General features: G+C 40.2%; 1 protein-coding gene across 6 annotated transcripts; it reads left to right on the top strand.

Annotated features, from left to right (window-relative positions):
• The first annotated feature begins 398 nt into the window (after positions 1–398).
• Positions 399–35550, top strand: GPBP1 (GC-rich promoter binding protein 1). Of its 6 annotated transcripts, none has more exons than XM_018920653.3 (13): positions 399–750; positions 1141–2190; positions 2969–3036; positions 17015–17133; positions 21090–21213; positions 21685–21908; positions 22528–22594; positions 24665–24849; positions 25798–25938; positions 26165–26329; positions 29979–30163; positions 33502–33604; positions 34640–35550. In XM_018920653.3, the coding sequence occupies exons 4-13, from the start codon at positions 17071–17073 to the stop codon at positions 34796–34798; spliced, it is 1416 nt and encodes a 471-aa protein (XP_018776198.2). In that variant the 5' UTR covers positions 399–750; positions 1141–2190; positions 2969–3036; positions 17015–17070; the 3' UTR covers positions 34799–35550. The 6 variants fall into 6 exon arrangements, with proteins under 6 accessions (XP_018776198.2, XP_018776197.2, XP_018776196.2 ...); XM_018920652.3 differs by having other exon boundaries at positions 399–769; XM_018920651.3 differs by lacking the exon at positions 399–750 and adding an exon at positions 871–1020.
• Positions 35551–60948: the final 25398 nt, after the last annotated feature.

Here is a 60948-nt window from a genome sequence, read left to right as displayed (position 1 = left end):
GCGTACGGGCCTTCCAGCCGCGCTCCCGCGGCTCCCGCCCGGGCCGGTCCGACCGACCCGCAGCCCGAGCCGGGCTCCGGTCCGAACATCCAGCGCCGGAGCCGCCTCGGCGCTTGTTGCGCATGCGCCGGCGGGGACGCGCCGCGGCACGGTTAATGACGCCAGCGCCGGGGACTCCCGCCGCGAGGCGGGGCGCGCGCTCTGGGGATTCCCCGTTCCGGAGGAACGTTCGGGATAGTTCCCATGACGTCACTGCAGGGGCGGTACCGGGGAGCCCCGCCCTCTCCTCCCTGGGCTCCCGCGCGGAGGCTCTCGTGGAGCTTGCGCGTGCGCGCGCGCGCGGGGAGCACTGCGGCGCGGAGCGCCGCCATTTTGAGGGAGGCGAGCGCACGCGCGTGGTGTCGGGGGAGGGGAGGAGGGGGGGCCACGCGGAACAGCCCGGGACAGCCCCGGGAACGGGCGCGGAGCGGACACAAAACAGCCGGGCCGCCGCTCTCCTTGTCCCGCCGTGCTGCCCGGACCGGCAGGGGGGATCCGCCCCCGGCGGCGGAGGCGGGGCGGCCGCCAGGAGGGCCGCGGACGGGCAGTCGGCGGGCCGCAACGGGAGGTCGTGGACCCCGAGATCTGGGGTTCTGTGTGTCCGCACACCTCGGCAGCGGCGTCTGTCTGTCCCTACACTCCGGGAAAGGAAGCATGCCCCGGGCCGCGCTGGGGCTACCCCCGCCCCTCCGGAAAATGCTGCTGGCCCAGGTCAGCCCTTCCCGCCCGGGTGCGTTCTGTACATCTGTTCAGCTTTGCCAATAAAACGAGACATGACCCTTCCCCTGTTTCCCCCCACACTCTTTGCTTCCCCCAGCGTGTTTTTCTCCCGGGGCTGAGCGGCAGGAGGAGGGTTCCGCTGATAGGCTGCGCCCTCCGTCAAACACTCCCGCCGCCCTCTCGGCGCTGAGAGTGGAGCTGTAACCGAGGCTTCCGCTCTCGGCTCCCTGACTGCATCCGTGTTTGCTCTTTAGGATCCAGGTTTCTGTTTGTTTCTGTTTTTAAGATTCAGGCGTTTGGGTTTTGTTTGTTTCGTGTTTGTCTAACGCCAGTCCGGATTTCATAAGGGAAAAACTGATTTTCTGGTTCTTTTTACCTTAGGTTGCTTGAACGATAGAGTCAGTCCTGGATGTTTGTAGGCTTTTGCTTCAGCTGGCACAGAAGAAGAAGGTGGACACTGACCTGCAGCAGTTGCTTCCTGTGAAAGGAAGGAAATACGGGACACTGTTCTGGGATAATTTGTGCGTGCTTTGTTCAGAAAAGGCCTCTCAAACAAGCAGTAGAGGTCTGTGAAGAGAACTGAGGAAATCGTGAGGTTTTTTCTTCCAGCAGTGTCGAGCACATCACCCTTGGATTCTTTTGTCCGCATGGCATGGATACATAGCTAAATTTATGAAGTTCTGAATACTTCAGCTGCAAAAATAAAGTGCTTTCCTCTTTTTGTATACTCTTTTTCTTCTCTGCAACATTCTTTCTGAGTCAGAGGCTTCACCAGTTTTGTTAACTGGCTGCAGGTTAAATGTGGCCTGAGTCACTGTGGGGACATTGCTGAAAAGTTTCATGGCAGATTTTTTTCCTCCCCTTATTTCATTTTTTAGATTTTCTGACATAGTCTTCTCTCATTTTGCACTGAGACCGATTTTATAAATGAAGAATTTAATAGATATTTGTTTATACTTTTTTCTTTTGTATTTTATTTAATATTTTTGTTGACAAATCATGTTGTTGCTCATAAGCAGAATGGAGGTATCCAGATAACTGTTTGCAATGCCTCTGCTACCAGAAGGTAGGAAATGTTCTTCAGTTCATTTGTGAAATTTGGGTTTTTGGCATCACAGTTTGTAGAGTAAAACCTGTATTTATTTCACTTGGAGCTGATGCTACATATAGTGGTATCTACATGCAATAGACAAGAGAAGAAACTGTCATAGAAGGAAAAGGTTTTGGAGACAGACATTGGCAGACTTTGTAAATAGCCTTGCAGAATCTGCAAGCGAGAAGGATGGGTAGCTGATTTCTGTGAGGTCAAATCTATGTCAGACTGCCCCGAATGTAGTATCAACAGGAGATCGGGATATTATCTCAAGGAAAACAAACTGGAAAAATATAAATCACGCAGTACTAGCACCTTGTGTGGTCCTCTTGGATTAGGTAAGTGTTGTAGCATTCATAAATCAATTCTCACTTGAAAAAACATTTTATCAATAGAACAGTTAAACCTGTAATTTTTACTAGTTAGAGATTCTTTGGTGTTTTTGTCTTTTGAGAATGTTAAATGTTGAAGCTTGTTAATTTTTACTTGCTGGCTTTTTAAATTAATGGAATAATTCCTTAAGAATTTGAAGAATACAGGTACAAGGAGAAACATGTAGATAAGAGTGTGATTTTTATGTGAGATTGAAAAGTAGCTATATTTAGACTAAATCTGTAAAGAATTTAGCCTTCATGTTAATGTTGAAGTCTCAACAGTTAATGTTATATCCCTTTGACCAAGTCTTCTGGGTAGCTTGAATGTGTCATTCCTTTCATTTGTGTTAGATATGTTTGCAGTATCAGGCTAGTAATAATATAGAGGGGTTTTTACTCTTTTTTTTCTTTCCATTATTCTTTGTCACATATGAAAGCCAGAGGGTTTTTTTACCAAAAATTATTTTACTGTCTATGCAGACTAGCTTTTATCTGTGTTGTTATTATAGGACTGACTTCAGTTTATTTTCCTGTTCTGTAATGGGAATGGATTAGACTGACTGTGCTGCAAGTGTAGCCCTTCAAAAATAGCTCCTTCTCCTTGGAATGATTAAAAATTAAATTTAGTAGTGAATTGGCTTATCTTCCTTGTTATTTTTAGATGTATTGTAGTTTTCTTCATCCCACAGTGATTAAATGTTTTTTAACTTTGGCATTAATGAGTTTGTAATAATTTTTGTAGGTTTGCATTCAACAGAACTGCTACTGCCTGAAAGAAAATTAAGATGGACAGAGCAACTTAATTCAAAAGTCAGTGGTAATTTTACTGAAGTTCTCTATCCCCTACCCCACCCGATGATTCATAAGGCTCTAAATAATTAAAGCATTGTTAGGTAGACTTTGAGCTGAGCGTCTGGTAGAGGTTACATATTTACCTCAGCTGTCACCTTCTAAAATATTTTTGAGAGCTTCAATAAGACTGAAGTATTAGCAGCAGTGAATTAATGAAAAAAAGGTTTACTCTAACAGCAGTGCAAAGATACTTGGAAAGATTGCGTGTGTTAAAACCTTGTAGAAAAAGTGTAATTAAGCATGTGAAACTGTATTTAAAAATGACTGCAGTGTATTTTGACTCCTGTAGCTTGTTATTTTGACCACAAATGAAGGTATTGCATCTACATAAATTTTGTAAATTCTCAGTCTCACTAAAGTTCTTATCTGTACGTTGTCAATATCTAAAAGTTAAACTAGTTTCAGTTTTCTGCTTTGGATGGTCTTGCTGCTTTGTTATTTTAACTTCTGTTTCAGTTTAGCTGTTTTGAAAATATGGAAACTATGGAACATGAGTAGGAGTCTGTTGCTGTACTCTCTGGCTATGGCTTGTGGCTCTTTGTGTTGAGGTGTGGCTGGGGTTGACTGGAGAGCTGAGCCACTTGTTAAAGAAACAAACCAATAGAAAAGAATGATCTTCTATATTTCTTTATTTGTATGACTGATTTTTTTTTAAAGTATTTGGTAGATGGAGAGTTCTGGTGTGAGTGGCAACAATCATTTGATTGTTGGCTATTGTATGCACATGAGAGTAATAGAAATAGTCACTTCTTAACTCATAGAAAAAGTGATGTGTTGCTTGTTTTTTCATGCTATTAATTTTCAGTGCTGAGATACTGCTATTTCTTTTCAAGATGCTCTTACTGAAATCTACATCCCCCACTTACTATTTTGGGTGACATCTTTTTCTAGACTCCTCTTCTTCTGGAAGTTTTGAGGAGCTTGCTTTTTAGCTTCATTAAATTAATTCTGTTTTTACACCTCTCTGTTTGATGGTAGGATAATTCTTTTATCCTTTAACAGTAGACTTGGGAAGTTGTACTGTTCTACACTTAAGGGGAAGGGAGCACCCAAGATTCATAAAGGCTTGTGGTTGAAAGGGACAGCAAAAGTCAGAGTCCGCAAAAAATCACCAGGTTTTATACATAAATTGCACACTTGGCATTGAAATAGGTATGTCAGCCCCTGGCCTACTGTATAAGCACACAGCTTAAATTGTAGAGATGGGGTAGAAGAGAAGAGAGAAGGCAGGAGTTGAATTAAGGAGAGGGAGAGAGAGAGAAAAAAAAAGGAAAAAAGAGAGATCGCCAGCAGATGTCCTGGGATGTGCAGGCAGGGCTTGGTGAGGTACCTTTTTATAGAGAGTTTCCTTGGTACCTTTTTATAGATAGTTTCCTTGTCCTGAAGCTAAGGTTTTCATTTTTTATGTAGATCAGTTGTCTCTCATGGTCCATTCTTTGAGGCCTTTCTGGAAATGGCTTGGAGGGTTTTGGGGGATCCTGATGATCTCATTGTCCCCCTATGGCATTGGGCTTTGGTCAACAGTTCCTGCTCGCTTCTGTGCTGGTGCTGTCTTTTGTTTTTTGAGTTTCTGTGTGCTGGAATGAGAATGTTTGTCCCAGAAGAGTGCTGTCCTGCCTCTGCACGGTCCCTTCTCCAGCCACATCCCATTTACCACAAACCATTGGTTGGCTCTACAGTTATCCAGCTTTTTGTGTTTGAGATATATACTTTAGCCCCTTATCTTCAGGGGTAGCCCCTTAACTATAGGAGTGTATTTTTTTCCTGTTCATGAGCACCTGTGTTTGACAAGGATTCAGGAGTGTTTTACAGCTGTGCCCTTGTACCCTAAACATAATTGATACCTACTGAGGAGAGGATGCCGAGCGTGCTCGTCCACTTTAATTTCTTACCTAGATTTTTGTTTTTCAAGTGCTTACAGTCTGTTAAATGCTTGGCAGAGGACTATGAAGAAAGATAATGTCCTTGCTCCTAAGAGCTTGTAGTTTAAACCTTGATGTAAACATACCTTATATAGAGGGATAACTGTCCCTCTAAGTAAAAGACACAGGTTGTGTCTTTTACTGATGTGTTTATTCTGGTAGTTATATAAAATAGGTACATTTGTGCTGGCTAATTCTTCAGAATGGTGCAGGTTGCTCTACTGTGTGAAAAAACTGTTGGTGGAAACTTTTGGGAATACGTACCCTTTAATCCTGCAGCAAAGGTGAAGCAGAATTACATCGGTGAAATGATAGAGGCAAACTGTGCAGATATTTTGCATTGTACAAGTTAATGTACTTTGTGCTCCTTTTAGTTTATTCTTGTGAGGTTATTCTGTTTAACTTGTGTGGATAGAACTGTTATAGTGACAGTTCATCAGTAATGTCTGAGGAAGTTGCTTTTGTTTCTTTTTTTTTTGAGTAGTAGGAATAAATTCTATCCTGCAAAGACAACTATTTGCAGACCTTACTATAAGCAGATGTGAACAAAACTTTCACACTTTTTGTTTTGTTTTTCCTATTCTATGTGTTTCAGTATCTGAATGTGGTACCTGATGTACCCTGTGTGGTGCTATCAACTCTTCCACAGTCTCCTCCTTTCATGTCTTGGATAGATGTAGTCAGGGAAATAGCTGAAATAAGAAGTTACGTGCTTTATATGCTCAGCGTAGGGCAAAACTTCTACCTTTATCAACTGCTACTTCTTTCTTGTGACAATTCCCAAGTGCTTAAGAATTCCTGGTGATTTCCTACATAACATGTGCTGACTAGGGTAGTGATGAAATTCAACTCACACTTTAGCTTTTGAATTTGAACCTTGTTAAAAGGCAAGAAATGAGCATCTATCAGGCTTTTGCTAAATGGTCAGTACCATTTAGTGGAATCATTACAACCTAAATGTATTAGACTCTCAAGGAGAAGAAACCTGGCTGTAGTGAATTGAAGTTACTCAGTTGAACCTGGCTGTAAATGTATTTCATATTATGAAAGAGCTGGCATTTTTTTAAAAATCTATGTTTTGGTACAGAAACAGAAACTTTTTTTTTTTTTTGTTAAAAAGTCACATTATGTTATCCAAAAGACTTAGCAGCTTCATCTCTATCTAAAACACTTTTTAAAAGATGTTTTGATTGTTGTGACATTTATATTTGATTCACAGAGGTAATGTTAAAACCTGTTGCTTGTGAACCATAACTGTATATAGAAAAAGGGACCGTATGATAAAAAGCAGCGCTCATATTCTAGATCCTTATGCAAAACACTTTGTGCTTTAGTTGGTTCATTCTCCCACAAGGTACTTGAACACAAAGAAATGAAGGTAGACTTTTTTTTTTTTTTTTTTGTGTTTTCTGTATTTTTGCTAAGTCTCTGTAAAGGAAAGTATTAAGTCTGTGGCTGTACTAAAGAATGTCTTTGCTTTAATTAGTTAGAAAACTGACATTATATTTTGACTCTGCATGCTCCTCATACACAAGCGTAAGTGCTCCAATCTAGAAGAGGATCTTGCTCCTTCCTTAGTGCTCTGCAGGAACCTTAGTTTTTATACTTCTTTTTAAAACACGAGGTAAGAAGGTAAATTATAAATTGTATGGGTATCTTCTTTTGTTCTTCTGAATTGTCCAGTGGTAGAATATATATGAGGACAGTTCTGTATTGCATGGAGGTGATATCAAAACTAAACCTAGAGGTTTTTCTTGCTCTGCAGTAGCATGATTGAGAAATAAGAGTTGAACTGTTTCAGAGTTTTTTGTTTAATTGGTGTGAGAGACTTCAAAGGTTCAGCTCCCTTTCCTTTGTGTTGAAGGTATGAGTCTTAGGCAATGAATTTTAGAGAACCAAAAAACTTGAGGGAATTACCATACCCAGGCCTAATTTTTTTTAAAAATAGTTTTTCATTGAAATGCCTCAAGGGGTGACATGATACTCTTTCTCTTCACAGTGTTAAAAGTTTGACTATAAAGATGTAAACTTATTCTATTGTTATGGCTGTTCATTTATGCAGAGAAGAAAGAAAGAAAGAAAGAAAGATAGAAAGAAAGAAAGAAAGAATCTTTGGTTGAAGTGTTTGTCATGCTTTTGCAGCAATTTGTGATCAGTAGAAATGCTTCCAGTTTCAAAAACTCATAAAGCTTGTGTAAGGGTTTGAATATTATTTTCTGTTTTAGTGACATACAAATTTTGAATAACAAAATAACTTGAAATTAGCTTATTTTGATTTATGGGAACAACAGTAAGGAAGATATTGAATAAACTGTGTCTTCAAAAGGGGAATGAAAATTGAGATTTATAGATTTTAAGTAAAAGTATTGTTTAGACCTTGCATTTATCAATTTCAAATTAGTGCTACTCTTAACTAGAGATAGCAGGGAAGGATAACTGAGAAGGATCTGCTATCACTGGAAATTTTTCTTTTGACAGAAGATGTGTTTTATGGCAGAAGAAAAAACTTTTGGTGGCATGGGTATTTTGAAGATCTGCTTAGTATGGAAAAAGCCCTGAATGATCCTCTATGCGAAGAAGGAATGTGTAGGCTGATGGCTGAGTCTTGTGCACATAGTTTCTTTGCCTAATTCAGACCAGTATTGGTAGCTTTCCTTTGGCTTATGATAAAGAGTTGAAGCCAAAATTTGAAGCTAGCCCATGATGGGAGGACTGAATGGCCAGTATTCTAACTACCTTCTTGGACCCTTTGAAGTTCATACATATGCTCTTTTTTGTCTTCTGATGAAATAAGAATTTGATATGTATGCTGGAGCTCATTATCAAGGAGACAAAGCAGCAGCAGCAAATTGAGAGCCTGTATAACCTTTTCTTTCCAGGCTCTCATAACAACATTATAGTGTTGCTTTAATTCTCATGGCTTACAACCTTCTTGTATCCTATTTATAAATATTATGCTTAAAATTACATTGACAAAATGAGGGTGGTTTGTCAGATGTGTGTAGTTGAGAAGTGAGGTTAAGGATCCCCTGTGTAATTTGTGGTGTGCTGTACTTACTGTGATAATAATCTATGAGGCATTAGAGTAAAACTCATAGGAATGTGCCACTTAGGTGTGCATACATACTAATTTTGGATTCCCTTGGAAAATGTAAATGTGTATATCATGTCAGTGCTTTTAACATTTATTCTGTTTGAGGTTTTCTCTGTGCAAATCAATTGACTGAACTTCTAAACTGGTCTTCAGGGGGCATCAAGAAATTTGTATCTCTTTTCTAATTTTTGTGAATTCATGGCTTGAACCTTTCCCCTCCCCCTGTTGTTGCTAGATTTGAAATTCCGTTCACAAACTTCAAGTATTCCTAGCTGTTTGAGTTTATATTGCCTTTTATTTTAATGGTCTTCTGACAATTTCTCAAGTTTCCAAGTGTCACAGAAACTGTTTCCTGAGAAATTATACAGACTACATGGAGAGAAAGCTTATAGAACCTGAAGATAGAAAACTGTTTTCCTGTGGTTTTTCTTGTCTTCTGGTGATGTGTTCAGCTGACAGGGTTGTTTTGGGTTTTTTTTTCCAATTTTGGGTTTATTTTAAAATTTGTTTTTCCTACAGAATTCAGGTCAGCTCCATTTAAATAGAGTGTAGTTACAGTATGGTAGGTCCATTCCAAAAGCACACAACTTTTCATAGATTAAATTTTTAAAATGTAGAGGTTTTGGCTATTTTACTATATTATTGGCTGGGTTTTTTTTCTTATTATAGTAATGTCACTCTTTTATCTGTTTCTTCATGTTAGAGCATTATGAAAAAGCAAAGCTGTTTTTATTTATTCTCACAGTTCAGACCGATCATGTTACTAAATGTACCTTATCTAGTTATGAAACCGATTTTAAGTACTGAAGATGACTTTCTGAGCTAGAGAAATACTTTCATTTTGTTTGCTAGAAGAGACTTCCCTGAGGTTGGAGATCTGTTTGCTGGAAGAGACCTGTGGGACTGTCTCTTCCAGCTGAATACTGGTTAGACAAGTTAAACAACACCCTTAAAATTGGGTGGGGACCGTCTCTGGTCTCATGTCATCTTCAGGTTCTTCTGTGCCTTTTTTTCTCCACCCTCAGTGAAGAAAGAATCAGGTTAGAGAACGTTTAAATAATGTTGTAAGTACATGGGGCTGGATAGGATGGTTCCATGATGGGTGTTCCATTCTGCCATGTGTGCTGATTTTATTGCAAAGCCATCTTTGGGAGGTCTAATGGTCATTGGGAGGGGTTCTTGAGTAAGAGAAGAGAGCAAATATTAATTTTATCATCAGGAAGGATGAGAAGGAGAATCTAGGGAACTATAGTTCAGTCAGCCTCACTTCAGTCCATGGGAAGGTTGTATACCAGCTGATCCTGGAAACGTGTTTCCAAACATGTGATGGACAGGAAGGTGAGTGAGAACAGTCAGAATGGCTTTTGAAGGGGATGTCACACTTCAGCAAGCTAATAACCCTTTACATGACTAGCTTGTTAGATGAACAGAGAGCAGTGAATGGGAATTATCTTGACCTCAGTAAGGCTTTTGTCTTCTATGACATTGTCATGGAAAAGGTGACAAGTATGTGTGGAGGAGTGAGCAATGAGATGTATCCAGAACTATCTGAATGGTCAGGCATCAGGGATGCAGTCAGCAGCACAAAGGCCATTCGGAAGAAGCTGTTCCAGTGTACCCCAGGGTTTGCTGCTGGAGCCCCTGCTATTGAACATCTTCACTGAAGTCCTGGACAGTGGGGTAGAGTTTACCCTACAAGTTTGCAGATAAGATAGGGAGAACTGGCTGATGCAAACAAACACTTGATGTTGGGTCTGCTGTGTGGAAGAATGTGGATAGAGGATCCTCATGAAGCAAAGGGAAAGCATGAATTTTCTGGAAAACCAGCTGCATATGCCAGCTACAGAGAAGGACCTGGGGTCCTGTCGAGGAGCAAGCCAACCATGAGCCAGCAATGTGTCCTTGTAGGGAGTAAAGTGAAAATCTTTCTGGGCAACATTAGGAAGAGTGTTGTAGGCGGGTCAAGGGGAGTTCAGCTTTGTCCTGTGTGCAGCCTTGGTGAGGCTGCATGTGGAGGACTGTGCCACCCTTCCACCATGTGTAACGCTGTTACAGCTCACTGATACAAGAAAAGGTGAGGCTTCGTGGAGAGAGTTCAGTAAAGAACCACAAAGATAACAGAGACCACAGTATCTTTCCAATGGGCAGACGCTGATACGTGGTTTGAAGTTCTAGGGAGGGAAAAGTTGGCCATTAGTCTTGGATTGAAGTTTAAGGAGGTACAAGTTGGCCATTAGTCTTTCAGAGTTATCTTTGGATGTTAAATTTTAATTTTTCAGAAGGTCCTTTCCAAATTTAAAATTAGTAAGCCATTAAACTCACTTCTTAAATAGAACTGTGAGAAGATGCAAATGATGAGTGTTAATACTATTGATGGGACTAGAGACTCTAGGTACAAGAGAAATGAAATCCCAAATGCTTTGATTGCATCTGCTTTCTCTGCCCTGCCATCTTGCAGGATTTCAGAAGGGGATTTCTTTTGCCCTGCCATCTCTAGGCTCTTGTGTCCATTTATACACAGTGCAGAGTTTACCTCCAGCTCAATTCTCACAACAGTCACTTTTCTAATTCCTGTATTCAGAGATGGTCTGTGGCTATTTTTAGTGATGTGTAAATCTTAGAGGGTGATTTGTTTTGTAATGCTGTAAAGGTTTGATGAATACGGTTAAACCTAGAAGAAATTCTGGGTAAATGATTGTCTTTAGAAGGGACCACAAGTGATCAGGTGAATTATGTTTTTGCATAAGTAGCCTTTGTTTTCATTATACATTTAAGGTCAGAACTAATACTTTTGTCAAGAAATTTGCTATTCTACTGTGTCATCAGAAGCAGTAGAGAAAACATATGAGTTTCTACTGTGTGAAAGTAGTCTGCTTACACAGTAAATTTTCTACAGCATGAGCTGGTGACTTTCTTATTTTATTTTAAGAAAATTTTATTTCTTTTATATTTTATTTTTACTTTATTTGTAATTTATTTTTAGTTTAGTTTATTTTTTAGTTTATTTTTCATTTTAGTTTTAATTTTATTTATTTTAAAGCTTTGTCTGTGCTGGCTGTTTTCAGTGTTTTAGAGATGCCTGGCATGGGGGAAAATGGTCTAGGTCTGTCTTCATGTCTTATAGTTTTTCTTCATAACATTTGGCAACTGCTTCCTGGTGTAGTGCTGCATTTAAGTGAGGTAGTACATACACACAGTTCTGTCTGTAGTGGCTCTCCAGTTACCCTGTAGTGAGTCTGGTGTGTCACTGCAGTGTGTTCACATTTTTTTGTGCTACGCAGAGATACAATCTGGAGTAACAGATGCCTGCTGGGGTTCTGCACTGTGCTTAGCCTGTGGTGCTCTTGGGCTTCACTAGTGGTTGGAAAGTAGTGCCACGTACTGCCAGTCTGCCTGCTTGGTGGAATTGCCCCAGAGTGAAAGGCATGAAATCCCTGACTAACATGGCTGTGGTGGCAGCTGTCCCAAATTTAGCACAAAGGTGTGAGAATGAGCAAGCATTTTGTTCTGCCTGTGTCCTCCACCCCCCTCCTCTGGTAAATAAATAGAAAAAAAAAGTGTTAAATTAATTTTTACTGCAAGAAGTTACAGAACTTAATTAAAATGTGAGAAATTGTGTTTGTTAAAGCCAAGATGTACTCCATAGCACTATTTCAGCTAGTTTGTTTATCTGGATCTCCTTGATCTGTGTATTATGAACAAGTTTTGCAAATGAAACTTAAATGTTAGTAAGTTTTCTTGTCCCAGTAATAGTGAATGGTTGCAGATAAGGTGAAAATTTAAATATTAAGATGAAGTTTGATCAAACACTTTGCTAAAGCAATCTAAAGGCAGGCTACTATGAAAGTTCATGAATAGGAGGGTGTTCTCTGCTTTTGTATTGTGTTGAATTCTATTTGTATTATTGCAGGAAAACCAGAATTTTACTTACATTTTAGTTGTAATGGGTATTCTTTGTGCTTAAAATGTTTTTTAAACTGTGTATTTATTTCAAATAGCAGGGGAGAGGGAAAAGATTTGCTGGAGAGACATTACACTTGTGTGGTTAGCACTGAAAATAAGGAAAAAGTGGATTAGCTCTTACAGTGTTACTTTTGTGTAGTGAGTCATCCAGCATGTTAAACTCTTAAGTTACAATTATTGGGGTCTGATTTAGAAGTGTAATAGAAATCAACAGGTTCATATATTTGTCTTAAAGATATTTCAGAATATTGTTCTTTGGATTTTCAGGGCCATGTGTCTGTCCACCTTCAATCTGCTATGATTGATACCCTGTGCTTCTGATGGTGTTTTGGATTAACACATCTCCTGTCTTGCTGAAATTTTCTCCTTTAGATGTTCATAACCGCTTTTTAAATACGTCTTATGTCTTCATTTTGTGAGGCAAAGTAAGCCAGATAATTTCCTTAGACTTTTTACTTAGACAGATAATGTACCTGACCACTGAAATAGTTTGTTATTGCACCAAGTAAAATCTTGAATCCCTGTGTTGTTGTGCTTAAGTGTGATTTCACTTGTTCTGTGTGAATTTGAAAAGAAAAATGTATTAGTGTGAGGAAAATTGATTATAGTCTTTAATGTTTGATTTCTTAATTTAATTTGGTAAGCACAAGATAAACCAATGGTACTTGTTTTAGCTTAATTTTTGTTGTTTTCACAGGTTTGGGTGTTGACCCTAGGTGTTTTCTCTTAGCCTTTTCCCAGAAGTCTTGACTCTGATTCATTCAGTAGCTTTCTGATTCCCTTTTCATAGGATGTTACTTATTTTTGTAAGACGGAGACTATACATCAATTTTTCCCAGATGCTATGCAGATAACACAAATTTGTTTAGAAAATAGGGTTTCCTACTGGTTTGCAACTGGTGAGAAGTAGTTTCTGTATCAAAAGACAGTTGACTCAATCATGAAAAAAGCCCAGCCCAACCTTTTCTGTGTGTTGGTTTAGTGCATTTGGTGCAGTGTTCTTATTTCAGCTGCAAATGTGGCTCAGAGTAGATTACTGAGTAATATTTATGACAAATTACCGCATGTTACTTAAAGCAAAATCCTTTACAGACTTCTTTCAGATCCCTTCCTCAAAAGTAAAACTTAAGAACAGGATTTCTTTCTTTGCACTAAACTATTCTATTATCCACAACACAGCAACACATTACTTTTATCTAAATTTATGGGCTATGGAAGACTTTTGTTACTGAGGTCACTAAGGTCACTACACTTTACTTGAATTGGTCACAAGAGGCTGTTGCTGAGATGATACTATAGTTTGACCATTCTGACTAAAAGCTTTTAAGTGTATTTGAGTGTTAATAGTATGAGAGTGTCAGTATATCAGTATCTTTTTCTTACCTTTCTAGAATTGTGCAGGTCTGCTTCAGTAGCTGAGAGTCTGAGCCAAGTTAGCTTTTGGCACAGTTTGGTTGAAGAATGGCAGATCTGTGCTAATAGGGAAGAGTGGCTTAAACATTCATGATGAATTTTGGGCCTGCTCTTTTGTTACCAGGAGAGTTTTGAAAGCCCTGTAATTGTGTTTGACTCCGTGGTGTTTACCTCACTAAGTTTACTTCTGAGAGCTGTGTTAATGCTGGGAGTGCATCAGCTGCTTTATTAGTGTTACTGAACAGCGTTTGTGTTGTGTGTACGCAACAGAAAACTTGCTAGTAGAAGTATAGTTTCATGTCAGTGTATTAAAAGCAGTTTTATGCTATTGACATTAATTCTATTCAAATACTTTAAATGTTGTTTTTGTTTAATTTAAAAGTAGTAGATAGTATGTATGCAACCTGAATAAAGATTGCAAATGCTTTAGTGGACACAGAGTGCAGATTCGTTTCTGACTCTTTGGGATAGCTTAGGTACGGAACCTGAATAGCTGGGAAAGAAGGTAGAAAGAACCTTTTTAGTGTTAGAATGTGTTGCAGTATAATTTGCTAGTTGTCGGTCCAGCTTAAGTTGGAAAACAAGCAAGAAACACACTAGTGTTGGCAGCCAAGCTGATCACAAAGGGTTTAAGCTTAGTAAATCCTGCCTGTGGTAGTAGAGGTGTCTTGCTGACATCCCATTCTTATGTTTTGTGATCTGTTTTCAGTTTATCAAAATTGCCTTCCTGAGAATGAAGAGTATCCTAGAGCTATCAAATATGTGTCAGATCATTTGAACAGAGATCATGCTTATAATAGTTTTTTTTTATATATAGGGCAAACTTATTGGCAACATCAGAAACCTAGCAGCTGTAAGAATGTTTAAGAATGTTATGTTACCTGGTAAAATATGGAACCAGTAACTTTAAGCTGTCCTCTATGTCCTCTAATACAGTTTTAAAATATCTTTTCCTGACCTGCCCTTTGTTTCTCAGTTTAATTATGGCTGGGATGTTTGTGCCTATTCAAAGTTAGAAAGGTTTAATAATGAAAGAACTTTTTGTTCCCATGTCTAATTGCTAGACCAGGCATATGTACAATTAGGTGAAAGAAAATGTTTTCTTGACTTTTATGTGGAGTATCCACAGGAGTTGTTTTTCATGGTAATGCTTAACTGCAAACCTCTGAGTTTGGTCAGGTAGTATTCTAGAAATACTTCTGTGCTTTTTTTCTTGCTGTTTTTTTGTTAAAAATATTTGGAAGAATTAGCCCTAAAACTTTGTCTTTTATGGGTTTATTGAAACTTACATATATATTCTGTTGCTGACTTGGCTCTGAGGATTGTCTAGTTTTGGCCCAGGACTATTTAAATTTATTTCTTTCTACAAAAAGGACTTACTCATCTGACAGAGCAGCAGTATCAAAAATTTTTCAGAGCTTTTTTAGCTGAGGACATGAGGAAGACTTGAATCTGCTTCTAGAAAAATTTTTGCATTGAGAAATAGGCAGCCAGTGTCAGTGAGCTGTGTGAAAAGGTCTTTTTGCAAAATACCTTTTCCAGTCCTTGGATACTTGGTGATCACCCAGTCTTTTGTGCAAAGGATAAAAGGTAAGTATGTTAGTGAGTTAATGACGAGCTCTTGTTGTTTAAGTTGCATAAATAATGTTAGGAAGTTTGAGTAGTTTTCTAAAAACAGTAATATAAATCTATTAAGTCACATTGTTAGTGGATTTTCTGTCCTGTAATTAATAGCTGATGCACCAATGACTTGGGGATACTTTGTGGAATCTTTATGTTCTTACTTAGTGTAAACCTAATCTTACTTATTGTTTGTTCAGACTGTAAGTGCCTCACTCTGAAGACTTTGTTGTTGTGTCAGTCTTTCAGTTCTGGAAATATGTCCTGATACGATACGATTATTTTGCTTGAAGATGAGAACTGTGTCCAAGTGAAGGGGAATAAACTTTTTTCTTGCTGGAATCTGCTCAGATTTGTTGTTTCTTAATTTAAGATCTCTTGGTTCATTTGTAAACATATGCCCTTTTGTATACTATTGCTGAATGGGATATATCAGTAAATATGAACATGGTTCCTTTTAGAAAGAGAAGCCATTTCTGTGATGGTTCATTGACTCCAGAATTTTGTTCATTTATATTTTACTAGTTTGATATAACTGGAAATACTTAAAAAATTACTCTGGATTTTTTGTTGAAGTTGCTGTAGGACTGAGTTGAATGACTTCAGCAGAGTAATTTAAAGTTAGTTATTTTGGTGAGACATACTTTTAACCTTGTCTCTATTTAACTAGTAATTGCATGTCCTACCTTACAGTTTAACTATGGTATTGGATGTACCCAAAAACTTAGATATGAGCTCATGTCATTAAAAACAAACAGCAGCTCAACTAAGTTCAGTTTTACACTAAGTTAAATCTAACAGATCTATTAGACTTCCTTTAGAAGCTGGAGCAGTCTTGTCTATCGATGGAAATCTGCAGTAGCCTGCAATATTCAGATTCAGGCCAGAGAACAACCATAATTATGAGTTACCAGGTTCAGATTCCACATCTCTTACTAATGCATTATAGCAGCCATAGATTAAAGTGAATTATATCTGTGCTCAATAACAGATTTGCACTCTGTTGTGCAGAGATGTGGAATTCACATTTTTTTGGGCCTCCCTATAGAACGTGTGTGGGTGTTTTTTATGTTTTTACTAGCTGGATTTATAATAGCTTGTATATCGTACTTAAAATTTTTTGAGTCATTGACCATTTTGCTGTGACTAGCTGCAGAGCATGATTTGGTTGCCCTAGGATAATTCAGGAAGTGTTTAATTCATTTCTTTCCTGTCTCTGCTACAGTTCAGCTTCAGGTAATAAATATAGTTCACATTACCTTGCGTTCTCTTGCCTATTGAGAAATATTTTCTTACCTGTGGGAGGAGTATAGGGTTGAAAAAGTATTTGTGGGTTTTAATCGTAAAGAATTACATTCTTTGGCCCATTTTCAAACTAGAGAATTTTACTGGATTTTGACACTCTTGACATGTAGACTCTGTTTCCATTGAAGCTAGAGACATTGTGAGGTTTGTGATGAGCCCAGATATGTAGGTTTTTCATAAGGAACTTTACTATGGCTGCTGAGCCTAACTGTTAGGGATTAATTAAAAAAAATCAGCTTCTAGGAAGCTAATAAAATAGCTTGCCAAGTCCCTTCTAGATAGTACCAGAATGTATTTCAGCAAGTGGGTTTTACCATAGTGTTCTCAACAGACCTTACACAAGATGCTTCATCCCATTTATAGGAGGAAATAAAGAAAGAAATGTTACAACCACATTTTCATAATTCCTGTGATATATTTATGTGTTTATTTGATTTATTTGTTTATTTATTTGTTTTTAGTAATAAAAATACAGATTTGATGCTGTAAATGATATGATGATAGATTCTAAATCAGATCTGTGAGGAAGATAAGGGAAATACTGACCAAAAGACAAGAAGTGTAATCCCCTTGTAACATAAGCATCTGAAAGGACTAATTTCTTTTCTTCTGATTACAGGGACTTGCCATGAGGTGCTAAGCCTTTTTTCATTGATTCGGAGAGACTGGACCTAAATGGCGCAGCATGACTTTGCTCCAGCCTGGCTTAATTTTCCTACTCCACCATCATCAACAAAGGTATGTTTTGTATTGTTGTTTTGAAAAGGCACTCTCATTATTAGGGAAATCTAAATGTCATTATCTCAATCACAGTAAAAATGCCAATCTCTTCATGAATAATGTGATGACAGATGACTCCAGTAGAGTTTTTTGTTTGAGCAGCTTAGTTCACGGAGAGAACCACATATCTGTCCTTGGCTGTGGTTGGTTTAAGATTGCCTTCTTCAGGTGTTTTAAAATTAATTACTGTGTTCCATGCTAGAAGTACCAAGACAGAGCATGTACTTGATGTTCTTGCTTCTGATTTTTAATTGTGTCCTGTAAATTTTAAAGGACGCAGTTATTCTGTCATCCAAGTGATTAAAACTATGCTTTTTTTAGACTTTCTGAAATGGCTCTGCATTTCAGAAGCCATTCTGAAGGGAATATGGTACTTTCATACTGTTAGACATCTTCACTCTCGTTGTTTCTTTTAAACTACTGTTGCTTTATGTAATGGGACAGCTTAGAAATGGGAAATAGTGATCTCTTAATTGTTAGAATTAGTAAATATTCCTGGAAGTCTTGAGTATATCTATTTCAGAAATGTTTTTTCTACTCTTCCTTAATTTGTGAAATGCAGAAGCAGAGTCAGCAGTGTATATTAAAACTACTGTTACATGCTCCCCTATTTGTAGACCTATCTTCATTTTAATAGTTTGAATTCAATATTTATATCTGCCACCATTTGCTTTTTTCTAATATATAAACTTTGTGCAGTCTTTCCTCTCCATGGACAATGCTTAGCCTTGAGAAACTTAGGGCAATAGGCTTGTGGTATTGTTAAATGCACAGATAGATGGCAATGTTCCTTGTGTTCCTAATGCTTTGATTCTGTATGTCTACATAAACGCATTTTTTTAGTCAGGTCATTGAATGTCCTTATTTAAATCACTCTGTTTATGTCTCCTCTACCCTGACCTAGCTAGATTCTTTGTTTAGTATAGCCTGTTTCTGGGAACCTAAATCCTATCTGTTCCAGGATATAAAGTGTCTAAAAATCCAAATTAAGAACCAGTCTCTTTGTTTTCATTCTCTATGATTTTTTCATGCATTCAACTCTTTTGATCTGATTTTTTCAAAGTAATATGTTTTAAATTGGAAGAGTATTAGGAGCTTAATTGATATGGTGTCACAATTGCAAATAATCTTCACTACATATTTAGGAAGTCTGCTGCAAGAGCTTTAGCTGCATGCTTTATGTGGCAATGTAGCAGGATAAAACAAAGTTCCAGAAGTGTTCTAGCACCACTAGAATATATATATGAGGTATGGGTTGTATTTGTCTACTCATTTCTGAATTGTGTGAAATTTTGTTACAAGTGTATTTTTCCTGTTCTCTTCCATGATTATAAGCCTCATGGAGTTTAGTTAGATTTCCTTCTCTTTCCAAAACTCCATGTTGTATGTATTACCCTGTTGTAACATTTGCGAGTCATAGTCGGAACGCACCTTATTTCCCTGTATTACCTGCTCCCTCAGTGATGAGCGTTCTGTGATACACAGCCCATTTGGATTTTAAGCACTTGAAAAGTCAATGTTTGTAGTTCTTAGTTTACAGAATAAGACTTGTGATTCCTCCACAAGGCAGGTCACAAGTGTTGTGGCTCCCTGTCCCCTCTATTTCCTAAAATAGACTTATTTTCTGCTGTGTATCAAAAAAGCAGAAGAGAAAAGCAGGTAAGAGGGATGGAGATGAAGAGGAAGGGGTGAGGAAGGCAAAGGTGTCTCATGTTTCGTGCAGAATGGAGCTGGGGTGAGGCTCTGGTATCAACACCATTTAGACACTTTAAACATCTGAGAAGTAGAAACTGAGCTCTGCTTGGTCAATTTTTATATTCCTGAAGTGTAATCACTTTCAGGGATTGCATCTATATGACCCTGATTTTCCCCTTGAGCCCTTTGTAGCTGAGATGTTTTTCCTTACATAGCTAAAGGCTGGCATTATAGAAACCTGCTACCAGGAAACTCTGGTTGTGAATGAGCTTTTTAATGTGACATACGGATTGTAGCTAGATTGAAAGCCATCTCATCTATTGCTGCAGATTTCCATTTAACAGCAAGCTTTTCTCATCTCTCTGTCAACTACACAGCAAAATCCACCTAAATAGGTGTGTATCTGTCGCTCAGTGGGTTTTGTTCAGGTCTGGAGCTAATGTGTTTGTGTCAGTGCAGTATTACAGATGGGCAGGTGGAATGGGAAGGTGTTGTGAATAGTGAAACCATTTTGGGACATGGACAGAACTTTTAAGAAAGTAGTGCTGTGAAACGGGTATGGGAACATTGCAGATGGATAAAGTCAATTTCACAAGTTCTCTTTTACTTCTTGTTAAGCAGTTAGACTTCCTGTATTTCTTAAAATCTATGCCATTTCTATTCCTTTTTCCTGATTGGCTGAACTGTGTCAGATAATTTCTCTTTACAGAAGTTGCCAATAAATTTCCTTTTGATTACAAAGCTTACTGTCATCTCTGCTTTGAGAGGCTTCGTAGGCAGGTATCTCCATCGTGTGGGGAAAATGCAAACTGCATGATCTTTGCACACTGTTTAGAAGCATCAGATTTCTTTATAGCATGTACAACTCAAACAGAATATATAAAATGCTGTCAGGTATATTTTGTAAAAATGTTGATTGTTTTGAAGTTAATACATAAAAAGAAACTTAAATTCCAAAAGCAATATTAAGAGGTTGTTGTACATAAATGAACACATGAAGTATCTTCTAAAATTTTACCTAAGATTGGCAGATCTAGTGCGTTCTGAAATTTTTGGCAGCTCAGTCAAAACCTGTTTAAGGATTTTCTTTCACTTAAATATTTATATTAATTTGGTAATGTTGAAGTACTTTTATTGTAACAATTTTTTGTAGACTTCTGGTTTTGCTCTTTCCAAGGAGAGTTTGTCAAGTAATTCATGTTCCAGGTCTCAGATTGAGAGGATAGTCTCTGTACATTTGACTTCTAAAAATTGACAATCTAAAAATACCTGCTTTGATTTTTAAATATACACTTATTTGAGTTTGAATTTTAAGCAGTGAATATTGAACAGTACCTTGAGCTTCACAGGGGCATTTTCCATAGAGCTTTGGGTATCTTTTTTTGTGTGTGTGATTTCCTCTGTGGGTTAGGTGGGAAGAGGGAAGTGTTTTTATAGGTACAGCCAGAAAGAAGTTATAAGGAAGACATGGGTTGTGTAAGGAAAGACATTTTTTTGGTTTATTCTGTTTAGGTATGAATTCTAGACAGGATGTAGTTTGATTTCTTGGTGCTATTCTCAAGATAAGATTTTAGTTAACTACTTCCTACTGATGTATTAAAGATTTATTTCCTTAAAATTTCTCTAATGTGTGCTTATAAACTGAAAATTTGAAGTATCTTTGTGAATCTGGACACTTCTGATTCTAGATTTTACTAGTATTTCATAACCACTTGTATTTTCCTTTTCAAGTTGTAATGACAGGATTAATGAATTAGGCTTTGTTTAGGTATAGCTGCCTGGGGTGGAAGGGATTCCTTGCTTTTTATGGAATGCCTGTATGTCGTCTCTGAAAATCCAGATTAAGATCCCAGACTTCTTGGCCTTCCAAATTGTGATATTCTGTCCTTTCTTATCTCTTAAATTTTTTTTTTTCTGCTGCAACACATGCCTCTTGTGCTCTGTTTTGCTGCCAAAACAAAGTAGACACTTCCTACCTTGTGTCATAGGCATGTGACTGAAGGACTGTTTCAGTGTCCTGGAGCAGAAGATGCAGCTTCCACTTTGTTAGCCTGAGAGATGGTGACACAGCTCTGCATGTGAGGACTGCTGCATTGTCTGTCATTTAAAGTTCTTGTAATAATGAATTATATATACCATCAACAATGTGCATGTTACAGTTCTGATGATTAAGTTGTTAGTAATCAGATCTCAGGTCTATCACTTATGCTCCTTTGCAGTCATCACTGAATTTTGAGAAACATTCTGAAAATTTTTCCTGGACAGAGGATCGGTATGAAGCAAATCGCAGAAGACACAATTCTTCGGAAGGGTTTGATCCTAACACTGGAAGGCAAGATGGAGGTATATTTTATGGGACATTGTGAATATGTTTGTGTCATTTCTTTTGTAGCACTATCTAGAAAGGAAGTCTGATGATGACAGCTCACGTGTGCTAAGTTCTGTTTCTGTGGTGAAAGAGTGGTAATGGGAAGACACATCTGGGAGAGGATGTGAGCACCAAGGATTGGTTAAAGTAATGAGATTCCAGGTGTATTTCTCTCTTCAGTAGAATAAGGGTGTTAATACTCTAGCCAAAATCATTGAAATGAGTAGCCAGAAAAAGAGGTTGACTTGTAGCATTGCCTGGCTATTTTCTCTTTGGCACTGTTTTGTGAGATCCTTCTCTGCTGCTTATGCGAATGAAAACTTGTTTTCTATGCAACTGTATCCCAGTGTATAGAGCTTGTAATTTAACTTTTTTAACAATTCTGCAGAGTAAAATATTATTTTTAAATGGTTTGTAATTAAGTTTTTTAAATTTAAACATCCAAGGGCATTATGGCCGAAAAGAGAGGAATGGTTGGCGTTCACAAGGCAAAAATGGTCCAGAAAATATAAACCAACGTGGAGGGTACCATGGTTTAGGTTCCCGTACTCGTAGCAGCACTTTCCATTGTGGAAAAGGCCAGGGACTGCATGAAAACAGTGTACTTGATAATGAAACCCGCAAAAAGGAAGACAAAGAAGTACCCAACCAGTTTGAAGCTGAGGATTTTGTAAGTAAATTGTAATTACAATTAAAAAGGTTTCATTTTGTCTGCAAGTACCATTTTGTCCATTACAAGTCACTTCATGAGATTTCTCCAATTTCAGATCATCATGTAAGGGATTTTCTGTAGGTAAGGGAGTGTTAGTAGTTCGTCCAATAACTTGTTTCTTATTTTATATCCAGATTTTTCACTTTATGTTTATTATTGTTACTTGTGTATTTAAGTGAAACTACAGTTGGATTCCCATCTGCTGTGGTATGTGTATGTATTAAATTCTATCCAGTTACCTTATTGGAATCTGAAATAGTAGTTTTCATGCCTGTGGCCTTCTGAGCTCTTGTCCCTTAACCTACATTTACAATGTAAGGGGAAGGGTGATCTTACTCTTTGAAGAAACATACACTGCTGTTTTTTTTTTTTTTCTCTGCTACTGTCATGTAATGGCATTGGCTGCTGGCTGAGATATTTTATTGGAGAAGAGAAGTGAGCATTGTCCTATTTGGTTTGTGGGGGAGGTGTTTAGTCTGTCAGCAGAGGTCATGTGGCCGGTGTTATTGTGATTCTTTAGTTCATTCATCCCACAATTCAAGGGTTACTTTTTTAATAATGACAAAATTTCTTTCAGCCATCTTTAAACCCTGAATATGAGAGGGAACCAAACCAGAATAAGTCTCTAGCTGCAGGTGTGTGGGGTGAGTATTTCTGATGATTTTACATGCAAAAATGTAGCAGAGATCTGAAGTTGTTTTATTTGAAACATTAGCCTCTAGTGTTACAAATTAACAGTAGAATTATAAAGGTATAGATTAGGAAGACTTCAGTATTATTACAGTGTTGGTATCTTTTTGTTAAAGGATAACACTTCCATATGTGTATCAGTCAGCTGGTCTGTAGATGCCGCAACAGCTAATACTCTTTCCCAGAACAGGTATGACATCGTGACATCTTTTTTTGTAAAGATGTCAAGACATCTTCACCTTTATTTTCAAGAGGAAGTGCAACGAAGGTTGGTCACCTAAATTAGTGGTATTGATTGCTAGCTGAAGACTTTGTAAAATGTGTTGGAAGAATTTAGAGAGAAACCTGGGAGAGCTGGAAGAGTAGGTTTGCTTGGAGAGATTTAAGGTCTCTTTCTGGAAGCAAATGTCTTATACTATTGGTTGTGTTTATGTATTATTTGTATGACAAATGCAATCCTGAGCATGAGCGTTGAACAGACCCGCAAGCAGGATTGTTTTCTCATCCACACCTGATTATGTTTGGCTAATACTTTACAATTCTAATGGGCTTTATGTAATCAATTGTTTACCCCTAAGAAGGTGGTAGCTTTAGATGACAGGGGTTTTAAAGCAAATGTTCTCAAAATAAGAATATTTCTCTTTATTTAAAAAGAATTAATTAAACATAAAAACTTTTACTTGTCTATTTAAACTGCTGCTAATATTGAGATTTTAAAGGTATTTTAATTTGCTGTTTCTTTTTCTCATACTTAACAAGTATTTTTTGCATTCTAAAGTAAAAATAGATATAGGCCAACCCCTCAATAGAAATGTCTAATTGCTGTAAACCTTTGCAGCATCATAAATAATTGGACAGCTTTCTAGTTTTTTGTTGCTAGCAGCTTTCATGTGATAATCTATATTTCAACAAAAGAGTCTTGTTTTGTAATTAAAAAACTAAAATTAAGGCTGTTATTATTCCCTTTAGAAGGAAAAGATATTCAGGATAGAGGAGTATTACAATCCCTTCTAATATCTGTTAAAAATGTAGGCTTCTCTTAGATTCCATTTTACTTTGTGCATATGTGATGGGAGCCTGTAAATATTATGAAAAATCTTGTCAGGAGGTTTAATGAGAATGAAGCTTACAGTTATGGTAACTATTTTATAGCACCTACCTGCTAAACAAAGCAAAAGTTACATATTCTTTTAAGGTAGGTGTTTTTTTTTTTTTTTTTTTTTTTTTTTTTTTTAACAGAGGCTCTTTTAACAGACTATGTGAAGTAGAATTGCTTGCAGGGAGAGGGGATAGTCCTTGAAAAGGCTCTTAATGTTGGAATGCATGTACAAAAAATATATTTTTTTACTTTTTGGAAATTTTAGAACTGTTTTAGTGGACGTTCCTTAATACTGCTAAGTGGCAGTTTCTCTAGTTTGACGGCTGAGTGTATGTCTCCTAATTTGCTCTCCAATGAACATGGAAATTTTGTCCTGTTATGTCCATCCGAAGCATGGAGGTGGAGAAACTCGTCATTGCCATGGTCTAATGCGTAGTGCGCATCTTGTCTCATTTTATAGACCTCAGTGCAGAGCTCTAAACAAACCTGTTAATAAATATATAACTAATTATTCTTTAGGAAACCTTAAGGGGAATATGAAAGCCATGAACCTCTTTGAAGTTTGAGTAGCTATCAACAACTAACACTATTTTGATTGTAGAATTGCTATGCAGCAGTCTCTTGAAGTGTGTAGAAAGTTTCTTTGAAGAATATATTTTCTTTCAAGAAGTGCAATTCCTGCATTGCCAAGTGAAATATTTTTAAAGTTATGACTGTAGAAAATGGAACAGAACCTGTGTTTTTTCCAGGTTTGCACAGTATGTTATTTGTGGAACTAATACTAATTTAAGTTCCTGATTTATGCCTGTTTGCTCTGGATCATATGGTTGTCCAGTACCTTATGAACTGAAAACTAGTGAGATTGTGTACACGGGCACACACACACACATATATCTGTATACATACACTTCTTTTTTTCTTCCAGAGTACCCTTTAAATCCTATATCTAGATCTCAGAGAATGCTGGTCATTAAAAAAGGCAGTACAAAAGAACTGCGGATATCTGGATTCCCAGTAGTGGGAAGTCTTCACTCACAGCCAGTAAGGAATGGATCTGGCACAAGTGTTTATAAAGGCTTAGTCCCCAAACCTGTCACTCCACCTGCAAAGGTAAGTATTGGATACCAGTATTATAAAAAACATGCCTAGAAAAATCATGCTGTACTTCTCAATGTGTTTATTTAATCCCTGAGAATACTGTTCCTAGGTTATCATATATTCAACACTTGCAAAATGCAACATACCCAAAAATGAATAGAGACAACTTTTTTGCATTTTTCTTTCTAAAGTATAATTTGGTTTCTCTTGCTTCTCATCTACTACTTTTGAGAAGTGCAGCAGTACAAGTGAGATTAAAAATCGTGGTTTTAACTTGTAGAATAGCAAATATTTTGTATATATGATTTCAACAGAACAAAATTAGGTACATTGTAGAGAGGTATAGTCAGCATAATAATACCTTCAGAATTTATCTAATTTATAGACTGAGATAACATTATAACCTAGTAGTATCATTCTGGTCTCTTTCCAAATGCAATTTTCCATATGCATAATCACAGAATATTCTGAGCTGGAAGGGACCCACAAGCATCATCGAGCACAGCTCTTAAGTGAATGGTCCATATGGACTTCAAACCCATGACCCTGGCAGGCTCTAACCAACTGAACTATTCTCACTGGCTTCATCTCTACTTTTTTTGTTTCAGGAATTTTTCTGTGGTCTTGAGAGCATATGATGGATTAGTTCTTAACTCTGTAGCATTTTGAATCTAAAATAATACTTTCAGCTGTTGAAGTCCCATATTTCATTTTTGATACCACAAATATGAGGATCTTAATTGTTTTGAAATTTTAGTTTTTATATAAACAGCGTGAACAGTATTTATGAACAGATGAATTGCTCATAAACAGCCTCTTTTCCACAAGAAAACAGATGTTTGCACTACATTAAGGTTGCAGTTATGATTTCCTTTTGCTTAATCATTTTTCTGAAGCTTCTTGAAAAGAATCCTTTTGTAGTTAATGACTCTTTATATCTCTGTTTATTCTTCTGTCTAGCCCACACAGTGGAAAAGCCAAGCAAAAGAAAATAAACTTGGGAATACATTTCCTCATGAATCTGCATATGGTGTTGGCAGTTTCAGTCCTTTCAAATCAGCTGTCAAGGCATTTGCTGTAACACAAAATTCAGTGAAAGAGGTAAAGTAGTAGTTATAGTTAAATTTTTAAAACATTTAGTTTGCTAAGTGAGGATGGGCAGTAAATTTTATACAGAATTGTATGAAATATGTTTTTTTGGAACTTAATGTTTGGAAAAGGTGGAATGCACATCATTGGCCTCAAGGTACTGCAGTTTCCTTTGTAGGTTCAGTCCTGTGCTGAATGAGCACACTTCTAACATTCTTTTTCTGACTTCCTTCACTAGTGTATTCGGTCAAATTCTTCATCTCCTGTTGACAAATCTGGTCAGCTTCGTTTAACAAAATTGACAAGAATGCGGACTGATAAGAAGAGTGAATTTTTGAAAGCCTTGAAAAGAGATAGAGTGAAAGAGGAACTTGAAAATGAGAATCAGGATGGGCAAGAGAAGGTAAGTTTGTTCATATTTACTGCAGATCCAGTAGGTTTCAGACAAACTATATACTACTTATTTTGCTGTAAATAGCTATTAAGTAATGGTCTTGGATCCCTAAATGAAGGAAAGGAATTAACTTGCGATGAATTTAAAAACATTGTTCCAAGTACTACTCTTCCTCCAGTGCTGCTTTGTAGTTTCTTTTTGTCTTTCTGCAGTGCCTATTAGTGCATGTTCATGACATAAGTACTTGTGTCTTTTTAGCAACAATAAAAAGGATAAATTAGGCTAACGAACCTAATTATACATGAACTTATGTTGGAAAAGACCTTTGAGATTGAGTCCAACCATTAACAGCACTGTCAAGACTGCAAGTAAACTGTGTCTTCAAGTGTCATATCTAAATGGCTTTTAAATACCTCCAGAGTTGGTGACTTAGCCACTTCCCTGGACAGCCCATTCTAGTGCTTGACTACCCTTCCTGTGCTAGAGAGTCTTCCTGTGAAGAAAGTCTTACTGGTGTCTAACCTGAATCTCCCCTGACCCAACTTGAGGCCATTTCTTGTGTCCTGTCACTGTGTTGGCCGACCCCCACCTGGGCACAGCCTCCTTTCAGGCAGTGGTAGAGAGTGATAAAATCTTCCTGTACCTCTGTTTCTCCAGGATAAACACGCCTAGCTCCCTCAGCTGCTTCTCACAGGACTGGTGCTCCAGACCCTGCCCCAGCTCCACTGCCCTTCTCTGGACTCTCTCCAGCTCCTCAGTGCCTTTCTTGCAGGGAGGGCCCAGAGCTGGACACAGCACTCGAGGTGTGCCCTCACCAGTGCCCAGTGCAGGGGGACAATCCCTGCCCTGGCCCTGCTGGCCACACCATGGCTGATCCAGGCCAGGATGCCATTGGCCTTCTTGGCCACCTGGGCACACCCTGGCTCATGTTCAGCTGCTGTCACCAGCACCCCCAGCTCCTTTCCAGCCACTCTGCCCCAGCCTGTGGCGCTGCCTGGGGCTGTTGTGACCCAAGGACAGGACCTGGCACTTGGCCTGTTGAACCTCACTCAATTTTCCTTGGCCTGTTGATCCAGCCTGTCTAGATCCCCCTGCAGAGCCTTCCTGTCCTCCAGCAGATCAGAATGCCCACCCACTGTGGTGTTACCTATAAACTGACTGAGGTGCACTTGTCAAATCATGGTTAAAGTGGTCACTACTGAGCCCTGGGGAGCCCCACTCATGACTGGCCACCAGCTGAAAATAGCTCCACTCACCACCACTCTCTGGGCTCAACCATCTCGGCAGTTTTTACCCAGTGAAGAGTGTCCCTGTCCAAGACACGGGCTGCCAGCTTCTGCAGAATTCTCTGGGATACTGTGTCAAAGAAAGGCTGTATTGATGTTCAAGCAGAAAATATGCACAATCTCTTCATCCACTAAGCAGTCGCCTGGTCATAGAAGGAGATGAGGTTGGCCAAGCAGGACCTGTCTTTCCCAAACCTGTGCTGGCTGGGCCTGATCCCCTGGTTGTCCTGCGTGTGTTGTGTGATGTTACTCACAGTGATCTGCCCCATGACCTTCCTTGGTACCATGGCGAGTCTGACATACCCATAGTTCCCTGGAATCTCCTTCCAATACTTTTTGCAAGTGAGTGTCACATTTTCCAACCTCCACTTGCCTGGGACCTCCCTGATAATCCAGGGCTGCTGGTAAATGATGGAAAGTAGCTCAGTGAACCGCCACCTCCCTCTGTACTATTGTGTGAATCCCACCTAGTCCTAACAGACTTGTGGAGGGCAGTGTTTCATACCCTGGCTGCTAGTTATCCTACAAAACAAAAAAGTTTGTTCTGCTTCTCAAATAATTTCCTTTCTAATTAGTGTTTAGGTAGACAGAAGTTCTCTATTCTTAGTCTCATCATAGGAGCAATAGCTCAATATATACGTAAACCACTGGTTCTAAGTAATTGAGAACTTGAAGGTCTATAATGGCTGTGTATAAAATGTGTCAGGTTTCTTTCAGTCTTAATTGATTTATGCAGTTTGATTGATACTAGAGAGTATTTGTGTCAAATGCTACCAGCCACCAAGTTATCATAGAAGTTATCATAGTCCAAGTGAAGATAAGTATTTTATTATTCAGAATGAGGTGGTTACAAGCCTGTTTGCTGTAAATGAGTGGTTTAAAATGTCTTATTAAAACAAAAAATCCCATAAATTAGAAATCAGCCAGATAAACAAGTAATTTTGAGGAAGCAATATTAGGCTTCTGAGATATTAAAAAGAAAACAGTTCCAGTTTACATTGCTCATAAAAGTGAGGCTGACTTTACTGACCCTGATCCTTTTTCAGGCAAAATGCAATTTGCTGTAATGGGACTATGTAACTTACCTGTATGTGTGAGCTAAGAAAAGCCTACGTCTTTTCATTGGGTATTCTGTGACTGAGTGCTCTGAGATGGATATTGGGGATAGCTTTGTTCATGTGTTCAGGAGATACACAAAGATTTTGATTTAAGATTAGAAAGATCTTAGGAACCATCTAGAGATTCAGAATTATGAAATAATGAGGCAAATTGTACTCTGCAGCTGAATCACACTTGGAAGAAGCTGTTTTGCCCTCTATATATTAGAACTGCTTAGTAAATGTATAAATTTTTCTTGTTATTATGTGACATGTTCTTCAGGCATATAATGTAACAGCTGAATGTATGTTTGCTGGGATATGTGTTCTTAACAGTATCTTGCTGAGTGTTCTAATATTTCTGAAAGCAGACAACATGTTAGTGGGAGGGAAGCGATGGTGGTGTTGATCCTGTGCTCTGAAGTATGATTTCTTACAGGTGCAGAAAAGTGCATTATTTTCTCCTGCTATGGGTAACACTGTTAAATGCCTAGTTTGGGGATTTTGTTATTGAGAAGGTGTTAACTAGATAATGATTGTACTTTTCTTTGTTTTTACAGTTGGTAAGACTTCTGAGGCTATTTGTGTCATTCATAAATATGAATTACAAGTTGCTGAATGAATAGAGTAGACAGAAATACCTCATGTTTATAGACTAAAGACCTTTTAATCTTTGAGTGAACCCAAACAGTCGGCTTTGTGAATAAATTTTCTTCCTGATTTGTATTTAATGTCTAGTAATTTACAGTTGCTGTTCACAGCAGCCTGAGAAGCTGGGGTTGAGTACATGTATGTAAGTGAGCTTGTCTGAATTTAAAGAGCAGTACGCAGTCTGTCTGAATTCGTGGCAGAGAATTTGCTATTTGAGATATGGGTGTTGTGACCTGTCCCTTAGCTAAGTAAACTTGAGAACTCATATATTTCAGACTTCTTCTGTCGGATACAGCTCTGATATTTAATTAGGAACAGTAAAAATTCAACAGACTGTTATTTCTGTAAGTATAAAGAACATTTAAATTTTAAGATACGTGTGACACTTTGCAGAAAAAAAATCTGGGGCAAAGCGTGTGAGTTGCTTTCTGCATTAATCAGTAGCATATCTTAAGAATTCTGTACCATGCAGGTATTGCAAACGCCAGAACAGAATTACCCATGAAGTACAGAATCTCTCCATTTAAACTAAACCAAACTACTGAATTGCAGCACTTGTGGATATTTACTTGTGGATGGAATTCACTCTTACACTTTGTAATGTTAAATTATTTTTGTATTTAGGATGATGAGTCCTTCAGCTTGCATAACAGCAACAGTCCTCATCGTGAGAGAGATATAAACCGAAACTTTGAAAATGAGATTCCGCAGGAGAATGGCAATGCTTCAATTACGCCTCAGCAGATCATTCAGTCTTCAGCTTTCCCTCAGGCAAATGTTCTTTCAAGCTCACTTGAGGCAGAGCATAGGTATGTACTGTATAAAACATAAAGAGAGTTCTTTCATGGTAACTGAGCATTGTCGTAAATTCTTACTTGTTCAGAAGTCAGAATCTGAAAACTGAGAAAACATAAAATGTCTTGAGTAATGTAAAATTTATATTTTAGACATGTACTAATTTAATATTAGATGTACTTTGTTTCTTAGACCTGTGTATTGATTTACATCCAATTTTTAAATAAAGTTTATTTCTTAATAAAGAATATAGCAAACTACATAGTGACTTTATCCCTCTGATTTTGGTCTGGGTGTCTGGGAGAAACAATACATGTAATTGCTGTTTGTATTAAAATTATTTTAAATGTTGCATTTTATATAAAACTTCAGTGACCTTTTCATCATTATTAAAGTAGTTAATTATTTTTGTAGCTGACCTGTTGACACTATTAGTGATATTACAAGACAGTCCACTGGAAGGATTGAAACAATTCTATTTTCCCAGTAATCCAACTGCAGTAGCATATGAGAATGATGCTGCTTGGATAATCATGACCCAATCTTCTGTCAGATTCTTATGGTTTAGGCAGATTTTTTTTTTTTGTTTGTTTTGGTGATAGAGTCTATGCATTGGACTAGACAACTCTTCATTTTGTAGTGCCTGTAGAAGAAACTTTCATTTCCTCTTACTCCTCTTAAGTAACAAGAGTACAAAGCACCCTGCTATGTTCCTTTTTTCCCACCATTGGTGGCAACATCATGGCCATAAGTGACACCAGGTGGGATGAATTCTGTCACTGGAGTGTTGTGGATGGTGGCAGGCTGCTCAGGAGGCACAGACAGCAGGAGAGGTGGGGGAGTGGTGTTGTATCTAATGGATGTGCTGGAATATATGGAGCTTGTGGCTGGTGGTGGCATGGATAAGGGTCTCTGGATAATGATTAAGGAGCAAACAAAAAAAGCGGATGTCATTGTCGGAGTCTGCTGTAGGCCACTCACCCAGGATGGTGACACTGACTGTCCTTTAAGGAGTTAAGGAACACCTTTAAATCAACTGCTGTTGTCCTAATGGGGAACTTCAATTTGCCAGATATTAATTTGGAATACCAAAAACGGAAAATGGTGCTTGCCATTGTAGGGAGAAAATCTGTGACTTTCAGAAAGAGAGAATGTTCTTCATCCAGAGGATAGTTGGGCACTGGAACAGGATTCCCAGGAGTGTGATCACAACACCAAGCCTGACAGTTCAAGGAGTGTTTGGGCAGTATTCTCAGTCACAGGGTATGATTCTTGGGGTTGTTCTGTTCAGGACCAGGAGTTGGATGCCACATTCCTTGTGGGTCCCTTCCAACTCAGGATATTCTGGGAGTCTGTGGAATCTGTGGCCACTAGAGGCTCATGATTTTTTGACTGGCAGATGGGAGTCAGATCTAACTCTTAGTTTTTCAATTCAAGTTACTTTAAATAGCCTTGTTAGGATTTTAGGATTTCTGGGCAAATGTCTTTCTCTTGTGGCATCCCAGAGAGGCTGTGTGTCCATACTGCCACAGCGCTTTGGCTGTGAGCTCAGCACACATGTGGACAGATGTTATGATTAACCTTTTTGTGGTAAATTACACTATGGGTCACCATCTTGGCTCCCAGGTTACTTTTGCATACGTAGTAAAAGTATTGGCACATTTGGTACAAAAGGGCTTCCTTCCTGCTGGGGAAGTTTCCAACATGCAGCAATCCTGTTGGTATCAAGTTGGCTAATCCAAAGTGATTTTTTTATGTAGTTCATACTTCTAACCATTCTAGAATGGTGTCAGTTTAAAGGGACAGTGGTGCTGCTAACATTACAGAATGTTGCTTTAAAGTTAGTTAGCTACTACCCTAAATTTTACTTACATTAACAGAAGCTCTGTAACTGTTTACTTCACTGAATGCAATGCTTATGTCTGAGCTTGCTTGCAGTAAAACTGAAGCTCAACTATCATTTTGCTGCATTTAGCATTGTGTTTTTCTGTACAAAATGTTCTCTTAGAGTTTGGGATGACTGGTGTGTATTTGTACTGCATCCTGATGATTTGATTGTTTCTGCCTTTTTTGCTTTCCAATTTGGTCAAAATGCAGCAGAGTATACAATTTCATTTTCTGTTACTGTCCTACTGACTTTTTTTTAAGCAGAGTAGTGCTTTTCTCCTTCTACAATTCCAGGCTTTTGTTACAGTTCTAAAAATGGTCGTTGGTGTCTTTAGTTCCCTGCAAATTTGCCCAGTGCACATCCACTCTATTGGGATATAGAGTTCTTTGTGGGGAGGATTAGGTTGCTGGACTTTTTTTGCTGATACCTGCCTAAATGAAGCGCCTGGTATATGGTGTCAGCTGTGAGTTTGTCTTACTATTTTAATATATTCACTGTTTTTTAGCTCCTAAGTGTCAGCTCTGGCATACATTTTAGAAGCCTCTTTGTTTTTTGTGAAATAGCTTTAGTCAGTTTTAATGATTAAGGTCAAAAGATACCTGATTTACCTGAAGAAGGTGCTAATCCTTTTGGAAAAAAACTTGGCAGCAAGCAAACGTAATAACTTCATTGTTAAGTGTCATGGTATTGTCACCCTCAGATAACCTGTTTTCATACCATCTCCAAATAAAAAACCACTTTCTTCCTGCTCAGATACTGCCATCCTTCTTTAGGAACTAGCCAAAACATGCTGATTATCACATTCTTTGTATATCTCAAGCTTAGTTATGAGAGGAGTTTTTTTTCCTCCTTTCTTCCCCTTATTTACCCAAAATCCACTCCTAGCTGTTTGAGCTGAAAAACCAGTATGTGCTTTTGGCCAAGACTCAATTGTAAAGAAGCCTGACAAAGCTCTTGACATTAGCATGTGGTATAAAAAAGAAATCATATGATGCCATTGCATCCTGACCTGTTTTCCGTCGAGGAACACCACCAGTATTCCTTATGCTTTGCTCTGCTTTGTTATTCAGGAAAACCTGCAGTCCTTCAGTGTGTCTTTGTCTCTTCATATTGTTCTCAGGGGAGTTAATACATTGCTGTTTCACTGACAGTTTTAAGTTATGTTAAGAAAATACATTCTTACTGTTCTGACACAGATCTCTTGCTTTAGAATGAAGGTATAGTTTTTACCACATATATGGTGGTAGAATAGGGTTGCCTTTAAGAGACCTGAGAACTCAGGTTCTGTGCTTTACATACCTTTTACAAGACTTTGAATCACACTTACATAAGAGTTTGTTTAAAAAAAATAGTGGCTGATTAATCAATGCATTTTTTACACGTCTTCAGACATGTATGTAGGCAGAGCTTGAAATGTTTGAGTGTGTGTAGGAAATTCCTAATGTTGTCCTTCTTAATTTAAAGGTTGTTAAAGGAAATGGGCTGGCGGGAAGACAGTGAAAATGATGAAACGTGTGCTCCACTAACTGAGGATGAGATGAGGGAGTTTCAAGTCATTAGTGAACAGGTAAGACTAAGTTAATTTTCCATTATAAACTTGTAGTTGGTTACCCTAGATGCCTTCCTTTGAGGAGGATCTGCAGTAATTTTGATCATTAGGGATGCTGCTGTTGCAGTACCATTTCAGTACTGTGCTTTTGGGAGTATAGTTGCTTCAAAAAAATCGAGTACCAATGCTGACTGCAGCTCAGGCCTATTCACAAAGCATCAGGGGAAGGGTAGGGTCTGCTTTTGGGTAGTTTAAATATTGTTGGTGGTAGGAGTGCACAGGCTTTCAAGCTCCTTAGCTTAGCCTAAGGAAAGAGAGTCTTCTTTCAAGGTTTTTGTGCAGTTTCCATGCTACTCTGAGACTGCATTTTCTTTTTTGGGAATTGAGAGACATTTGATTTACTAGTAACAAAGTATGAAAAGGTAATCTAGATTTTTTTTTTTTTTATTAGGAGTGTTGAGTATACCTGGTGGGGTCAGTGAGAAAGAGTCAGAAACAAGAATAGAGTGTGGTACTAAATCTGAACATTTGATAATTCCAATATTATTGAAAATACTAATAATTTAATATTGGAATATTAAACTTTCAAGTGCTTGTGTTAGTGCACTCATTCTGCATGATATTGAAAATGCAATAATTCCTTTCTTTTTTGCAGAATCAGCTGTTTCCTTTCTTCAGTGTCTTTGACTTTCCAGTTGCTGAGATACCTATTCCTCTCTGCAGCATCTTTTCTGGGCCGCTTCCCTATTGCCCCTTGTCCTTCTTAGCACAGATGTTTGCAGCACTGTGGGAAAGGGGACTGGATTGCAGGGAGAGACCATTTGGGAGAAAGGATCTCTGGGGCAAGATGTGTGGGGAAATGGGTGGAGACTCTGGGGTACAGGTGGCTGGCCAGAGGTGAAGGCTTGCAGGGGAGTTACCCTTTCTGTGTACATTTGAAAAGCTGTGGATCCAGCGTAGTCCAGAGGTGATGATGCAAAGAGTATTGAATTGCAACAGATTGTTGTGTTTGGCATTTTCTTTCTCTAAATATGTCATGTTTTCACATTTCAGTTACAAAAAAATGGCCTTCGGAAAAACGGCATTTTGAAAAATGGCCTCATCTGTAATTTTAAATTTAGCCCCTGGAAAAACAGCTCTTTCAAACCTGCTCTGGAGAATGAGGAATCTGAGACAAGCAGCAGTGATACATCAGATGATGATGATGTGTGAAGACTTCTGTAACACCTGTAGAAGTCCATTTGTTCTTGTGAAGATTTGGGGATGTTTTGTCCAAAAACAAAAATTGTCATTTATGTAGTAACATGCCCACTACAGGAAGAATAATTGGACTTTCCTCTGAAGGAATCAAGGAATGTTTTGTTGGGTGTGTTGAAAATCATTATAAGCTCTCTGTAAATGAATGTTCTAGAATGAGGCCTTGTGTTGACCCAGTGTTGACTTCCATCACTGAAGCATTTCTGACTAGCAATGTGACAATGTTCCAAATCAGACTTTCTCACTTAATAATAAAAGCAAAGAATTGTGTAATGTCTTGCAAAGCTTCTGTCTTAAAATGTCTAAGGAGAAAAAGAGTGGCTTGACACAGTGTTTTGCTTGCCAAGTCATTTTTTTCTTACAGTGGAAATCAATGAGTCCACTTTGTATGCAAAAAGGGTAACGTGGCATGTTGGCTAAAATGAGCAAAGTGCACTAAAACTCTTTTCCCTAACTGAGTTGTTGAACTGTTCTACAAATAACTGCTCTTTAGCCATTTGTTGTGTTGTCGTTGTTATTAATGACAAAAGACCCTGATGTTACAATTCCAAATTCCTAGAATTAACTTTTAAATTGAAAGCTTTAAGGGGTATAGCAAGACCCTTATTCTCACAGTGACTTGTGAGAGAATAAGGAGTTTGATTGTGGAAAAATCATTACACTGACTGGATTTGTCCACTACATGGGAAATAAACTGATTTACAGAGTATTGTCTCAGTGCATGGCATCACGGGTATTATGTTTAAAACAGCTAAGTTTGTTTGCATTTATATTACATGTACTTTGGCAGCAATGCAATTGTGCATTTCAGCGCAATGTAAAGATACTTTCATCAGCAGATCTTTTATAGCAGCAGAAGTATATGTGTGCAATAACCACCTCTTTTCCTTACTCAGTGTAAGACTGTGATCTCACATTTAAAAACCAATATTGTATTATTTATAGTTTTATTTGGTTCATTTTAGTTCTTTAAATGTTGTCCACAGTTGTAAAAGCTGTGTAGCATTAATTCATAAGCACAACTGCTCTTGGGGATGTCACACAAATTTATAATATAGCACACACATATATATATATATAGCACACACATATATGTATATGTATATATATAGACACTTCCCTGTCAAGATGTTTTTGAATTCTACTACTTCTTACAGTAAATTATTTGCAGTTTAGAACTTGAAAGCAAAAATATTTATAAAGTTGAGATTGTCCATATTTCTTTAGAAAAATACTTTTTTTATAAGGTGGCATCATTTTTGGGCCAAAGTTGGTATGTTTCTCTTTTTTATTTATTGTTAATTTAAATAGATATTTCTTTTCAAGAGGTCAGTTTTTGTATTAGAAGAGGCTTGCAAATGTTGATGTAGTTAATTTTGGTGTATTGAAATACTCCCTTTCTAATCTCAATTTAAGAGGATAAAAATGTTTCTTTTTTAAAAAGAAAGCTGCCATATCTGTAATGATGTTTTTCCTACCTGCATGCCTTATACACCGTTTTCCTTTCCCTCTCCTGAATCCTTTTTTACTGACTTTGACACATGGGTGTAGTTTGTTCACTTTTTGGTTTTCACATACTATAAACAGGATCTTCTGCCTATCCTAATTATGTAGTGAGATGTGGATGCACTGTTTTAATAATAAGTGAAAATGTTTTTTCCTTGGCATTTCTCAAAGTGGGGTATAGGCTTCCCCCATTCTTTATTCAATTTTACTTTATTTCAATCACCACAGTAATTAACTCTCTGAGAAGTCAATGTAATTATAGAAGAACTGTTTAAAATTGTGTAGACTTTGGAAATTTACAAGTTGGAATTGAGAAAATTCTCTTTAGAGGAAATAGATGTACTAGTCATTCTTGGTACTTTTTTTTGCTAGTTTATATCCTGAAGCTGGTAATGGAAACAGTGATTATAATGAGCTGCGGGCAAAGCAGGTAGCAGGAATTGGGCAGTGGTTTTGTTTTGTAGAGTGAAACACTTTTATAGCCTTCATAACTTTTCTCTGTCTGGTTTCTGCTCTTGTGTCTGCTGATACTTGGGGATTAATTTCTGGTAGGTTCTGCCAGTTCAGAGACACCTCAGAAGTGTGTGTGGCCCCTGACTTAAGTGTTATCTGCCTGCTCTTATTACTTCTGTTTGCCCTTGACTGCAGTGTGGGAATGGCTGAGATTTGATGTTTCCACTGAAGAACTGGATTCCCTTATGTTATATTTGCTTATGACAAAGCTGAGTAGAGTATCTGTCATCTTCTGTGTCACCTTAAGAAGCTCTTAGTCACTTACTGTGGGACCTCTTTTAGTTTTTTATTTTCCTGGAAAATATCACTCAAAGCAATGTTTGGTTTTTGTAGTATACTTCCATAAAATGTATGAAAGCATTTTATTGTATGGTTCCTCTTCCTTTTTTTAGTGCTTGGTGATGTAGAGAAGAACGAAATTGGATTCTGTAGTATTTAACAATGCAACCTTATCCATCTTTGACTTCATTCCTTTTCCAGGGCAATTTAAGTAGTGCGTTGGCCTTTTTGTTCTCTCATACATGAGCCATGGCCCCTTCCAGAATAAGTCCTCTCTTGTTTTTCTCCTTGAGCAGGTGTCTGCACTAAAGGATCGAGAAGTTGGTGACAAAGCTTGCCCATTTACTTAGTGGGCACTTGTAAGCTTTGAAGATACTTTGTCAGTGCTGGGTTGACAGAGCTTGACTTCAGTGCTGGTAATCACAGGTGGCTGCATGCAGGCATGATTTGAAGTCACATTTCTCTTCGTCTTCCTGGCTTTATTGGCAGGGAACCATGTATTTCTGGTTCCCTGTTCCAGCCCTCTTCAAAAGCAAACATTAGTGATCAGTCGCTCACTGGTTTTTCTGATCTGCTGTTGATGGAGAATGAACTCTCTGCCAGCTGCTGGCATGGAGAGTCCCTGAGTTTATGGTGGGGAGCTGGAAATCCTTTACCTAATCCAGAAAGACCAGAGGCCTCCCTCATTGGCTTGTACAGGGCTTTTCTCTCTCTTAAGGTGTAAGAGAAGCTAGTTGTCTGTGTGGAAAAGAGCATTAAAACTACAGTAAAGTTGTCCACTGAATCATGTTGGACCCTGTCAAGAGTCTGAAAGTTTTAATGGTCATCCCAGGCTTGAGAAATGTTACCAAGTGTGAAGGAAATTAATTTTTATTCTCCTATGCAGTTGCCTGTGAGGGAAAAACATATGCTTGATTTGAGATGGGGACTTCAACTTTAGTGGTTTTTTTTTAAAAGAATATCTATTTTTCAGTAAATGCATTTAAACTACTGGCTGTTAGAAACTGGAAGTAGAGTTTAGTCAAGGATGCCTTTGTTTATCCATTTTCAGTTTGCTGCTAGGCAGCAGCTGAGGTAATTTACTCAGCTTCAGGGAGCTTTTGATCTGATTAAGGGTTATTGCACTTGAGCACCGAGGGTTACTGGCTCATTAGGATATGAATGTACTGACTAGCTGGTCTTCTTTCCTCATGCTGTTGTTCTTGGTCATCAGTGAGTTTTATTGCAAACTGAATGAGGTTTGTTTTGTAGGCTGGATCACTGTGCAGTCTTAGAGGTACCTGGAAATGCATTTGCTAGACCAGCACTGGCAGTGAGCTGCAAAGCAGTCTGGCTCTCGATGGGGCACTGGATAGTGTCAAAAACTCTTCTGTTGCTGGAGGTTTGCACTTCCTTGAGAGATTTGTAAGCAAATTCTGAGGTCAGTCTCTCTTACTGGATTGCCATCTGGAAGAGATCTTCAGACTGAACAAAAACCCATTCCTTCAACCAGTGGAGTTTACTGCTGAGTTCACTGTCTGCCACAGTCTGCTTCCATTGTAGTCCCTTGTGCAGATCAGATGCTCTGATGGATGTGGGGGTCTCACAGGGCCTGTAGCAGCATGCATTCCTTAAATTTCTGAAAAGATACCTGACAGCAAGCTTGCTATGTAGACTTCATTCTTGGATATTCTTAGTATGTAGTTTGCTATTTATTTCCCTGGCACTAGCATGATTTTCATAGAGAAATGCCATTCCATACCTGCAGAACAAGTGCTCATTTAGTTTTGTCTTCTATGCAGATGAAAGATACAGCTTTGAAGTGAAAGTATTTTTGGTAAGTGATGACTGCTGATGTCCAGACAGGTATCTGCTTAACAGACTGATGGAGCTTGGGTCACTTGAGTTCCCCTTAGGAGATGTGAGGAGAGAGCTCTTTTCTGTGAGTACTAAGCAAGGCACTACTAAGTTTCAGCTTGGGAAGCAAAGGGAAACAAACTCCTTTCATTCTGCCAGGAATTGTCAGATTTGAGAACTGTTGCAGGAAATTCCACATGCCTGGTGATCTGAGCTATTTTACTTGTTGCAGTGAGTTATTCTAATAATAACAGGTTTAACAGGCTGGTGGTGGGCTGTCCGGAGTTCTGATCTTCTAAGCCTGTAGGTTCTGAAACAGAGCTGTACATTAGGTACAAACACAGGGCTCCTGGCTGGCTCTGAACCAAGAGGGTACCCAGTGTTGCCTTAGTGTTACCAGAGTTGTGTCAGGGAAGGTGATGCAGCTTTTGCTCCAGTCAGCTCCTCCGTGTAGCCAGTACAGGAGACGGTGTGCAGCTCTGATCCAGCTTACTCCAGCATGGTGGCTTTAGGATTGTGGCTTCCTTGTTTCTTCTGATAGCTTCATGTCTTTAGGATTGTGGCTTCCTTGTTTCTTGTGATAGCTTCATGTCTGGGGGCTCTGTGCTATTGCAGTTCTTGTGTATTCCATCTCCTATTGCTTTCTGCTGAAGACTGCTGGAGCAGAACCATCTTTAGCAAGTGAAGGAGCCTCCTGTCTGGGCTTAAGTGACTGCACCATGGATAGGTGAAAAAGAAAGCTTTGAGTTGTTTAGCATACATGTGCACACACTGTGTGGGGTAGATGTGTTCTGTTAGAATTTGAATGTAATACAAGGGGACACTGTAGAGTTGTTAGCAGTAGCTTATCTTCTGTGCTTCCATTTGTGCTTGGTTGGTGCACAATTTACTGGTGCCTCTTGTCATGAGCATCACATTTTCTCCTGACTTAAATTATAGCCAGGCTCTTCCTGGGCCTCTTCCTTAATGACTGGGTAAATTTTTTATTTTCCTACAACATTGCTCTAGGTAACAATTAGTGCTGTTTGTAAGGATAATCAAAATGAAGGCTGTCTGAAATGAGCTGATCTGTAAGGAATTGACATATACTATAAGCAGCCTGCTGAGTCAAGCCACTGTTTGTGCAAAGCTTCATTACCAGAAGCTGAGAAATACTACTTTATGCATTGGAAGGCTGTTTCAAAAAGAAGCTCGAGTATGAATGTAAATTACACAGATATTTTCCAAAATCCTCACATGAACATTTATTTTTCTTTGCTTCAGTTTTTTTTATTGTCCACCTTCAAAGTGGGCATGCACAAATAATCTTTATACAGAATGAATACATTTTCATAATTGAGATAAATGAATTAGTTATTCTGAAAATGCAATTTTTAAGTATCTTAATATTCCAGATAAATTAAAACTTAGTATTATTTGATTTTTAGTCTTTCTTTTCATAAACTGCTGAAAAACAAGCACATTGTTGTAGATGAAACTGGTAGTACTGCCTGTTGTGGTTACCTTATGTTTCCACTGGAAGAATCTGTTCCTGGTCTTTTGCTGCTGAATATGTACTGTGGGACCAGTTTTCCTGGCTGACCAAGCCTGTCAGCATGAGCTGCAGGCTGGCAGAACCCACCAGATGTGCTGAAGGTAGATACAGTTGAGGAGAACTCAGGGCCAAAAGAGGGGAAAAAATTTCAGTGATAAGAGCAAATGAGAGCAAACAGTCTCATAATTTTGAAAAATAAAGGTCTGCAAAAAGTTTGTCGTGATCATGTAGTTGGAAAATGAATCTTCTGATGACAGTGAAGTGCTCTCCCTGCCTGTTAGTGGCTGGTTTTGTGTTAGATTACAGCCAACATTTGTTGCATGTGATGATCCCAGATTATGCTGTTTCATTGTAAGAAAGTTAATGTCTTCACTGTGTACACTGTTGTGTACTAGTTCTGGTAGAGGTTTGATGGGATTCTCTTGTTTCTTGTTCCTTTTGTTTTTGATTAGTATTGAGAGAACAAGGTGGTCACAAGATGCCAGGTTTAGCAATGAGCAAACAAGATCCTGATTTTAGTGGATGTTCATGCAAATTCTTGCCTTAACCTTGGTAATTTACTGATTTGAAGAAAATGGACCATACTTCTGGCTAATCACAAGGATACAAAGGTAAGTAAATGTTGAAGGACTCGGCACAGGAGTACCAGAGGAGGGGACTTCTATGTTTTGTGCATGGCATGGATGATGTGTTAAGTAAGTCAAAATCAAATACTGCGTTAGGCGGGTGTCCTGGTGTCCTGCCAGGTGAGTGGTATGTGTTTGTGCAATTAAAAGTGTTACACTAACACACGCCTGGGAGGGCTTGAAGATTGCTTGTGCTTCCTGGCTTTCAGCAAAGTTCTCTGTTTATAATTTTGACTTCAATTTTCTTTGAACACCTTTCTTGTGCCACTTTACAAATCACAGAATCAGTAGGTTGGGAAAGAACTTTAAGGCCATCAAGTCCAACACATGCCCCACATCCAGTATTTTTTAAAACACATCCAGGGATGGTGACTCCACCACCTCCACGGGCAGACCATTCCATACTTTATCACTCTTTCAGTGAAAAACTTTTTTTTAACATCCAACCTATATTTCCCTTGGTGCAGCTTAAGACTGTGTCCTCTGGTTCTGTCAGCTGCTGCCTGGAGAAAGAGACCAACCCCCGCCTGACTACAACCTACCTTTCAGGAAGCTGTAGAGAGGGATAAGGTCACCCCTGAGTCTCCTTTTCTCCAGGCTAAACTCCCCCAGCTCCCTCAGTCATTCCTCACAGGGTTTGTGTTCCAAGTCCCTCACCAGCCTTGTTGCCTCCTTTGGACACGCTCAGGTGTCTCAAGGTCCTTCCCAAACTGAGGGGCCAGAACTGGGCACAGCACTCAAGGTGCTGCCTCACCAGTGCCCAGTACAGGGAAGGGTGACCTCCCTGCTCCTGCTGGCCACTCTATTCCTGACACAGGCCAGGATGCCACTGGCCTGTATGGCCACCAGGGCACTGTCCAGACACACCGTCCCCAGCCTGTAACACTGCAGAGGGTTATTGGAGCCAAAATGCAGGACTCGAGAACTGGACTTGTTAAACTCCATCCTGTTGGACTCTGCCCATCCATTCAACCATTCCAGGTGCCTCTGAAGAGCCCTCCCACTTTCCAACAGATGGACACATGATCCTAGCTCAGGGTTGTCAGCAAATTTACTAATGATAGACTCAACACCATCAATAAAGACATTGAACAGAACTGGTCCCAGCACAGACCCCTGAGGACACCACTGCTGACTGGCCCCAGCTGGATGCAGCACCGTTCACCACCACTCTCTGGCCCGGCCATCCAGCCAGTTCCTAACCCAGCAAAAAGTGCTCCTGTCCAAGCCGTGGGGTCCCAGATTTTCCAGGAGTGTGCTGTGGGAGACAGTGTCAAAGGTCTTGCTGAAATGCAGGTACACAACATCCACAGCCTTTCCTGCATCCACCAGGCGGGTCACCTGGTCACAAAAGGAGACCAGGTTGGTCAAACACGACCTACTCCTCCTAAACCCTTGCTGGCTGGGTCTGATACCCTGGCCATCCTGTAGGTGCTGTGTGATGACACTCAGTATAAACTGTTCCATAACCTTACTGGGTACTGAGGTCAGGCTGACCAGCCTATAATTGCCAGGATCCCCCTTCCCACCCTTTTTATGAATGGCAGTCACATAGGCCAGCTTCCAGTCCTCTGGAACCTCAGCAGTGAGCCAGGAGTGCTGGTAAATGATGGAGAGTGGCTTCACAGGCTCATCTGCCAGGTTGGATCACCCTGGGATGGATCCCATCTGGGCCCATGGATTTATGAACATCCAAGTGGCTCAGCAGTTCTCTGACTGCCTCCTCCTGGATAACAGAGGGACCATTCTGCTCCCTGACAACATCTGCCAACCCAGGAGGACAGCTGCCCTGAGGACAAGCCATCTTCCCACTAAAGACTGAGGAAAAGAAGGCATTAAGCACCTCTACCTTCTCCTCACCTGCAGTTACTGAGTTCCCTTCCATATCCTGTGGAGAACAAAGGCTGGTCTTGTTCTTCCTTTTGCCGTTAATATATTTGTAAAAATATTTTTGATTTTCCTTTACAAAAGTTGCCAAATTAAGTTAGAACTGAGCTTTGACCTCCTTAATTTTTTTTCCTATATACCCTAGCAACTCCCTTAAATTCTTCCTCAGAGACCTGACCCTCCTTCCAAAGATTATACATCTTCTTTTTATTTGTAAGTTCCTTCCAAACCTAATTGCCCATTCAGGCTGGACACTTGCCTCATTGTCTCATCTTTCAGCACACAGGGACAGTGTGTTCTTGGTCCCTCAGGATCTCTGTTTTGAAGCTCACCCACCTTACCTGGACTCCTTTGTTTTTAAGGGCTGCTTCCCAAGGAACTCTCTGAATAAGTCTCCTAAATAGGCCAAAGTCTGCCTTCTGGAAGTCCAATGTAAAAGCCTTTTTGGTGTTCCTTCTGATTTCACCAATATCAAGAGCTCTATAATTTCATGATCACTACCCCCCAAGCGGCCTCCAACCACCACATCTCCCACCAGCCCATCTCTATTTGCAAACAGCAGGTCTAACATAGTCCCTCCCCTGGTGGGCTCACCCACCAGCTGCAACAAAGAGCTGTCCTCCACAGAATCTAAGAACTTCCTGGACTGCCTGTATTAAGTTCCCAGCATATGTCTGGTATGTTGAAATCACCTACAAGAGCAAGGGCTGGTAATCCTGAACCCTTCTCCAGCTGTTAACAGAATTAGTTGTCCACCTCTTCTTCCTGGCTGGGTGGTCGGTAACAGACTCCCAGTAGGATGTCAGCCTTGTTGGCCTTCCCCCCTAGTTCTTACCCATAGACACTCAACCTCATCATCATTAGTTTCAATATTCCCAGCATCAAAAGCTTCTCCAGTAAAAAGAACCACCCCTTTGCCTCTTCTCCCTTTCCTGTCTCTCCTGAAGAGCTTGTAGCCATCCAGAGCAGGGCTGTGTGAGTCATCCCACCACGTTTCTGTGATGGCAGTTCCGTCATAGCTTTGCTGTTGCACCATGGCCCCTGGTTCTTGTTAGCTGCCCATGCTGTGCACACTGGTATGCATGTCCCTCAGCTGGGCTGCTGATTTCACTCCTGACTCAGGCTTACCACCTCTGGGCCTGCTTCCAGAGAGCCCAGCTGCACCCCCTTCCCCCTTCTAACCTAGTTTAAAGCCCTCTCAAAGGTGGTCCTGGTGTTAGTTTCCTGTCATATGAATGGGAAAATTAAGACTGAAGAAAAGATGAGAAAAAAGCTGGAGCTTCTGTAAAATTAAGGTATTTTTAGGAGCAGACACAATTTTGTGGGGTCTGAGATTGAGAGGGCATCCAGGGTATAGAAGTGCACCTATCTAAAAGATGCATCACTGCAAGAGTAGGGTAGGAGTGGGAAGAGAGGCCAGAGCTCTCTGAGCTGGAGAGGGAGCTGGTACTTGACTGAAATGAAGTAAAAAAATAATTATGCACAGTCTGACGTAGGTCAACACTGGGCAGCCACAATATAGACTAAACCTTCTTTTTTCTTCACCTTTTCGTTTGGGTTGTATTTTTTGTGGTTTGTTTGTGTTTGGGGTTTTTGTTTATGTTTTTGTTTTTGCTTTTTGTTTGTGGGTTTTTGTTTGTATATTTCTGTTTTGTTTTTTCCTGGAAAGTAATTTTTTGGTTTGTATTTGAATTTTTGGCCGCTATTAAAATTTCTGAAAGGCAGATGGCCTCACCTTTGAATTTTTAGTAGATTTTGTGATGCAGAGACAGCCAACTGGTAGCAAAAGAACCTGCTCTGTTTGGACTGAGGGAGCAGGACGTAGACAAGACACCTTCACTCACTTGGACTCATTGGCCTCTTTCCCCTGTGCCCAAAGGCAGGTAGTAGCTACAGGTAGAGCTTGCTTCACAGAGTAAGGGTAGAGAGATAAGGCTGGAGCAGAATCTGCTCTAATGAGGAGTGGAAAGCAGTTTCTGAAGAAATAGCGATAGCCAAGGGTGAAGAGGACTCTGCAAAGGCGTAGCTCCCATGTCTGGGTGGTGGAAACAGCTGGGCAAAATGAAGGATGGTCAGTTTGGCTGTGCTGAGTAGAGGAGCTTCAGCAGTGGATTCAGCAGCTTGGCTGCAGCTGTGGGTCAGGAGCTGGGTCTGATCTGCCTGCTGGGGCTGTGGGGGCACGCAGGGGTAGGGCTGTGAGGACACACAGTGACAGCCCAGCTCAGAAACATGCTTGGGGGAGGAGAAGCTGCAAGGAGAAGGACCAACCATATGAAGTTCAACAAGGGCTGGTGCTGGATTCTGCACCTGGGATGGGCCAGCCCTGCATGTACAGACAGACTGGGGAATGAGAGGCTGGACAGCAGTGCCATGGAAAGGGCCCTGGGGCTCTGGTCCATGGCAAGCTGAACATGAGCCAGCAGTGCCCTGACAGCCAGGAGGGCCAAGCGTGTCCTGGGGACATCAGGGACAGCATCACCAGCCAGGCAAGGGAGGGGATTGTCCTGCTCTGCTCTGCTCTGGGGCAGCCTCACCTCGAGTGCTGGAGGCACTTTTGGGTGCCAGAGTATAAGAAAGATACTCAAATATTAGAGTCCAAAGGAGAGCAACAAAGATGGAGAAGGCCCTTGAGGGGAAGCCATATGAGGAGCAGCTGAGGTCACTTGGTCTGCTCAGCCTGGAGAAGACTGAGGGGAGACATCACTGCAGTTACAATTTCCTTGTGAGGGGAAGAGGAAAGACAGATACTGATCTCTTCTCTGAATGACCTGTGACAGGACCTGAGGCAATGGCCTGAAGTTGTGTCAGGGGAGGCTTAAGTTAGATATTAGGAAAAGGTTCTTCACCCAGTGGGTGGTTGGGCACTGAAACAGCTCCTCAGGCAAGTGGTCACAGCAGCAAACCTGACAGATTTCAGGGGGTATTTGGACAATTCTGTCAGGCACATGGTGTGACTTGTGAGGATGGTGCTGTGCAGGGCCAGGAGTTGGACTCAATTGTGGGTCCTTCTAAACTTGGGCTTTTTCTGTGGTTCTGTGACTGATGGAAGGTGAGTGCTTGCTGTTGCACAGGGCAGACTGTATCTGGTGCAGGCATCAAACACCTGAAAGGGGACGAGTGGATGTCTGAGTACTTTACAGGGTGTTTAAGCCCTGTCAAAGAGTAATCGTGGAAGCACATGGAGGAAATGTCGGTGAAACTCACTGGCTGAGCAGTGAATTTTGCTCAGTGGTTTGTGGATGGGGGAGGCAGGGAAGCTGAGCAAAGGAGCCTGGTACTGCCACAATTTCACTGTTAATTAAAAAAAAAAAAAAAGAAAAAGAAAAAAAAAGATGATAGAACCCCTCTCTGCTATGTGAGGTAGCTATTTGGATTTACCAAACCAGGATGGACAGATTTCATTAAGTAACATGTAGCAAGGTTCAGAAAAGCTGAAACGTGTTTGGGTGACCTCTGAGACTGCTGGGATCTTGGCAGAGCTGTGGTGGGACAGGGGCAGGTGATGTTGGCTTTACTGGAAGGTGAGCTGATGGATCTGGTGGTGGGGGAGCTGGGAGCTGGGTGGGTGAGCCCCTGCTCCACGGACAGTGCAGGGAGCACTGTGGACCCGGGAAAGGTGTTTCATAGCAGCTCTAAGGTTGGGGGTGCTCAGCAGAAGCAATGTTCTGGCTGCTGCTGTCATCATGTGCCAATGCATGGTGGCTCTGAGGAAAGATCCCGCTACTGTTGAAATTTCCTTCTGAAATTTTCAAAACAATTGGATAACACACATCAGTCCGCGCTGCAGAGGGCACTAGTGTCCCGTCACTCCCCTCTGCTTGCGTGTTAATTACCTGGGTCTGTCCGTGTAATTCGAGCACAAGGGAGGTTTTCTCGGTGCCTGCGGGCTCTAGAAGTCAGAAGAGGGTGCTGGAGATCTTCTGCTCCTTCGGCTCCTGCTCTGCTTGCAGCTTTCGTAGAACTACTATTAATATGGTTTTGTTTTCTCTACTAGTGTACCTAAGCATTCTAGGATTTTTAAAAATACTTTACTATGGCAGCACCTACATGTAGAGGAAGTTACCCTGTTTATGGAACTACTCTCCTTTGATACAATACATGCCTGTACTCATAAAGTGCATGAAATGGCAGTCTGTTGTAAGTTGGAATTTGGCTAATCACGTTCTTAAGCAGAACAGCCTGCATGGATAGGTCTGGTGTAAATCAAGGAGGGAAAGACATTCTGACATTTTTTTAGCTACATAAACTCTCTGCATACAATAACGTTATTTTAAGGAAAAGTTTATGGAAATAAAATCGGTTGTGTTCTCTGTTCTGCTGTGATTCTCCCCTGAAGTAAATCCCCTGTTTGAGGTTTGCAGGCTGTCTTATGTACTGCAATGATGCTGTTTAAAAGTTTTCAATTAGGTTTGGGTAAAGCTGATGTTTTCCAGTTATAACTTGGCCTCTTTTGAGAGGTGGGCTTGCCAATTCAGAATAGGACAGGTACTATTTTGCTTTAATAAAAAAACAGTTAAAATGGGCCACAGAAAAAGGCTTATTCTGATTCTGTTGATCACTAAAAGATGACACTAGAGGATGGAAAAGATGTAGTTGAAACATGCTCTCATTCTTGTATTTGCAGCTAGATGGTTTCTCTTCAGAGCTGGGATGATATGGCTTTCTATAGCCTGGAACATGCAGCTCACTTGTAGGTGAGTGGATTTTTATAAGAAATCCACTGGATTTCTCTTTTATAAGAAATTAAAATTTTTCTTTAATAAGAAATCCAGTGGATTTTTATAAGAAATTTTAGTCTCTGTCTTGCCCTGCAGATGCTTGTTGGAAATGAGCCATGAGCACTTTTAAGATGTTTTTGTAGCTTTTGGACAAAAATCTTCGATTTTGAGGGGCTAGCAATTTTGAGGCGCCTTTAACTGGAGGTGTAATTGCCTCATTCAGAGATGGAGAGCAAATCCCTTGCTGTTCAGCAATGGGAGTAACAGATACAATGACTGAAAACAAGGCTTCATTACTTGGTTTCTGGCTCTTAATTAGAAGAACATTTCCTTTAGCTATCCATACCTAAGGGAGTTAAACAATAAGATGTGTTAATGTGCCTGTCCTTACAGATATGAGGTGACACTGCCTCTCTTCCTCAGGGAGATGGGCAGCACTCCTCCCTAGTTTCTTTCCAAATCAAACTGTTGGAGAAGGAGATGCTGCAGATGTTTGTGTCCTCTGTTAAATGACCTTCAGTCCCTCAATCACATCTGTCTGTAGCTGTGGACACGTTGGCCTGCTCCGTGGGGCTAGAGAGCTGCTTAAGCATTTTTATAAATAAAAACCACAGGCTATATGTGTAGTGGAGGTCAAGCATTTACACTGCACAAATCTCTTTTATGATAGGGCTGTGGGAATTCATCTAGGCCCAAGTGAAATAAAGGTGCCCACTCTTGTCTCTATCTCCTTGGAAAACAGCAGGTATTCAACCAAGAATGGGAAAGTAAATCCGTAGACTTTTTTCTTGTTATTTCTGTACTGGAGGAATTAATCCCCCCTCTGCCCACACAAGAGTTTTTGCTCTCTCTCTCTCTCTCATGCAAACCTCCACTTTGTTCAACATTCAAATCAGGGCCCAGATTTTCCCACCTTTGAAAAAAGACCAACCCAAACCAGACTTTCGAAGGGTAATTTGAAAGAAATCCTCTGCCTCATCTTCTTCCAATTCTTCAATTTCTTTTTTTTGCCCTCTAAGAAGAGCTTGGGCGTTTCAGTTCTCCCTTCACTCAGCAGCAATACCCCAAGTGTTTCAAGTCTGAGGATTCCTCCCCATCATGCCAGAGGCAGAGCAGATTACATCTTTCACAGGTTGGTGGTGGCAGCAGTGGTGCAGGGGCTGGGGTGTGTGTGGTGGGTGCCTCTTGCTGCTGTAAGCAGATGGCATCGCTGTGCCGCAGTGCTTGAGGCAGAGCTATACAGCAGAGGGAATTCCAACAGCTCCAGACCCATAAAATCATTTTCACTGCCTCTAAGACAGGCCCAAATCATTCTTTTTTACAGGAAAGAACATTTTGTAGTCTATCTTGCTCTACTGGTAAGAGCAGAATACATGAAGCACACTAAAAATATGAGGGATCAGACAGCAAGTGCTTGAAGGAAGACACTTGGGTTTACAGTGGATGGACAATAGAGCAAGGTGAAATATAGGAGAGGTAACTAACCATCTCACAAATGTCACTGCATGATGTGATGTCAGTGTGCAACTGGCTCTGGAGGTGAGAGTTTTAAGTAGGAAATAGAATTTTCTTCAGCTGAAGCATTGAAGTTTTCTTCCTGTTAAACTTTTCATGACCTTCTATTGGAGATGCTGTAACAAAAATATGAAATCTATTAAAAAATACATTGTGGGTTTTCTAATTTTTTTTTCTTATCCCATAGTAAACTCTCCAAACCAATGCATCTGAGTGTGTGTGTATATGCACATATGTAGAGTTCTTTAGTTGTATAAAATTGAAAAATATGACTCTGTGAACGGAACGTATCTCAGTCCTTAGTTCCTTTTGGAACCATCTCATTTTTTGTGGAATGTTTCATTTTTTTTCTGCCTTCTCTGCTCCAGGACGTGCTGTTTAGAAGTTTAACGCTGTTGCTGTAGGCTCTAAGCCCCAGGTACCCAAAGGTACATAGATGGTGGCAGTGGGAAGACCTGCAGCTTTTGCTGAAGGTGCCTGGCTCCACAACCTGGGAAAGTTCAGAGGAGTGCCTGACTGCAGCTTGTGCTGCTTTGTGTAAGCAGAATATGTCCTTATCCTCCCTCCAGGCTGGGACTACCTCTGGAGAGTAATAACAAGTTACTGTCTGTGTTACTGATTAAAATTCTGCCTCGATGAACCAAACTATAAACTCTCTTCTAAGGCCTGAGCACTCACAGATTATTTTCAAGTGTGGTAGGTGTGGAACGAACAAATCTAAATGAGGATCTGGAAGGAAAGACTGGTATTACTATGCTGTCTCTTTCCTGACCTAGCTATGGCAGATGGCACCTGTGCAGGCATGATGCCTGCAGGTCTCTCTGAAAGCATCTCTTCAGTGGCTCTCTTGTGTTGGTCACTCATTTTTCAGTATTACTTAACCACATATTGGCTTTCAAATAGGGCAAGCAGTTCACCTCAGAGCAGGGAGGCTGGTGTGTCCCTCTGCTATGCCTTTCCCAAGAGTGAGGAGCACGAGGCTGCTGCTGGGGTCACTTCTGGGCCCCACTGCTACCCATGCACCCACCAAGCACAGGAGAAATGGTTCCCCTCTTCAGGACTTTTTAATAAGACCAGTTTTCTTTTTGCTGGAGTATGTGATTAATATTTATGTTTGAGCAGTGAATTGGCTTTCTATGCAGGGAAATCAGAGGCAACCTTTCCAAAGGTTATTTACCATATGTCTAAAAAACATGGTGTGTAAGTGGGAAGCAGAGAACCCTTCTCACACAGTGTTTGTACATGCAGATTAATATCTTCTGGGGTTAAAGTGAACACTTAGTCCAATGAACTCATGTTTGTTTGTTGGTCTTACAGAGCTTATGGCGTGCTTGGGTTTACATTTGGGAAACAAAAGCATCAATCAGCAGCTCTTGGCTTTCGTGTATCAGATTTTCCTAAATGAAATACAAGTATGCTTTTGTAGTAATTAGCTTTGTGTTGAAATTATTTATTATATTCTTTCTAAACCATCACATGACTAAAATAAAAGGGTAGGGGCAAAACAATTTTTTTAAAACCAATACTTATATAACTTGTTACCTGCAGGTCTTAAATATTCATTTTCTTCTGTTTATTGAGAAATGCAAGTAATTGACTTCATGTCTTATTGATTTTGAGCATTTTCATTTAAACAATTACCGTGATTTAAACAAATTTCACTTTTTTTTCTGGATCTCTGTAGTATTTCTATACACAGGTTTTATAAACTGCAAAGTTCCCATGCATCAGAATAATATTTAATTTGCAGCCATGCAGGGATAACTTGATTAAACCATATTTCTTTTCTACTAAAAATCAAGATTTTCTTGAATCTATGGCCAGCTGGCAATGTTAATGTAAGTATGCTGATTTGTGTTTTATGAGTCTTAAAATCTTATTTTATTCTGGTTCTACAACGCTCAACAAAAGTACTGGGTGGAATTGGTCACATAATTTTTATGAATATTATATATAGCTAAACAGGATTTACACAGCTTTCTTCAGTAGGAACCGGCAGAACTTCAAATTTCAGAATCGTGGAATGGTGGAGGCTTTCAGGGACTGCTGGAGGTCATCTTTCCCAACCTCTTTGCTCTCTGGAGCTGGCTGCTCAGAGGATCATGTCCGCATAGCTCTTGGATATCCCCAAGGATGGGCAGTGGGTTAAAATTCACCAAGATTGCTCTTGCCCTGGGAGCGGGAGTAATATGACCCTGGGCTTGTGGTTCCAGCTTCTGCTGGGGTCACCCAGGGTGGTGCCCCTGGGCTCCAGGCTCTGTGGTGCCACTGCTGGGGCTGTGTGTCACTGTGGCTCAGCAGCGGGGCTGTGCACACCGGGGCACAACCCTCCTGACCTCTGCCAAAATGCTGCCTGCCCTGAGTCCTGCTCTGCATAGCTGCCCAGGGCAGGTCCAGAGCTGCCAGCCCGCCCTGCTGCTCAGAGATTTTCCCTGTTATTGCTGCTATAGGGACAACCTGAAAGCTTTTGAGTTCCTCAAACGTGATTGCCAGGAGGAACCTGCAAAGCCACCCTGGGCTGGCTGCTGCCCTGCCCGAGCCCCGGCAGGGCTGGGGAAGGGTTCATTGCCAGAACAGGGTTGTGTGATCGTGGCCACCCTGCCAAGCCTTTCGGGACTGCTAAGTGCTAAAGAGCTACTGACAGTGGAGACTGCCTGTGCTCACTGCTATCAGTCCATCCTCCGTGTTCATCTCTGGCACCAAAGCCGGGGAGGCAGGCTGGAAGCACAGTGGATAGGAAGGCAGAGGGAAAGGCTTTGTCTTTGTACAGTACTTGGAGGAAAAGTTTTAGCAGGCCTGAATACCTGGCATTTGACCACCTCCTCTTAGAGATGGAGCTGCTCTCCAGAGTCCAGATATCCAATAGTTCTGTGTTGTCAGGAGTGTGAGAATTGATCCTTAGGGAGAAGCAGGCCTTGGGAATATGTATCCCATGCCTAGCAGAGTGGTAACAGCTGCCAATGTGATCACTTTGAAGGCATGGAGATAAAGGTGGTTGTCTCTTAGATTCCTCCAGATTCTTGAAAGTTTAACTGTGAGCACAGGTATGTTTTTGCCAAGACAAACAAGCAAATGGATATTTAGGAAGACAAAACAAAACAAATTCTGGAGTTTGGGAAAAGAAACTTATGAATGGCTGGAATCAGCAGCAGGTGAAAAGCTAGTGTATTAAAACAAGCTAAATACCTGATAATGTCACTGTTCAACAATGGCAGGAGAGAGGTATTGCTCCCAGACAGCTTGCAACTGGTTATTCAAGGCATAGTTCCCTGGAATTAAAAACGTGAAGAATTTTGTCTGTAAGTTGTGCCACTTGCTTGAAAGCAGCACTAGTGTCTGACCTAAAATAGTGAATGCCATACAAATTGAAGAAGTTATAAGTAACTGGAAGGACAAGCATGCTAGCTCTGCATTTCTGCTGTTCCAGGGCATGAAGAAAATGAGCCTTCCTGACATTCCTACAGCATTTCTCCCCATGCTTTCACAGAATGCTCCATCAAAATAGAGCCAGCTCCAGGGTATTCCAAGTGAGGTTGTAGGCAGGTACTGGGAAACTGGAGGCAAAGTGAGTGCTCACGTGTGCAGGGGTGGAACCTGAGAGGGAGAGTTTTTCCTGGCACCTGGGCTCCCTGCATGTGGGGCTCCCTCCTTCCCCTGGGTTTGTGGTATTGTCAGCTGATGCTGGGGAGCATTGCCAGGTAAATTGACCGGTGAACTCCCGCGTACTTATTGTTCCTGTAGTTCCTGTTTCAGTGGCCTTTGTCTTGCTTAAGCATTGAGGTAGTTTTAGCTGCCTTCCCTCTGGTTTCCAGGGTAAATCTGGCCAACTGGTCTGCAGTGATTCAATTGCACAGACCTGGCTTATGAAGCTCATAAGCTCTTTTTAAAGAGTTAAAACCTTTCTCATGGTGGAGATAAAATTGTAGCTAAATGTTTCTGTTTATTAAAATATACTCATAAAATGGAGCTATATTTACATTTTCCTGAGAAATCCTTAATATGGTATTAGCAGTTGCACAGAGTTACTTCTCATGTCACTATAAGATGGCTGTATTTTATATAGCAGAGGTGTGAAGGGGAAAACAGGCAGCAGGTTATTTCCACAGCCATGCTGGTGTCCCTTCCTCCTGTTGTGCACTCTTTGGAAGCAGGTCAGACTTTCCTGAAACGCTGTTTTTTGTGAATATCTTTACAATCTGGACAGACCTGCACAGGACTATTAATAGTAATTTGGTCAGCAAAAAAGGGAGAGATCTGAGGTTTCAGGGGTTAGGGTGGAAAATGAGCAGGTGACAATTCCTCTAACAGACATGTGTTGATGCTCCAAGCACTGTGCAGGGGAAGCAGTGCCGTGCTCTCTGTCTACTCCCTTCCATCACAGTCAATCAGATGTGCATAAAAGCTAATGAACTCTTTTTCAAACAAGTCCTTAATCAGGAGCTAGCGCTGTAATAATTACATCCTAGTTCCTCGAGGGCTTGTTGAAGTAGTTACTGATTTAAGGACATCTTTGGCTTGAAAGTCCTCATGTGAGGGTGTATTTGGAAAGCAGTAAGTACCTCTAATCTTCTCAGAGGCCATGTTTATTTGATTGTAATATAAATAATGCAGTATTTTAAGGTCAGACTCTGGGGAAGGTTGTTCCTTGTGTGTATTCTGGTAAAAGGGAGCTAAGATTAGTGTTTGAAGAGGATGCACCTTTGGAGGGTTTGCTATATTTAGGAGTTGGTGTCACGTTCTAAATCAATAACTTATCTGGGAGCTCGTGCATGGATTTCATGAGGTGTGCTCCTGCAGAGACAGGCACAAGCACTGCCTACGTATGTTGCTCTCACAGTGAGGCCTCACCATGAAGAGATGTTACACAGTGCATGTGAAAGCTGCAGCTCAGTGACTGGGGTGGAAGGGAAGATTTCAGGCAAACTCTAAGTGTGAAGAAATCATAGCTCATCAGGAAGGGATGAGCTCCTGCTGTGCTGGATGTTGTGTTCAATATCTTGGTGCTGAAGTTCAGTGGCTGATCCTGAAGGCCATGTACTTTATAATAGAAGTGTGAGTGCTTTAGAATATTTGTCTATTGTAATTATTATCCAACCAATGGGAGAATTTCCCCCAGCCCCATTTAATAGAGAACAATAATGCTTAGGGTGATTTCTTATTCCTTCACATTGCAAGTCTGGCAGTGCTGGATTTGGAGATCTGTGGGAGGTGGCACATTGCCAGTGCCCTCCAGAAGGCACAGTTTGCAGGCAGATTACATTAGTTGTACTCAGACACAATCAACTTCCTTTTGAAACACTGGGAATAGTTCTCCATACCTTAAATTAAAGAAGCTCCATCTACGTCAAACTCTTGATTTCCAGGAAAGATGAAGATGGTTCAGCAGGATTATATCAACACCAGATTTTTTTTTAACCTAAACAGTATCTGACTAAATGCAAAAGCCCCAGCAGAAACTGCTGACCTTTTGCATGATTACAGACTCTGCCCTGCTGAAGAACTGTAAATGAATCATCCTGCAGTGAAATATAAACAGGATGCTGTCCTTCCATTGCCGCTTTGTTTACCAACATGTGCTCATCACACTGCAACGGTATCAAATTAGGTGATAGCAGCAGTTTGGAGCAACACAGAATCAAGGGTCAGAGCTGTGGGAGTGGGTACTAAGCCCCCCTTCCCCACCCCCTAATGCAAGCAGGGACCAAAGCAGTGGAGAGCTCAACCCCTACTACCAGGTCCGAACAGTCCTGTTGTGAGGCTGCTTAGTGTAAAAGTTACTGGTGATGTCTGAAGTGCATGGAGAGCTTGATTTGGGACTCCCTTCCTTTCATTTGGGTTTCACCCGGAGCGACAAAACTCAACCAAATCTCAGAGTGAGGTGAGAGTCATTGCCTCTCTTTTCTCCTGCCAGGTTTCTTGCCCACATGAAAGTGAAGCAGCAGGATGCCAAAGTCAGAACATGAAACAGAGTAGCCAAAATAACCCTGCTGGTTCGGTTCACTTTGAGGTTGGCTATGAATTCCTATTTTGTTCCCCATGCTGCTTTTTTTTCTGTTTTATATAGGTGAAGCCCTGGAAAACTAGATTTGCCCTCTGTTTTCTGTAACAGCACTAGGAAAGCAACCTGATGCTAGATTGGAGGAAAACAAGTAACTGCTGAGCTTAGGTGGCAAGAAGTCCTTGGTAAAACTAATGAAAGTAGATTGAATACACAAACTCTGATTCAGGGAAGCCTGTAGGTACAATGTCCACAGAAATTATCACAATGGTGCCATTCTTCTGGCACTCATGCTTCTGTTCCTGGCTGCTGGGGAGGCAGGGTGCCCAGCTGGACCTACTCCAAACGTGAAATTTTTCATATGGGTAGATTTGCTGAGTTTTAAATTAATAAAAATGACCTGAGTTTTTTGTACTTAATTGACTTTGTGATATTTTTGAAATCTGTCATGTTTTGTCTAGCATTACTGGGATTTAGAAGGGGGCACTGATTTTTATGCTCTGGGCATCCTTCAACTATATCAAGGTCTGAGGTTCTTAAAATAGTTTGCTTGTTATGAAAGCCAGCATGAATGCACAGCAAAATGGTAGCACAGAATGAAAATAAGTAAAGAGGAGAGAGACCAGTCCATGGAAGAAAATTATTTGGAGATGTTTTAGGGAGTAAAGAGTAAAAGGGTGCAAGGATATGTCAGTGTACATCAGTATATGTCGGTACAACTGAGCTCAAATTCAGCTGTAGTAGCTCCTGGCAGTCTCTGTGCCTTTTTCTCCTTTTACTTTGCTGTGTTTACTCCCTTTTGGGCAGTCTTGTATTCTATGACCTCTGTTTCCATAAGGCAAGATGATTGAAAGGAGTTAGAAATATGGTTGTGGGTCCCAACCCACAGAACAACCAAAGAGTTCAAAGATTATTGATGATCTTTCTGAATCAAAATAGCTCATGTTTGGATTGGCTTTTTAAAATTGAAATCAGATAATCCTGGCAATAATGCATTTAGGATGCTTGCATATGAGTTTGTTTCTTGCCCTGCTACTTTCCTCCTTGAAGTAAATTTAGCTACAGAAGACAGCTCCTCTAATTTCCAAATTAAGCACAGAATTGAAAGGGATAGCAGGAGCTGGACACAGGTTTAGTCTGAAGTAAGTAAGTCTGAAGCACAGCATTAGGGCAGCTCATGCGAGATAAGGACCCGTGCTGATGAGTCCTCCCCTAGTCCTGCCTGCCTGTGTGTCTGTTTAGCTATGGACTTCAGTTTGGTTGTCACAGCAGGCACACTGAGAGCTCTCTGGTCTCTAAAGATATCACAGGGTGGATGTAAACAGCTGAAAATCCTGCTTGTAGAGCTGTCACTTGCTCAGTCAATGGAAAACTTGGGAATAGAGGCACAGAAAAGGATAATTTCTCCACTGCATTTATAAAAATGATCAAATCTCCACAGGAAACTTCAGGTTGTTTTTTTAAAATTCTGTCATCCTTCCTGGGATGGTGGGAGTAGGGGAATTCTGTATATTTGGGTTTTCTTATTTATGTAAATGAATTCTAGAAACCACATTAAATTCTTCGTAAAATATGACCTATGCTAAGATTGTCTGCAGGATTACAGGAATGAATCTGAAGAGTTTGCACTCAAATTAGGTCTTTTTTTTCTACCTTTTTTTTCAAAGTTTGTGTGTTCAAGGAAACAGGTGTATGCCATAGACTCCAGCTAGAAAAAGAGGCCCTTGCCATTTGTGAGGAGGAATATTATGCTCCAGAAAGACTCTTTTTGTGACTTAAAATGTTCAGTTTCATTGAGACTTGGACTATGGAGAGCTAAGGTCAAGTCTTATATGCCTACCAAAGTATAATTTTGGATTTGAAAAGTTTAATGATTTGTTACAGGATTCTTCTCAAGGACTGATTAGTGAGCCCTAATTTTTGCAAAAGTGGACCTAGGGAAGGTAAGTGACACCTTATGCAACTGCAAAGACAGGTCCACTGAGGTTTGGGAAGGACCTTATTTCTTTTATGTTAATTTGAGAATTCATATTTTAAATTTTTCCAGATAGGTCCTGTTGTGCACATCAATGCTCACGTGTGCTCTGTGATTCCTGTTGTCTGTGGTTCAGGTCTTCTATACCAGAAAACAGAAAAATAGCACTGATTTAAGTAGTAGGTTACAAAGGACCATAAAGTTTTGCAGTCTGGTGATGCTAATCATGCACATTGTGGACACCTTCAAAAATGTATTTTCTAATTAGTTTTGCCTTTTCATAATTTTTTCACAAAAAATTACACTTTGCTGAGAGGCAGCAAATACTTTACCTATTGCTGTATGCCTCTGCTTTGTGGCAGAGGTGGTTTTGAAGTTTCCTATATAAAATACTTCCCAGGAAAATGCCGGCTTTGTGCTTATCCTTCTCCCCGGGAACTCCTGCTGCTGCACGATTAACCATCCTCCTGGATCAGCCAGACATTGCTGTTTGGAAGACAGGCCCTTATCTTTCATCCGTTCACTGGCCAAAATGATCTCTGAGTTTATGATACAAATGGGGGGGTAATGTCATGGCAGAGCACATCTACCAGATCACTGCTGTCAGGGAAGGGTTTTAGATCTGGAGCATTTGCCTGCTGGCAAGATGGTCCTCCACGCTCCAGTGCCCCGTGAATTGGCTCAGATGTCCTTGATCCCTTGGTAAGCAGATTCAGCACATTGAATTGGGGAAAAACCCCCCTAGGTCTATGTGATTCTTCTTTGAAATCCCCTAAGTCTATGTGCTTCTTTCTGAGAAAAGTGAAACTCTGTCTTCTGGTGAGTGTGAGATGTTTGCTTGACCCAGCTATTAAAATGTCTCCCTGGTTTTCAGACGATCTGTTTGCGTGGGGTTCCTGCTGAATTTTTTCTTTTTTCTTCAGGAAAGAGGTTGTTGCTATGGCTCTGCAGCTGCTCCAAATGCTTTCACATTAGCATGAAGAGTCAGTGTAGCATCTCATAAATCACCAGTGTATCTGAAACCAGCTGAGCCAGAAGGAAGCATACTAAGTGCACACAAATAGCGTGTTGTTTGGAAATGGTATGGTTGATGGAAATAAAATGGCCTTTCTTGTGCATCTTATCCTGACAAAGCTCATCACTTGTTTGTTTTCTGCTGTTTTAAGCCAATGGACTCAAAGTCAGGCTTTTTAATATTATGCAATGAAGTAGTTAAAATCAAACAAAGCAAAGACAGTTCAACTATTTTTTATGTGCTTCACTTTCCCAAAGCTCTTGGCAATTTGTGCAATCGGGGTTATTAGGAAAAGTGTGTGGTAGGAAGGCAGAGGACAAAAGGACGGCAGATAGCAATTTCTTAAATGTAATAATTGTATGTAAAGAGGTCAGTGAGAGCTTGCTCTCAGACAGTGGAATGAATCAGGATTACTTGACAATCTTCCTTTGGTTTCCATAACTTCCCTGTCAGCTGCCTGATGCAGTCCATAGCTATGGGGTTCCAGGTGATGATGTGACCCTGCTCAAGCCTCTCAGTGCCTGTGACTGATCCTTGTGCTGAGCTCAGCAGGACAGGGAGCAGATGGTGGAGGACATGTGGGGGTCAGTGCTAATGACATCCTTTTTTCTGCTCTCCTGGAGGCTGGCTCTCCCCAGAGCAGAGCAATGAACCCCAGCCCTCAGGCCTCTTAGTGAAATTGAAGCATTGCAAATGCTGTTTTTGAAAGGTTACCTTGTTTTGCAAATGCTACTTGCACTCTTCTCTTGTGCTGGTTCTGATGGAGTTCAAGGTGGAGTGTTAATCTTGCTTTAAAGCTTGCCCCCCCTGGGTCTCTACACTTAAAGAGTCAATAGTGCATTTTTTCTTGTAATGCACTATTTATGCTGATTTACCTTTTTCACCTTAATGTACGGTATCTGAGCCCTTAAATTCACAATAATTTATCTTAATATTAGATGTCCTTTAGTTCACACCTGTACAGTGGAAATTATTTTCAAGCCTAATTTCTGAGTTTCAGATTCTTGGTAGATATATCAGAGTCTCAGAATTTCTTTGTCCACTTTTATTTTGCAATTGTTAATTGAGTTCATGGAGCAAAGTAAGTCTTTTCTGTTTTGGAGACAATGAACTGTTTGGTTCACATGTGCTTCTAACACCTTTCTAAGGTGGGAAAAAGGTGGGTGAATGAGCAACTTCTGTGGATGTTTACCATTGTCTGTGTAGCTATCAGAACACAGCCCTTTAATTAAATCAGATAACAACTAATTGCTCAGAGTAGGTATTTTTCTAATCTATCACCCCTAAGGACACTTTTTAATGAACATAAGAGCAAGATTTGGAGATGCTGGAGCAGCCTGGTCTCCTAGCTAGCAGCAGGTCACCAGTCTTGCTGTGCCCTGTGTGCTGCTGTGTTCCAGAAATGGCAGAGCTGCCTCCTAATCCTCACTTTAAATGAGAAGGAAATTTTTATCTTGCTCAGGAAAAATATAAGTTAAAGCCATGAACTAATTAGAAATAAAAGAGCTGACATCAGTTGCCATGACTTCCTGGATACCCAGGCTTGCTCTTGAGATGGCACAATGAGTTCTCATCCACAGAAGAAGAGAGTGAGTTGGGCCTTGGTCTGTTTCTATGAGATTTTGCTGAAAACATGGGAGGGAACTTGAGAGATTAAAGGAATGGGAGGAAGCACAATAAACACAGGTAGGGAGAGAGGCAAAATGTGGGAAAATACACTCTAAGAAGGGGAATCAGGCTCATGTTGTAGAAAGGCTGTCTCCTTCCTCAGCAGCAAATAATTACTTTATTTATTAAGGTTATTTAATGGTTTCCATTAAAAGAATTTTTATTTCTTTTTCTAATGACGTCAGTAAGCTTTGACTGCATGGGCTGAAATAATGGGTGTTGTGAGTCTGTCTCAGGGGGACTAGTGTGTGTGTTTTTGAAGGGGGCTGATGGAGTGTGTGGAAGGCTTTGCCCATGGCTACCTGAATGTTACAGGCAGGCAATGTTGGATGGGGAGAGGTGTCAGTGGCTGGGGACAGCTCCACATTTCCAGGTTTCTGTTTTTCCATCCCAGCCTCTGTTTCTGCAGACTTCCAGTGAGTGATGGTTAGGTTGGCTTGGGAAATAAAAATACCTTTGTGATGAGCAGGAAGAAGTGAAACAGTGGCTGTGAAATGGTGTTAAAGGAAAATAAATAACTGGGACAAGAATATTTTGTCTGTGCTAGGAGAAGGAGAGGTCACAGATGGACAAGGTCATGCAGAAAGATCCAGGATACTCCTGTGGAGCCTGGGAAGGGGCAGTGGGGATGAAGAACACCACGACAAAGTTCAGTGTTGGAGTAACAACATGATTATAGTGTTGAGTATGGTTTGAATAGTTGTCAGTAAATATCATCCACAGGGAGAAACAGAAATACTGATCGAGCAAAAACATTTGTAGGGAACGGGCTGGTTTACAGCATCCTCCAATTGGAATAGTTCTGGGTAAAAACTTCAAAAATTGCCCACAACTTTCCCTTTTCTGTTTTCTTTTCGTTTAGAGACAAAACTTATGTTTGGATTTTTTAAATTGTTTTCTTTTTTTAAAGTCCAAATCAATGTCATCCTAAACATTTAATTTTTATGAAAGAATTAATGAATGAAAAGGGCAAAGTTAGAACAATATGTTCTGAAAATATTAAAGTAAAACAAATAATAAAGCAATAGTATTTTT

This window comes from Serinus canaria, chromosome Z, assembly GCF_022539315.1.
Source record: "Serinus canaria isolate serCan28SL12 chromosome Z, serCan2020, whole genome shotgun sequence".
Taxonomy (NCBI): Eukaryota; Metazoa; Chordata; class Aves; order Passeriformes; family Fringillidae; genus Serinus; species Serinus canaria.
This window is presented reverse-complemented; position numbering and strand designations above follow the sequence as displayed.

Excerpts from the sequence above, each read along its gene's own strand:
- GPBP1 (XM_018920653.3), top strand. The coding sequence starts at position 17,071 with ATGGCGCAGCATGACTTTGCTCCAGCCTGGCTTAATTTTCCTACTCCA. Across the intron at positions 21,909-22,527 it reads AGTTTGAAGCTGAGGATTTT|CCATCTTTAAACCCTGAATA; the intron begins GTAAGTAAATTG and ends AATTTCTTTCAG. Across the intron at positions 33,605-34,639 it reads TTCAAGTCATTAGTGAACAG|TTACAAAAAAATGGCCTTCG; the intron begins GTAAGACTAAGT and ends TTCACATTTCAG.